We start from the raw sequence: 72,089 nt of genomic DNA on the forward strand, positions 1-72,089 counted from the left end.
TACCTAAATACTTTTAAATGAAATAAAACAGAAAAGAAAATAAACAAATAAAAAGAAAACAGAAAACAGAACAGACAAAAAAAAAGGCAAAAGGAGAAGGCCCCCCCCCCACTGCACCCCTGGCCCAACTGGGCCGAACCCCCGGCCCAGCCAACTCTCCCCCTCGCCCCCTTCCGTGTTCCCCCGACCGGGGTCGGAACAGGGGCCGTCCCCGCCGCACCCCCTCGCCGGCGACGGGGAGGATAAGGGCGCCAGCACCCCCGCTTCCTCGGGCCCCTCTCCCACTCACCCCCCGCGCTCCCTCTCGGCCTCTGCGCCTCCCCCCGTTAGATCCACCTCCCTCTCCCCTTCGATCCCCACTGCCCGAGCGTGCTCACCGCCGTTCACCGTCGTTCCCGCGGCCACCGTGCCCCGATTGCCCCGACGACGTGCCCGAACGGCTCCCCACCGTCGACTACGTCGACTACGCCATCGGGAACGAGCCGAGCGCCTCTACTCCGACCGGAACGAGCTCGTCTTCAACCTTCGGATCGCCGGCGTTCGTCGCCGATTCCGGCTACCCCGCGCCCTCCCCGAGCTCACTGCCACTCCCTACGGCTTCGCTGTGAGCTCCCGCTTCTCCTCCCCCTCTCCGTTAGCTCGCCCACGTTCCGTAGCCGCTGTTTCCATCGCCGCCCGAAGCCCACTCCGCAACGGAGCTCGTCACCGTCGTCCTCGTCGATGTCGTGCTCACCCAAGCTCGCCACCGTGCTCTAGGCCTCGCAAGGACCCCGTAGAGCCTTCCCAGTAGTCCTGCCGTGCCCTCTAGCCGCAGTTCGCGCGAGGGCCGAAGTCCGGCGTCCGCCTCGCCGCTCGCCGTCGACGTTCCCGGCCACCGCAGCCTCTGCCACCACCCCAGATCGCCTCGCCGTCGTCTTCTCGTTCGAACGAGTCCAGCCGCGCCCGATTTGAGCCACCGTAGCGCAAACCCGCACCCCTCCCGAGCCGCGCCGCCGCGTTTGGCTCGCCGGAGTCGCTCTGGCGCCGGCCGCCGACGTGGCTGGCCTGGGGCCACCCCAGTGCCACTGCCAGTGGGCCCCGTGGGCCCCGTTGACTGGGTCAACCCAGTCAACGTGCTGACTGGGCAGGCCCAGCCACTGACATGCGGGCCCCGCCGCAAAATTAAAAAAAAGGAAAAGGAAAATGTTTTATAAATAAAAATAATTAGATTAACTAATCACTCACTGACATATGGGGCCCACCCCTTTAATTAGACTGTTAGTTTAGTTTAAATTAATATTAGACTAATAGAGGCTGTCATGTGGGTCCCACTGGACCCACCTGTCTGGTTTGACTGGTCAGCCGACCTGTTGACCTGCTGACGTCAGCATTGCCTCATGCTGACGTCATAATTCATTTTTGCTTAATATAAAGAATTCCAGAAATTCAAATAAACTTTGAAAATTCATATCTTTTAAACCGTAACTCGGATGAAAATGTTTTCTATATGAAAGTTGCTCAGAACGACGAGACGAATCCAAATACGCAGTCCGTTCTTCCACCACACCTCCCTAACCTATCGAACTAGCAACTTTCCCCCTCTGGTCCGTCTGTCCGAAAACGCGAAACATCGGGAATACCTCCCGGATGTTCCCCCCCTTCACCGGTACCACCTACTGTCGCGTTAGGACAAACCTAGCACCGCTCATTGTCATGTCACGCATCGTCATGCTTATGTCTGCATTGTATTTACTGTTTCTTCCCCATCTTCTCTCCGGTAGACTACGAGACCGACACTGCTGCTGCCCAGTTCGACTACGAAGTCGACGACCCCTCCTACTTGCCAGAGCAACCAGGCAAGCCCCCCCCCTTGATCACCAGATATCGCCTATACTTCTCTATACTGCTTGCATTAGAGTAGTGTAGCATGTTACTGCTTTCCGATATCCTATTCGGATGCATAGCCTATCCTTGCTACTATTGTTGTTACCTTTACCTGCAATCCTACATGCTTAGTCTAGGATGCTAGATTTCCATCAGTGGCCCTACATTCTTGTCCGTCTGCTGTGCTATACTATCGGGTCGTGATCACCTGGGCGGTGATCACGGGTATATACTTATATACTATATACATGACACATGTGATGATTTAAGTCGGGTCGGCTCGTAGGAGTACCCGCGAGTGGATCTTTGTGGCGGAGCGACAGGGCAGGTTGAGACCGCCTAGGAGAGAGGTGGGCCTGGCCCTGGTCGGCGTTCGCGGTTACTTAACACGCTTAACGAGATCTTGGTATTTGATCTGAGTCTGGCCATTTGGTCTATACGCACTAACCATCTACGTGGGAGTAGTTATGGGTATCCCGACGTCCTGGTATCAGCCGAAGCTCTTTTGACGTCAGCAACTGAGTGGCGCGCGCCGCATTGGACCGTAAGCTCGCGCTTGTATTAAGGGGGCTAGGTCTGCTTCCGGCCGCGTACGCAACATGCAGGTGTGCATAGGGCGATGGGCCCAGACCCCTGCGCGCATAGGTTTAGACCGGCGTGCTGACCTCTCTGTTGAGCCTAGGTGGGGCTGCGACGTGTTGATCTTACGAGGCCGGGCATGACCCAGAAAAGTGTGTCCGGCCAAATGGGATCGAGCGTGTTGGGTTATGTGGTGCACCCCTGCAGGGAAGTTTATCTATTCGAATAGCCGTGTCCCTCGGTAAAAGGACGACCCGGAGTTGTACCTTGAGCTTATGACAACTAGAACTGGATACTGAATAAAATACACCCTTCCAAGTGCCAGATACAACCCGGTGATCGCTCTCTAACAGGGCGACGAGGAGGGGATCGCCGGGTAGGATTATGCTATGCGATGCTACTTGGAGGACTTCAATCTACTCTCTTCTACATGCTGCAAGATGGAGATGTCCAGAAGCGTAGTCTTCGACAGGACTAGCTATCCCCCTCTTATTCTGGCACTCTGCAGTTCAGTCCACTGATATGCCCCTTTACACATATACCCATGCATATGTAGTATAGCTCCTTGCTCGCGAGTACTTTGGATGAGTACTCACGGTTGCTTCTCTCCCTCTTTTCCCCCTTTTCTTGTCTATCTGGTTGTCACAACCAGATGCTGGAGTCCAGGAGCCAGACGCCACCGTCGACGACGACACCTACGACACTGGAGGTGCCTACTACTACGTGCAGGCCGCTGACGACGACCAGGAGTAGTTAGGAGGTCCCAGGCAGGAGGCCTTGCCTTTTCGATCGTTGCTACTTTTGTGCTAGCCTTCTTAAGGCAAACTTGTTTAACTTATGTCTGTACTCAGATATTGTTGCTTCCGCTGACTCGTCTATGATCGAGCACTTGTATTCGAGCCCTCGAGGCCCCTGGCTTGTATTATAATGCTTGTATGACTTATTTATGTTTTAGAGTTGTGTTGTGATATCTTCCCGTGAGTCCCTGACCTTGGTCGTACACATTTGCGTGCATGATTAGTGTACGGTCAAATCGGGGGCGTCACAAAAATCCTCAGATCACGGACCAAGTCCGCATCATTGCTACTATCATCTTTCAACTTAGTTTTCTCTAGGAACATATCAAAAAATAAAACAGGGAACAACATCGTGAGCTATTGATCTACAACATAGACAAGCAAAATACTATCAGGTACTAAGTTCATGATAATTTTAAGTTCAATTAATCATATTACTTAAGAACTCCTACTTAGATAGACGTGATCACGTGATCCAAATCAACTAAACCATAACCGATCATCACGTGAAATGGAGTAGTTTTCAATGGCTCGACCTTTCGGTCTCAGTGTTCCGAGGCCATACCTGCATATGCTAGACTTGTCAAGTTTAACCTGAGTATTCTGCGTGTGCAAAACTGGCTTGCACCCGTTGTAGATGGACGTAGAGCTTATCACACCCGATCATCACGTGGTGTCTGGGCACGACGAACTTTGGCAACGGTGCATACTTAGGGAGAACACATTGCTATCGCCTCTGATGTTGGTGCGGAGGGATACTATACTGCTGCCTACTCCACTGTCACCCGAGAGCCCTTCTACCATCAGCACCTGGTTCTGCATGCTGATGGGCTGGATCGAGCTAACCGAGCTCTTCGCCACGAGATGTACACCACCCGACAGCACCTTTACCGTGCTCTGACGCTGCTGCACCCCTTTGTCCGATCTGGACAGGTACCGCGTACTGCGACCTACCCAGCCAGGACCGTGATGCCCCACGGTGTTGGTTGGCCAGAGGTGGGAGGCTACTCTCCCGCACTTGGTCCTCTTCTGCCACCTGAGCGTCGGGCTCTACACCTGAGTATCCGCGGCCCCCAGTCTGCTGACGTGGAGGACTATCCGTTGCCTCACTACCAGCTGTCGGGCTACGATTACCTCCACAGTACCTCTTGGGACTGATGTAGGCTTGCTTGTAGTATTAGTTGCAGTCGCCACGAGCCTGTGTGCCGCCTATGATGTTTTAGTCCATGTACTGAACTCTATGTACTGAACTCTATGCATGACCCCTTTTGTAAGTTATGCCGACTACTATGTAGTAGCTATCGTGCTCCTTACGTTATGCATGTTTCATCATGAATGATTCTTGTCTTTGTAAATATTTCTCAATGCTGAACTACCCCTGTCATATATATTAGCAGGATGGTTAGACCAGGTGGTCGTGGTCGTGGTGGCGATGCCCCACCACCACCTGAGTACATGGCTGGTATGATCCAACAGTTTGAACTGAACCGCCAATTCATGGAAAATATGATGGCTCAGTTCCCTCGCCCGAATATGAACCAGCAGCTAGCCCAAGTGACTCTTCAAGATTTCATACGCCTCAACCCAACCATCTACCGCAGCTCAACTCAGCCTCTGGATGCTGATGACTGGCTCCGTGACATCACCTATGAGTTGGAGTCTGCTGATGTAGCCCCTGCCAGCTATGTCAACTTTGCTTCCTTCTTTCTGAAGGGACCCGCAGCTCAATGGTGGGACAGCCACAGGCGTACTCTGCCAGCTGGAACAATCATCACCTGGCCAGACTTCCAAGCAGCTTTCCGTGCCCGCTTCATTCCTCAGGGAGTCATGGACCGGAAGAAGCGTGAGTTCCGCAACCTCACCCAAGGCAACAAATCTGTCGAAGCTTATCAGCGGGAGTTTCTGGACTTGTCCCGCTATGCTGAAGAAGACATTGCAACTGATGCACGCAGACAGGAGAAGTTCCGTGATGGCCTTCAAGCTGACATCAAGCTCGCACTTCTAGTGCATGACTTTGCTGATTTCGCCACCTTGGTGAACAAGGCCATCAATGTCGAAACTGGTCTGCAGGAATACCAGAGCTCTCACAGGCGCAACCGTGACACGGGCTCATCTTCGGGTTCGCCCGCACAGAAGCGTAAGATATGGATCCCGAACAGCATGTACCGTCCAAATGCATCTGCCCCAAGGTAGACCTATGCTGCACCTCGTCTGCCTCCACCACCATCTAGGCAGTCAAGACTTCCAGCTCCACCATCCCAAGCTCCTGTTCCCACTCCCAATAATGGTCTGTGCTACAAGTGTGGACAACCAGGTCACCGTGCCAGGGACTGCCATCAGAATCAGAATCAACTTGCCCTTCCAGCAACGGGCCGTGGTAACAACCAGCCCCGCAGCAACAATGCTAAGCCTTATGGTCGTGCTCATGCCAACCACGTTGATCTCAACGAAGCTCAAGACCAGCCTGCTACTGTGATGGGTACACTCCTCGTAAATTCAGTACCAGCATCCGTTTTATTTGATACAGGTGCATCGCATTCATTCATGTCAGAAGATTTTGCATACAAGCACGACGTTAAATGTGAGGAGATGAACACCTCTGTATTGGTCAAAACCCCCGTGGGACAGTGTCAAACCTCCTTGGTTGGCATCGATGTCCCCGTGGAAATCGAAGGGCTGGAATTCTATGCCTCTCCCATTATCCTGAAGTCGTCTAACATCGACCTCATTTTGGGTATGGATTGGTTGAAAGCGCATACTGCTTCTATAGTCTGCGCCACTAAGACCGTCCATCTGTTACACCCTTCAGATGAAATAGTTGCTTACCAAGCTAATCTGGTGCAAAATGCCGAGGCAAGGCTCTATGCATTGAATGCATTGAACGCTGCACCACTCGAGGGCATTGAAAACATTCCCGTCGTGCGTGAATTCCTCGACGTCTTCCCTGAAGAACTTCCGGGGATTCCCCCTGCTAGAGCTGTCGAATTCATCATCGACTTGAAACCAGGCACCACTCCTATAGCCAAGCGACCCTACAAAATGCTGCCGCATGAACTCCTTGAGCTTAAGGAGGAAATCGACAAGTCTCTTCGCAAAGGATTCATTCGCCCAAGTTGCTCTCCTTGGGGAGCACCTTCTCTCTTTGTCAAGAAGAAGGATGGGACAAACCGGTTAGTTCAAGACTACCGACCTATAAACCAAGCTACCATTCAGAATAAATACCCTCTTCCTCGGATCAACGATCTGTATGATCAACTGGCGGGTTCGTCAGTGTTCTCTAAGCTCGACTTGAGGTTGGGCTACCACCAGATCCGTGTTCGCGAAGAGGATATCCCAAAGACCGCCTTCGTGACTCGCTATGGTTCATACGAGTACACCGTCATGTCTTTCGGTTTAACCAATGCTCCAGCCACCTTCTCTCGTCTGATGAACTACATATTCATGGATTACCTCGACAAGTTCGTCGTGGTTTATCTGGATGATATCCTGATATTTTCCAAGAACGAAGAAGAACATGCTGAACATCTTCGACTTGTGCTGGAAAAGCTACGAGAACATCAACTATATGCCAAGTTCTCCAAATGTGAATTCTGGCTACCAGAAGTAACCTATCTTGGGCATGTCATCTCTAAGGATGGTATTGTCGTCAACCCCGAGCGAGTTCAGGCTATTCTTGATTGGACTCCTCCCAAGAACGTTAAGCAAGTCAGAAGTTTTCTCGGTCTCGCCAGCTATTGCCGTCGATTTGTCGAGAACTTCTCCAAGATCGCCAGGCCTCTGACTAACCTGTTACATAAGGGCGTCAAGTTCCAATGGACAGACAAATGTCAGGAAAGTTTCCAGGCACTCAAAGACAAGTTGACTTCTGCCCCAGTTCTAGCTCCACCTGATACTAAGGACTTCGTCATTTACTGCGACGCTTCCCGTCAAGGATTAGGCTGTGTCCTAATGCAAGACCGCAAAGTGATTGCTTATGCCTCTCGACAATTGCGCCCTCACGAAGAGAACTACCCAGTTCACGACCTCGAACTTGCTGCTGTCATTCATGCGCTGAAGCAGTGGCGACATTACCTTCTCGGTAATCGTTGCGAGATCTTCACTGACCACCAAAGTCTGAAGTATCTGTTTACTCAACCAGATCTTAACCTCCGTCAGCAGAGATGGATGGAGCTCGTTGCAGACTTTGACTTGGGTATTTCCTATACGCCAGGCAAGGCTAATGTAATGGCTGATGCCTTGAGCCGCAAGTCTTACTGCAACCACCTCCAGGTTCATAAAGTTCAGCCCTCGCTTGTTGAAGAATTCAGGAAGCTGAACCTCCATATTGTTCCTCCGGGTGCACTCGCTCCCCCTCCTAAGGAATTTGGCAAGGTGAACCTCCACGTTGTTGCCCAGGGTTCCCTCAATACCCTAGTTGCTAAACCAGATCTCGAGGACAGCATCAAAAGGCTACAGAGGTATGACTCTGAAGCCCACAAGATTAAGCGCTACCTCGCAGAAGGAAAGCCCTCATTCTTCACCATTGCTGAAGATGGCACCCTATACTTCAAGGGCCGCCTAGTGGTGCCATGTGCAGAGAAAAACCTGGATATGACACAGGAAGTTATGAAAGAAGCTCATGATACGCCTCTATGTATCCATCCTGGTAGTACAAAGATGTACCAAGATATCCGTCAGAGATTCTGGTGGACTAATATGAAGCAAGACATTGCTCGTTATGTTGCTGAGTGTGACGTTTGCCGTCGTATCAAAGCAGAACATCAAAGGCCTGCTGGAACTCTGCAACCTATCTCTATTCCTGAATGGAAATGGGACCATGTTGAGATGGACTTCGTCACTGGATTTCCCAAATCACAGAAAGGTAATGATGCTATTCTTGTCGTCATTGACCGGCTTTCCAAAGTTGCACATTTCCTGGCGGTCAAAGAAACGATCACTGCTAGCCAGTTGGCAACGCTCTATATGTCCAGGATTGTTTCACTCCACGGTATTCCATTGGTTATCAGTTCAGACCGTGGTAGCTTATTCACTTCAAGATTCTGGGCAAGTTTCCAAGAAGCAATGGGAACTCATCTGTCATTCAGTACTGCGTTTCATCCTCAATCGCAAGGACAAGTTGAACGCGTCAATCAAGTTCTCGAAGACATGCTTCGAGCTTGCGTTATTTCCTTCGGCAAGAAATGGGAGGAATCTCTCCCGTATGCTGAGTTCTCTTATGATAATAGCTATCAAGCTAGTCTGAAGATGGCCCCCTTCGAAGTGTTATATGGACGAAAGTGCCGAACCCCTCTGAACTGGTCAGAAACTGGGGAACGTCCACTCTTCGGTCCGGATATTATCCAAGATGCCGAAGAACAAGTCCGCATTATTCGCGAGAATCTCAAGACTGCTCAGTCACGTCAGAAGAGTCAGTATGACCGTCATCATAAAGACATGGTCTATCAACCTGGCGAAAAGGCTTATCTTCGAGTCACACCTATGAAGGGTGCTCACCGCTTCGGGATCAAGGGCAAACTAGCTCCTCGCTATATTGGCCCATTCACTATTCTCGAAAGGCGTGGAAAAGTGGCATACCAACTGGAGCTACCGCCGAACCTTTCTCAGGTTCACGATGTGTTCCATGTGTCACAGCTCCGCCGTTGCTTCAAGGATCCAATCCGAGCTGGGGATCATGAAGTGCTCGAATTGCAGCAAGACCTCTCCTATAAGGAGCATCCGGTCCGCATTCTCGACCAAGCTGAACGCCGCACACGTCAGAAGGCGATCAAGTTTCTCAAAGTCCAGTGGTCGCACCATTCTGAAGATGAGGCCACTTGGGAACGAGAGGATCGTCTGCGCGAAGAATACCCCGCACTGTTTCCTTCTACCTCCTAAATCTCGGGACGAGATTTCTTGTAGTGAGGAGATTTGTAACACCCCGAGAATCATGCTACAGTAACTCCCTGTGGTTAAGCTAATCATGTTGCTAAACAGGGCTTGATCACATCTGAATCACATTCCTTTTCAAACTCCTAGTTCAAACTTCAATTAAATTTAAAAATGGAAAATAAAAGTTTTCAAAAATTTAAACAAAAATGTTCGGTGGGTGCCAAATAATACACTGGGTATTATGGTGGAGAAAACACATTTTAAAAAAAATACCTAAATACTTTTAAATGAAATAAAACAGAAAAGAAAATAAACAAATAAAAAGAAAACAGAACAGACAAAAAAATAGGCAAAAGGAGAAGCCCCCCCCCCCACTGCACCCCTGGCCCAACTGGGCCGAACCCCGGCCCAGCCCACTCTCCCCCTCGCCCCCTTCCCTGTTCCCCCGACCGGGGTCGGAACAGGGGCCGTCCCCGCCGCACCCCCTCGCCGGCGACGGGGAGGATAAGGGCGCCAGCACCCCCGCCTCCTCGGGCCCCTCTCCCACTCACCCCCCGCGCTCCCTCTCGGCCTCTGCGCCTCCCCCCGTCAGATCCACCTCCCTCTCCCCTTCGATCCCCACTGCCCGAGCGTGCTCGCCGCCGTTCACCGTCGTTCCCGCGGCCACCGTGCCCCGATTGCCCCGACGACGTGCCCGAACGGCTCCCCGCCGTCGACTACGTCGACTACGCCATCAGGAACGAGCCGAGCGCCTCTACTCCGACCGGAACGAGCTCGTCTTCAACCTTCGGATCGCCGGCGTTCGTCGCCGATTCCGGCTACCCCGCGCCCTCCCCGAGCTCACTGCCACTCCCTACGGCTCCGCTGTGAGCTCCCGCTTCTCCTCCCCCTCTCCGTTAGCTCGCCCACGTTCCGTAGCCGCTGTTTCCATCGCCGCCCGAAGCCCACTCCGCAACGGAGCTCGTCACCGTCGTCCTCGTCGAAGTCGTGCTCACCCGAGCTCGCCACCGTGCTCTAGGCCTCGCAAGGACCCCGTAGAGCCTCCCCAGTAGTCCTGTCGTGCCCTCTAGCCGCAGTTCGCGCGAGGGTCGAAGTCCGGCGTCCGCCTCGCCGCTCGCCGTCGACGTTCCCGGCCACCGCAGCCTCTGCCACCACCCCAGATCGCCTCGCCGTCGTCTTCTCGTTCGAACGAGTCCAGCCGCGCCCGATTTGAGCCACCGTAGCGCAAACCCGCACCCCTCCCGAGCCGCGCCGCCGCGTTTGGCTCGCCGGAGTCGCTCCGGCGCCGGCCGCCGACGTGGCTGGCCTGGGGCCACCCCAGTGCCACTGCCAGTGGGCCCCGTGGGCCCCGTTGACTGGGTCAACCCAGTCAACGTGCTGACTGGGCAGGCCCAGCCACTGACATGCGGGCCCCGCCGCAAAATTTAAAAAAAGGAAAAGGAAAATGTTTTATAAATAAAAATAATTAGATTAACTAATCACTCACTGACATATGGGGCCCACCCCTTTAATTAGACTGTTAGTTTAGTTTAAATTAATATTAGACTAATAGAGGCTGACATGTGGGTCCCACTGGACCCACCTGTCTGGTTTGACTGGCCAGCCGACCTGTTGACCTGCTGACGTCAGCATTGCCTCATGCTGACGTCATAATTCATTTTTGCTTAATATAAAGAATTCCAGAAATTCAAATAAACTTTGAAAATTCATATCTTTTAAACCGTAACTCGGATGAAAATGTTTTCTATATGAAAGTTGCTCAGAACGACGAGACGAATCCAAATACGCAGTCCGTTCTTCCACCACACCTCCCTAACCTATCGAACTAGCAACTTTCCCCCTCCGGTCCGTCTGTCCGAAAACGCGAAACATCGGGAATACCTCCCGGATGTTCCCCCCCTTCACCGGTACCACCTACTGTCGCGTTAGGACAAACCTAGCACCGCTCATTGTCATGTCACGCATCGTCATGCTTATGTCTGCATTGTATTTACTGTTTCTTCCCCCTCTTCTCTCCGGTAGACTACGAGACCGACACTGCTGCTGCCCAGTTCGACTACGAAGTCGACGACCCCTCCTACTTGCCAGAGCAACCAGGCAAGCCCCCCCCCCCTTGATCACCAGATATCGCCTATACTTCTCTATACTGCTTGCATTAGAGTAGTGTAGCATGTTACTGCTTTCCGATATCCTATTCGGATGCATAGCCTATCCTTGCTACTATTGTTGTTACCTTTACCTGCAATCCTACATGCTTAGTCTAGGATGCTAGATTTCCATCAGTGGCCCTACATTCTTGTCCGTCTGCTGTGCTATACTATCGGGCCGTGATCACCTGGGCGGTGATCACGGGTATATACTTATATACTATATACATGACACATGTGATGATTTAAGTCGGGTCGGCTCGTAGGAGTACCCGCGAGTGGATCTTTGTGGCGGAGCGACAGGGCAGGTTGAGACCGCCTAGGAGAGAGGTGGGCCTGGCCCTGGTCGGCGTTCGCGGTTACTTAACACGCTTAACGAGATCTTGGTATTTGATCTGAGTCTGGCCATTTGGTCTATACGCACTAACCATCTACGTGGGAGTAGTTATGGGTATCCCGACGTCGTGGTACCAGCCGAAACTCTTTTGACGTCAGCAACTGAGTGGCGCGCGCCGCATTGGACCGTAAGCTCGCGCTTGTATTAAGGGGGCTAGGTCTGCTTCCGGCCGCGTACGCAACGTGCAGGTGTGCATAGGGCGATGGGCCCAGACCCCTGCGCGCATAGGTTTAGACCGGCGTGCTGACCTCTTTGTTGAGCCTGGGTGGGGCTGCGACGTGTTGATCTTACGAGGCCGGGCATGACCCAGAAAAGTGTGTCCGGCCAAATGGGATCGAGCGTGTTGGGTTATGTGGTGCACCCCTGCAGGGAAGTTTATCTATTCGAATAGCCGTGTCCCTCGGTAAAAGGACGACCCGGAGTTGTACCTTGAGCTTATGACAACTAGAACTGGATACTGAATAAAATACACCCTTCCAAGTGCCAGATACAACCCGGTGATCACTCTCTAACAGGGCGACGAGGAGGGGATCGCCGGGTAGGATTATGCTATGCGATGCTACTTGGAGGACTTCAATCTACTCTCTTCTACATGCTGCAAGATGGAGATGTCCAGAAGCGTAGTCTTCGACAGGACTAGCTATCCCCCTCTTATTCTGGCACTCTGCAGTTCAGTATAGCTCCTTGCTTGCGAGTACTTTGGATGAGTACTCACGGTTGCTTCTCTCCCTCTTTTCCCCCTTTTCTTGTCTATCTGGTTGTCACAACCAGATGCTGGAGTCCAGGAGCCAGACGCCACCGTCAACGACGACACCTACGACACTGGAGGTGCCTACTACTACGTGCAGGCCGCTGACGACGACCAGGAGTAGTTAGGAGGTCCCAGGCAGGAGGCCTTGCCTTTTCGATCGTTGCTACTTTTGTGCTAGCCTTCTTAAGGCAAACTTGTTTAACTTATGTCTGTACTCAGATATTGTTGCTTCCGCTGACTCGTCTATGATCGAGCACTTGTATTCGAGCCCTCGAGGCCCCTGGCTTGTATTATAATGCTTGTATGACTTATTTATGTTTTAGAGTTGTGTTGTGATATCTTCCCGTGAGTCCCTAACCTTGGTCGTACACATTTGCGTGCATGATTAGTGTACGGTCAAATCGGGGGCGTCATAAAAATCCTCAGATCACGGACCAAGTCCGCATCATTGCTACTATCATCTTTCAACTTAGTTTTCTCTAGGAACATATCAAAAAATAAAACAGGGAACAACATCGCGAGCTATTGATCTACAACATAGACAAGCAAAATACTATCAGGTACTAAGTTCATGATAATTTTAAGTTCAATTAATCATATTACTTAAGAACTCCTACTTAGATAGACATCCCTCTAATCATCTAAGTGATCACGTGTCCAAATCAACTAAACCATAACCGATCATCACGTGAAATGGAGTAGTTTTCAATGGCTCGACCTTTCGGTCTCAGTGTTCCGAGGCCATATCTGCATATGCTATACTTGTCAAGTTTAACCTGAGTATTCTGCGTGTGCAAAACTGGCTTGCACCCGTTGTAGATGGACGTAGAGCTTATCACACCTGATCATCACGTGGTGTCTGGGCACGACGAACTTTGGCAACGGTGCATACTTAGGGAGAACACTTTTATCTTGAAATTTAGTGAGAGATCATCTTATAATGCTACCATCAACCAAAGCAAAATAAGATGCATAAAAGATAAACATCACATGCAATCAATATAAGTGATATGATATGGCCATCATCATCTTGTGCTTGTGATCTCCATCTCCGAAGCATCTTGATCTCCATCGTAGCATCGTTGTCGTCTCGCCAACTATTGCTTCTACGACTATCGCTACCGCTTAGTGATAAAGTAAAACAATTACAGGGCGATTGCATTGCATACAATAAAGCGACAACCATATGGCTCCTGCCAGTTGCCGATAACCCGGTTACAAAACATGATCATCTCATACAATAAAATATAGCATCATGCCTTGACCATATCACATCACAACATGCCCTGCAAAAACAAGTTAGACGTCCTCTACTTTGTTGTTGCAAGTTTTACGTGGCTGCTACGAGCTGAGTAAGAACCGTTCTTACCTACGCATCAAAACCACAACGATAGTTTGTCAAGTTAGTGCTGTTTTAACCTTCTCAAGGACCGTGCGTAGCCACACTCGGTTCAACTAAAGTTGGAGAAACTGACACCCGCTAGTCACCTGTGTGCATAGCACGGCGGTAAAACCAGTCTCCCGTAAGCGTACGCGTAATGTCGGTCCGGGCCGCTTCATCCAACAATACCGCCGAACCAAAGTATGACATGCTGGTAAGCAGTATGACTTGTATCGCCCACAACTCACTTGTGTTCTACTCGTGCATATAACATCTACGCATAAAACCTGGCTCGGATACCACTGTTGGGGAACGTAGTAATTTCAAAAAAAATCCTACGCACACACAAGATCATGGTGATGCATAGCAACGAGAGGGGAGAGTGTTGTCCACGTACCCTTGTAGACCGAAAGCGGAAGCGTTAGCACAATGCGGTTGATGTAGTCGTACGTCTCCACGATCCGACCGATCAAGTACCGAACGCACGGCACCTCCGAGTTCAGCACACGTTCAGCCCGATGACGTCCCTCGAACTCCGATCCAGCCGAGTGTTGAGGGAGAGTTTCGTCGGCACGACGGCGTGGTGACGATGATGATGTTCTACCGACGCAGGGCTTCGCCTAAGAACCGCTATGATATTATCGAGGTGGACTATGGTGGAGGGGGGCACCGCACACGGCTAAAAGATCAATGATCAATTGTTGTCTCTATGGGGTGCCCCCTGCCCCCGTATATAAAGGAGCAAGGGGAGGAGGCGGCCGGCCAGGGAGAGGCGCGCCAAGGGGGAGTCCTACTCCCACTAGGAGTAGGACTCCTCCTATTCCTAGTAGGAGTAGGAGAGGGGGAAGGAAAGAGAGAGGAGGAGAAGGAAAGAGGGGGCCGGGCCCCTTTGCCCTAAACCAATTCGGTTTGGGCCTTGGGGGGCGCGCCCCACACTCCCCTTGCTGCCCTCTATTTCCACTAAGGCCCATGTAGGCCCATTAAGCCCCCGGGGGGGTTCCGGTAACCCCCGGTACTCCGGTAAAATCCCGATTTCACCCGGAACACTTCCGATATCCAAATATAGGCTTCCAATATATCAATCTTTATGTCTCGACCATTTCGAGACTCCTCGTCATGTCCGTGATCACATCCGGGACTCCGAACAACCTTTGGTACATCAAAACATATAAACTCATAATATAACCGTCATCGAACTTTAAGCGTGCGGACCCTACGGGTTCGAGAACAATGTAGACATGACCGAGACACGTCTCCGGTCAATAACCAATAGCGGAACCTGGATGCTCATATTGGCTCCCACATATTCTACGAAGATCTTTATCGGTCAAACCGCATAATGACATACGTTGTTCCCTTTGTCATCGGTATGTTACTTGCCCGAGATTCGATCGTCGGTATCTCAATACCTAGTTCAATCTCGTTACCGGCAAGTCTCTTTACTCGTTCCGTAATACATCATCCCGCAACTAACTCATTAGTTACAATGCTTGCAAGGCTTATAGTGATGTGCATTACTGAGTGGGCCCAGAGATACCTCTCTGACAATCGGAGTGACAAATCCTAATCTCGAAATACGCCAACCCAACAAGTACCTTCGGAGACACCTATAGAGCACCTTTATAATCACCCAGTTACGTTGTGACGTTTGGTAGCACACAAAGTGTTCCTCCGGTAAACGGGAGTTGCATAATCTCATAGTCATAGGAACATGTATAAGTCATGAAGAAAGCAATAGCAACATACTAAACGATCAAGTGCTAAGCTAACGGAATGGGTCAAGTCAATCACATCATTCTCCTAATGATGTGATCCCGTTAATCAAATGACAACTCATGTCTATGGTTAGGAAACATAACCATCTTAAATTAACGAGTTAGTCACGTAGAGGCATACTAGTGACACTCTGTTTGTCTATGTATTCACACATGTATTATGTTTCCGGTTAATACACTTTTAGCATGAATAATAAACATTTATCATGATATATGGAAATAAATAATAACTTTATTATTGCCTCTAGGGCATATTTCCTTCACAAGCAGCCCGCCGGCTCCAACCTGTCTAGCAGGCCCTTGCGCGCACCACATGCCCACGCTGTAGAATCTGTCTCTGCCATCTTCCGCACTCCCATTTTCAGAAGTAATCAATGCACTGATCCCACCACGACATTGGACAACATCAGCCTCCTGCATGCGCACATCAAACGGTGTTCAGCATCAAGCCCTCGCTGCACCTTGCGGCCAAAACTCACTGTCGTCGATATTATAGATGCCATGCCGCTTCGCCTTGGTCACCGCACGAGAAGTATTCGGACAACTACGCCCAGCCACCGAAGCCAAATACTTGTCCCTCGAGCCGATGTAGTACCCCAAAGATGATGCCCCCGTGTGGGTGACGACGCGGGAACCTCGCCATCATCCGATCCGGGAAGCCCGAATCTGGCGTTCCCTGATGCACACAGAAAACACGAATCACTCCACAACGCCTTCGCTAAGGTAAGGGCGCCCACGGTTGCTATTGTTGACGTTTCAGGCCAAGGTCGAAGAAGGTTTCACCGGCAAAATCGCGCCCATCTCTGGTTGGACCGCCAGGTCCACCTCCACCTTCATCCAGCATGCATCATGGGTGACGTCCCAGCCGCAGGGAAACCTCACAACCGGAGCTGCCATGGTGTCATCGTCTCACACAACCGCCGCCCTGCGTGGGTGAGCCGTCGATGATGGAGGAGCCCTCGCCTCTGCGCCGCCGACACTGGACGACGCTATGCCTAGACATATAATGAACAAAAGAAAAGGTGGAAAAATAGCAACTTTGATCCTCATCAAACAGTTGCAGCCATCGAAAATGATGTAAGCGCATATGGTTCAGACGTGATATCCATGCGCATTGTAAAGCAGGCCTTTCACGAGTAATGGGCTAGTTCGTTGGGCTGGGAGAAAAAGCCAAAATAACCAGAAGGCTCAGATTTTTCCGGTAGAGTAGCCGCCCTTTAGGACAGTTGGGCCAAAAAAATACAAGTTATGTAGGCCGGGGTAGGCAGCAGATCTGACAGTCAAGATTCTCTAAATAAGGAAAACGGACTGACAGAAATGCAAATCGCTTAGTTTTACTGTCCTAAATAGCCAGTCGTGGATCCATTAACCACGGGGCGAGAGAAGATGCCACCAAAATTCTACCTTGGAGACAATCTGACAATTTCACGCTTCTGTCACCAATGTCTGACCGTGATAAATATGGACACACCAGACAAAACACAAAGAGATGTCACAGTCCCACCAAGGTCGTGATTATCACCGGCATATTGCCACACACCATCTTTGTAATGTGATGTATCAATGAAGGATCGCCGCCACCCGATGGCACACTCCTCTCGATGCCTCAACCACCAAAAGTAGGGCAACGGTGAGACATGGATGCCTTCTCCACAATGCAAACCTGCCATCATCCATTGGTCCCCTTAACCAATGCGATCCAAGATGATGCCCCCAAGGGAGAAAAAGACACAATTGTAGTCATCATCCAATCCGAGATCACCAGACTTAGGGTTTCCCCTAGAGCAGCAGGCAGGTACTAGGCGAGAACGGCGTCAACGACACCTCCAACATAACGGGACCCAAACGTGTCACCATCATTGAACCGAAAAAATTCAAGAACGTCTTCGGCCGTCTATCTCACTGCAGCCGAACAATCGGTCCCACAACACGCCACACCACCGGTCATGATAATGGCGTAGGAAGGGGAAGAGTTGGGGGCGGCATCGCTTAGGGTTTAAGGAGGAATCCCCGAGTCGACCCGGGGAGGGACGACACGAGTGTGAAGTGTCTACAAACCAGTGTGTAGTACTATAGAGTTGCATTGTGCACATATCAAGAGGGCGCACATGGTATCAATGGCCCCTGGCGCCTTATTATTTTTTACGAGAACGTGTCATACATAAATCCTTAAAAATGATGAGCAAATTTTTACTCACATGAGCATTATTTTTTCTTGGAAAGGGGAACGCCATGGTACTCACATGAGTGTAGTATAATAAGAGCAAGTACAATGGCAGGCTTATAGCCCGCTTATATGGCAATTTTATCTATGTGGAGGAGAGAGACATGAAAAAATAAAGGGAGTGGACTATCATGCAAGAGCCATACTATACACGTGCTCCTAGATAGATACAACAAATGTGAAGAAAGAGATAGAGAAAAGATGAAAAAAATTTACTAATCTTATAGTCAACTTTATAGCCAACCTTGTTGTATGAGTGACTATAAGTGATGGATATACATGATATGGCAACATCTTATAGCCAACAGTTGGCTATACTAACCTTGCTCTCAGGGCATCTTCAAGGCGGACCTGCAAATCTCCCGCAACCGTCCGGACCGCGGAAGCCGTCCAATGCGGGCCTGTATCGGTCCGCGGCGCGGTCCAGACGTACTTTCTCCCGCAAAATGAAGACAAACGTGATGGAGTTTTGCGGGAGTCATGACATCTTCATGACCAACAAAAAGCCTCCATGTACCATTTGTACTCCGCATCTGCCCACGATGACTTGTATTTAGCGGAATGCATTGTGCTAATTGCAGCGGATAGCTAGCATTTTGGTGGAAGGTAGTACTAGATAGTGTATTTCATTTTGCGGAAGGTGCTAATTAATATATGTCTTATTAAGCAAATTAGCCAGTCATTTGGACCTACCGCCATGGCATGGCATACTTAGTGTCAGTTCTTCTGGGCGGCTTAAAAAAAGCTGCCTCTTCTCAGATTAAAAAATAAGCCGCTTCATAAATTTGACGAGACTTCTAAATTAGTTATCACATAACTAGTTCAGAAGCCTAATGAATGAGGGAGTGAGCTTATGAAAAAAGCTGGGAAGGAGGCGGCTTATTTTTTAAGCCCCCAAAAGAACTGGCTCTTAGATTTGGCGGAAGGTTGGCTTTCGTCATGGTGGTGTGCTTAGTAGCCTTGCTTACTGATTTTAGTAGGTTCATTTAGCCAGATGTTTTGAATATATGAGGCTACGGCTAGATAGCCACCTTTCATATCCGTGTCCGCGGACTGCTCCTCCTTGTCTATGGACGGTTGCGGGAGAAAATTTACGGGTCGCGGTTAGAGATACCTTAAAGTAGCTGATGAGTTGGTGGCATCTCGAAGCTCAAGGATGAAGGTGAGAGGAGGCGGTAATAATGGAGGTCGCAGCTCAGTCACACGCGGCTAAACCAAAAGCATGGAAAAAAAAAAGCTTTTCCTCATTAATCCGATAGACCTTTTTCGCCACGTGCACCTGCCGGCGACACACGCATACCGGCCGCCGCTACTGCACAAGTGGCCGCCTACAATACACACAAGTAGAAAGTGGCCAAAAGTTATTCACGTTTTCTTGCTACTAGCACTGCACTCTGCGCTGAAGAAAAGTTAAGAGAAAAGGCACCTGGGTCGCGTACGTCTCACCGGGCTCAACAGATCACTATGTCGAGAGCCAGCAGAGGAGCCGGCCTTCCTGCCTTGCATTGCCCGTCTGCTGGCCTTGACCTGACCTTGTTAGATTAGGGTTAATTCGTTTCTCCAGTTGGCTCTAGATTAATTAGTTGCTGGATGAATTTGGAGTAAGACGGAGGGAAGGGGTCAATGGATAGTAGTTAAAAGATTGTTCCACCGTCGCTGTTGGCGTGAACGTTTGTCCGGTGGATCCAGGAGGAGCAGTTAATTTCTCAACGTATTTTTTGAGGTCGCCACACGTACGCTGAAAGGCCTAGGCTTACCGACCAACTATTCTTATTTTTGGGTTCAATTACCCACCGACCATTCGAAAGGAAAAGATTAACGACCAAAGTACGAACGCGCGCGTATTGGCCGCACGAAACGCCGCTGCTTGCACGAATTTGGAATGCAAAATGAACAATCCGGTGAGCTAATTAATGGAGCCACTTATTAAGGACCGCACAGTACTCTACTCCACTCCACTGTTGACAGTGCCAAGTACTATACCAGTACTACTACGTGGGGCATGTGTGTGGGCAATCAAGGGTAAGCGTGTACTACTACGCAATGATGCAAGTAACTACGCATTAACTAATTAAGCTGTTGCACGTACATTTGTCTTTTCAATCATAACATCAACACTTGATACACCGTGGAAAAGGAATCGATCAGAGCCCGATGTTTAACCAGCACGGGATGAAATTATCGTCGCAATTGAGGGCCCTAATCGATTCATTAAGAAGTGATTAAATCAAGCAGCGACCGAGAGACCTCACCATCGTAATTTTGGAATCACATGTACGTACGGCAGCAGCAACCACTTTGAGACTTTGCATAATACGTGAAATTTTTGTCCTATATCCGCGCACTCTTACATCTTGTTCATACTCTATGGTTATGAGAGTGTGTGTGTGTGTACACGATGCTGTTTGATTCCTACGTTTAATATATCTGTAAGGTCAGGCCAAGTGATACAATTAAATAGGTCGCCATCTCTAGCTAGTAGTAAGGCACAATATTGTTTTTCTTTGTGTATGTTATAATTTCTCAACAATAAAATAAGTGCCATGTGAATTTGCCTTTGCCGCCAAGGCAAGGTCATGATCGTAGAAAATTCCAAAATGTTAACAATTAAATTGTACACGTTCGATGAATAGATAATCCCCATCGGTTGGCTTGGTGTGTTGAAGAATCTGGTTGACCAGTTTTGGCCTTTTGCAGGCGCTGGTCAATAATTTTTTCTACCAATGACTTGGAAGCTAGGCAATGCTTCTCATCAGTCTTTACCTTTTCTTCTTCTTCTTCTTCTTCTTCTTCTTCTTCTTCTTCTTCTTCTTCTTCTTCTTCTTCTTCTTCGAATTTTAACTTTTGTTCGCAGCACTGTTTTGCTTCTAGATATCGATGAATTACTCTTGTTTAGACTTGGGACAAAGCAATGTATACTATAAAATGAATTTTTTTGTAGGAAAGCAAATTAAAAAAATGCCAAAATTGTTGTGCTCCCTCGAAAAAAGACAAAAAAATGCGTTGCACGGTGCATTTGCGTGCGGTAGGTGACCGGGCGGCTAGCTAGTGTTGAGTATTATGATTATTAGAAAGTATAGGATAGACTAGGATTTGTCATGCCTTGTCTTGTACTCCAAGTTGGTAATTGTATTCATATATATGCCCACGAGGCTCAAACAATACACATCGATTCCACCAGTCTCTCTCTATCCCTTCTAACATGGTATTAGCCTTACCGATCCAACCCTAGCCGCCACCTGCCGCTTCCGCCCATCGTGTTGACCGGTTGCCCTAGGGAGTCTTTTTTTCCGATCCTTTGATCCGGGGTTTTCTCACTCTCGCCGGTCATTTTGATCGGCATTTACTTTTTGGTTTTCCGATCTAAGATCGGTTTGCGTCGCCCGCCGCCGCCGTCGACCCCGTGTCTCTACTCCGACACCGACACGACCGGTCGGCCACTTCTTCGACCCGGCGCCCTCGCGCGACAGGCAGCCCCTTCACGGTCGTCGACCGCGCCTCTGTACACTAGTCGCCCTGCACCGGCCGTCGCCGCCCTACTCCGACCGGGACTTGTCCATCACCACCCTGCTTCCACCGCGTCTGTACGCCCCCCTGCCGTCTGCCTTGCTGGCAACCTAGTAGGGACAACACAGTACTACAGAGTGTTCGAAAACCTACTCAACTATACTACATTCAATTATGTAATTAAAGCTAATCCACAGTACTAACCTACTCAATTCACCGATTAATAAGTGTTGCACTTGGGTTTGAACGATGCAAGGCCGCACGAAACGCTGCTGCCTGCACAAACTTGGCATGCAAAATGCACACTCCGGACAGCTAATTAAAGTACCTAGTACATTACCTGCTCAGACACCTACTGATGGAATTACTCCGTTGCCTACAGTACACATGGAAGTAGTACTACTACTAGCACTAACTACATCTGCCATGTATGTGACTAATTAAAAGTTAAGCCGTGCACGCAATCAACCAACCTTTTGCCCAAATCTCGAAATTCTCTAAAAAATAATTATTTGAGTTGTTGCATGAACATTGATGCACGATGGAACAATTGAACAAACTTATCAGAGTAGCCGGTTAACCAACTTAACAAGAAAGGAATTGATCATCGTCGTCAAGGGCCCCAACCATGCAATTATAATCAATTAACCAAGAATCAATCGGGACCTCGCTATCAAGCTTTTTGGGTCATACGCAAGCAATACCACCACCACTTATTATTACATGAAGCTTGTCCTATATGGTCTGTTGACATTTTGTTCGTACTCTACGAATACCATGTTTATTGTTTGATTCCGATGCTCAAGTATGACCACAAGTAATTAGGCCAGTCATTGTTTTCTTCACATGTTTCTCAGCAATAAAATACCAGATATTAGTTGAATTCCTTCTACCCTTGACTAGTTTTGGGTCCTGCAGTGTTGGTCAATACATTCTTTATTTTTGTAAGCTCATCTTTTGTTGCAGCAATATTTTGGACAAAACACCCGGTGGCACCTAGAGGACTCAAAATATTTACGTAACAGTATGAGTATAGTACACGGTGAAGTAAAAGCAGTATGCTTTTTTTTTCACTATGAGCATGGAGTCCATGCACTTGAACTTGAGCTGAGCTGGCCGGAAAGGGAGCGAGCGACCTTCCTGCCCAGTTCCCAACAGGACACATGCCTTCCATTAAATAAACAGTTAATTAAACAGAGCCTAACGACTCATGTGGGAGACCAACTTGGGACGACTTATTCAGAGGTTTCATTACATCTGACCTAAACTCCTTTTTTTTTTCTCTTTTGAAGCTTACATCTCACCCAAACACTTAATAGCAGTTTTGTTTTGGAAATAATTAATGAAAACTGGGAAAGAAGTTTGGTTTTTCCTAAACTTTTATTTGCTGGGTGGTTTTTCCTAAACAGCCAGAGGTATTAATTAGTGACTGAATCAAGCAGTCGCATCATGGATCACAACTTGATGCATAATCACCATGCAAGAGGAAAAATATGTAAATGACAGCAACAGAAAATAAGAAGAAAATTGGTACACTTCTTGCATTGTTTATCCACACGAGGCGGCACATGGCGGCAAAGTGCTGATGGCTTCTCTCTGTTTTTTTTCCTTGCGGGCTCTCTTTGTTTTCTTGATTAGAACTTGTCACATGCTCCCACCATTTCTAAATATAAGTCTTTTTGAGACATTTCAATACGAACTACATATGGATGCATATAGACATATTTTAAAATGTAGATTGATTCAGTTTGCTCCGTATGTAGTTCATATTCGAATCTCTAAAAAGACTTATATTTAGAAACGGAGGGAGTATAATAGCTATATAATGTCAGTACAGTAATTAACCAATAAACCAGTGTTAGGAGATGCCTTATTGTCAGCTTAATAACATAACGTGTCTTAACACTGGAGTAACACTCATAGTAGTCGTACTAATTAATGATGAGCAAAGTTTAACTCACAGGAGAGTAGTACATAATTGGCCCATGAGCTGGCGGCATCCCGAAGCTCAAAGGTGAAGGCGAGAGGCTGTAATAATGAAGCTCACAACACAGTCACACGCGACTAAACCAAAAGCGAGGGGGAAAAGTTTTTTCCTATTAATCCCAGCACAACTTTTTCGCCACGTGCACCTGCCGGCGACAGACGCATACCGGCCATCACGACACAAGTGGCGGCCTCCGGTACAGCCACACGATGCACAGCAGAGCAAGCCTTCCTGTCTTTGCATTACACACGTACGCTGAAAGGCCTAGGCTTACCGACCAACCATTCACAAAAACAAACTTACAGACCAAAACCAACGACACACACGCATATTGACCAAACGAAACCTCGCCACTTGTTATTCGCAACAACAAAAAAAAACTCAACGCTTGGGCGAACCTGTAATGCAAAATGCACAATCCGGCCAGCTAATGAATCGAGCCACTTAAGGACCGCCAGCTAATGCAAAATGCACTGTTATCTATCATACACAATAATTGTGGACGCATGACAGTGCCAAGTACTACTACGTGGGGCATGTGTGTGGGCAATTAAGGGTAAGCTTGTACTAATCCAAGTAAACATTCTTCGTAGCCGCATCACCTAACTAATTAAGTTGGTTCACATACATTCATCGTTTCAAGCACACCAACTATATGTATATATCGTACGAACATATATATTAGCTGGTTAACCAACACGAAATGAAATGATCATCGCAATCGAGGGCACTGATCGATCCAGAGAGAAATGATTAATTAAATCTAACGGCAGTCGAGAGACCTCGCCATCGTAATTTTGGAACCACATGTACGTACGGCAGCAGCAAACCACTTTGAGCTTTGAGCAGTACGTGACGTTTTTGTCCTATATATCCGCGCGCTCTCACATCTTGTTCATATACCCTTTACTCTATGGGCTATGGCTATGGGAGTGTGTGTATACACGATGCAGTTTGATTCCAACGTTTAATAGGTAAGTATAAGGTCAGGCCAAGCGATACAATTAAATAAGTCGCCATCTCTAGCTAGTTGAAGGTGTTATTTTTTTCCTCGACGATAAAATAGTTGAATTTGCCTTTACCACGACGGCAAGGTCGTGAGCGTAGAAATTCCAGGATATATTAGTATACTAGCAAAATTAATTGATGTATACGTTTGATGAATAGATAATCCCAATCGGTTGGTGTGTCGAAGAATCCCTTTGACTAGTCTTGGTCTTTCGCAGCGTTGGTCAATATTTTTGCTACCAATGGTTTGGAAGCTAGGCAAGGCTTCTCCCTGTTTATTTGCCTTTTGTTGCAGGAGTAGTTTGAGCCTAAACCTGCATCTTCTAGATGGGTTCGGTTGCCCCAGTTTGGACAATGGGACCAGGCAACGTAGACGACGAAATGATAAAAGAAGTTATCGACGGAGAATGGTATCTGGAATCAAAACATCAAAATAAGTTTGGATTGCTGCTCGGCTCCCCACCCTCTCTCCCACGCCGCTGGCCACTCCGGCCGCGGCGGCCACCCACCACCCCCAACGCCGCTTTAACTCCATCCGCCGCCCCTCCGGGTGCCCGCGGCAGGCCATGCCGTGCTGCCCCCCGCGCCTGCCCCGGCCTCGCCGGCTGCGAGCCTTCAATGGAGCTCTCCGGTTGGGGGGAGGGGGGGAGATCCTAGCCTCGCCAAGCGGTCCGTCCGAGGTGCCGGCGTCTCCCTTGGCCGTCCCCTGCGGTCCGTCCGAGGTGCCGGCGTCTCCCTTGGCCGTCCCCTGCGGTCCGTCGGGGGTGCCGGAGACCCCATCGATCCCGTCGCCGCGGATTCTCAGGACCCGCCTCGCTCCCCGCACAGATCTAGCGAGGATCTGGGTGCGGAGGCCTTTGGACAGATGGACAGCGCCGCCCGCCCCCCCTCCCTGCGAGCGACCACGCCTCAAATCCATCGTGGTATGTGACTCACCTTTGCCAAATCCGGCCACCGACGCCATTGATGAGGGTTGGTCGATCTACAAATCCCGTAAGAATAGGAAGGCCGGCCTCGATCCGGTGGCATCTGGGTCGCGCCTGCAGGGCAAACGGCCTCATCCACGCCCCGGCCACCGCTCGTCGCCGGGTAGAGATGCCTTCTTAAGCAGATTCAAAGGCCTCTGTCTTCGTTGACTCAGCACCCGCCATCGTAGAATAGACTGCAGAGATCCCCTCCGCTGCATTATCTGCAAGCTGCAAGGCCACTACGGTCGTGAGTGCCCACAAAATCCACGAAACAACGGTAGGGGCGGCAGTGCTCCTCGTCGACCAGTCCACGAGCGCCTCACCTTCCCCCCGCCCCGCGCACCAGTGGCCGGCGCTCCCGGTCGCCGGCAGCGCGCCCATGGAGCCTGCGGCCCTCATCGACCACTCTCGCCGGCCGCGTAACAGCCACAAGGTCATCGCCTCCTCCCCGGCGCTGGAGCACCAGGCGTTCCTTCTCCACCAGCACGCCGTGGTGATCACGGCGGTAGGCACTACCGCGCACGCGGCCAGCCCCCACTCCATTGGCCGCGTGCTCGAGAAGGAGTTCAAGATCCCGCCCCACCTGCTGCGCGTCACCAACCATGACCCCGAGGACTTCCTCGTCTTCCTCACCATGCCTGCCCACAAGGATCTCGTGGTGCAGCGCGGCTCACTGTCTGTGGACGGTGTGCCGTTTCTACTCGAGCCATGGCGGGAGGACGCCCACGCCGTTCGCCTCAAGTGGATGTTGCACGTGCGTGTGGTCATCGAGAAGCTGCCCATGACCCTCTGGACGCTGGAGGGGGCGGTGGAGGCCATCGGGGACAAGGTGATCGTGGATCGCCTCGACAGCCGCACGCACGAGCGCGCCGACACCAAGCTCTTCGCCTGCTGGGTCTGGTGCTGGGACACTGCCCACATCCCTACCAGGCGCACCATCTGGAAGCATGCCAGGGGGCGGGCCGTGTCGACGAGATGCTAGGCTACTCTCCCCCCCCCCCCCTCGAGCCGAGCAGTGGCGCCACCCCCCGAGCTGCTGCAGTACGATCTCCTGCTCCACCTTGATCGTGTTGAGGACTGGACACCGCTCTCGCCGCGGTCGTCCCGCTCCCCCAGAGCGGCATTCCTTCCGACGACGATGAGCCTGACGAGCGCCCGTACCCCCGTGTCGAGCCTGGCGTCTGGACGCCGCGGGTGGAGGACGGCCGGCGCGCCCCTGAGCCTGCGCTGTCCATGCGCTCGCAGTCCCGTGCGGCGACTGGGGGCTGCCGGGACATGTCTTCGGGCGGTGCCAGACGCGACCACGACGGAGATGACTCTGGATACCGGAGGCGATCATGGAAGGACACGCTCCTGGGCTTGGGGCGCGCAAGGGACCCTGCTCCAGCGGCCGCCCCGACGCCCAGGGACCGCCAGCGCAGCCGCACCCCCATCTCCCGCCACCGCCAGGGCGCGCCTCGTGGCAGGCACTTGTGCCATGACAAAGAGCTGCCACACGCCCCTGCTAGGCGCAGCGAGACGGCGCAGCCCGTCGCGCCCGCCCACCCATCCAAGACCAGGAGCAAGGAGCCAGTCGGACACAAGCCGTCCAGAGCGGGGGAGGGGGCCACAAATGGCATCTCCCTGTCCGCTCCGCCACGCAAGCTCGCCCCGCCTCCAGCACCGGCCCCTGAAGCGGACCCGGTGGCTGAATTCTTTGAAGGCGCAAAGAAGACCCTGACGCCCCCGCCCCGAACCGACGACCAAGCCTCAAAGATTGACAAGATCATTGCTGCCAAGCTCGACAGGCCGCTCACCTTCACCCAGGAAGACGACGAGGGCACTGATGAATCCTTGGGCCTGGGGCCTGCCCTCTCTCTTGCATGCCACACCCCCCAGGTGGCATGCACGCACGAGCTGCAGCTGGGCAAGGTCACCTAGAAGGTCACGGAGATGCAGCTGCTCGGTGAAGAAGAAGAACCGGAGACACAGCCCCTCTTCACCCCCCTGCCCCGCGCGGTGATTGGCAAGCTGCCAGCCCGTGACAAGACGCCAGCTAGGGCTCGAATCACCCCGAAGCCAACCAGGCAGAGCGCTAGGCAGGCCAGCAACCCCTCAACGGTGCCGGTCTCGCAGAGGGCCACTCTACGCATCGTGCACGGGCTGGGGATCCTTGGCCCAAAGGAGAAGATGACGGCTCATGCGGCCGAAGCTCTCATCCGCCGTTTCGACGAGCCGCTCTCGGACACCGACATCGCTGCCATTGCCAAACTCACCCGCCTCGACGCCCGCGCTCTCAAAGCCATTGCAGGGGTCCAAGACGGTGAGGCCCCAGGACCATCCGCTGCACCATGCCAGTAGTCTCCACTAGTGTCCCCCGTCGACGACGGCCAGCCGTGTGCCTGGTGAAGTTAACTTTAGTTAAGTTTCTGCAACCTTGTAACAGTAGCTGCAGTAGAAGGTTTAGTGTTTGCCGGCGGGGTTTTGGGCCTATTGGTGGCCGCCGGCAACCCCAGGATAGATGGATGGTGTACTCATTTTTCCCTTCAATGATCCCCAGTCGTCAATGGTTTTACTTGCACGTTACACCTATAGTTCATCTCATGAGCACCCCTTCGTCTGCCAATGGATAGCATGCCCTGCCCTATAATGAGCTGGAACGTTCGAGGCTTAAACACGCCGGCTCGACGCTCTGTAGTTTGTGAGGCTGTGAACACGCATAGGCTAGCTATTCTATGTCTCCAGGAGACAAAGATCGAGAACTGGTCGCCAATGATAGCAAAGGAAATCGGAGGGAGTAGACTAGATGATTGCGTCGTGCTACCTGCCATGGGAACACGAGGAGGAGTCGCCATTTTCTGGAACTCCGACACTGTCTTCGTTCAAACCCACGCGATAGGCCAGTTCTCCATCACGGCTAAAGTTAGTATAATCGGAGCCCAGGACTACTTCTGGCTGACAACGGTTTACGGGCCAGCATATGAGATACGCAACGATGATTTCCTTGCCGAAATCACTAGGGTGGCTCCCCATCCAGGAGAGGCCTGGCTGATCAATGGCGATTTCAACATTATATATGAGGCTAGGGACAAAAACAATAGCAACATCAATCGTAGGATCATCGGCAAGTTTAGAGCGGCCATCGATGCAGGGGGTCTACGTGAAATCAAATGCAAGAATCGCCGCTTCACTTGGAGCAACGAGCGCAGAAACCCGACCCTCGTCAGCATTGACAAGTTCTTCTGCACGATTGCATGGGAAAGCCTCTTCCCAACACACCTGCTGCACGCCGCATCCACCTCTTGCTCCGACCACTGCCCATTGCTGCTTGCTGCTGCGGCAGCCCCTCGACGACGGGCAAGGTTCAGATTCGAGTCCTTCTGGCCTCGGCACCCACACTTCCATGAAACAGTAGACAGGGCATGGAATCGACCCATGACGGAGCGTTGTGCTTTTGCTAGACTTAACACTAAGATGACTCGAGTGGCTAAGGATCTGAAGATTTGGAGCAAGTCGCTGTTCAGTGACGCGCGCCTCCAGTTGCACCTTGCTTCGGAAATCGTCCTGAGATTAGACATAGCACAGGAATCTAGGCCCCTCTCTGATGTTGAATTTCATCTGCGAAAAGCCCTTAAGCTACGAATTTTAGGCCTAGCTGCAGTAGAGAGGGCCCAAAAAAGGCAGGCGTCCCGAATAACTTGGCTCCGGGCTGGCGATGCACCGACTGCCTTCTTTCAGGCGAAGATTAGCTCCAGAGCCCACAAAAACTTCATCCATGCATTACTACAAATCCAAGGTGGTGGCCTCGACAACCCTTTCACACAAGAAGAAGTGTGGCTTGCGATCAAGTCCTCCCCGGCCGAGCGATCGCCGGGGCCGGATGGTTTCTCCGGCACCTTCTTCAGATCCTGTTGGGCGCTGATCAAAAGCGACATCATGGCGGCCTTCTCTCAATTTTACAATCTTGCTGGCAGAAACTTCGCCATGCTCAACACAGCCCTAGTAGCTCTCCTACCAAAAAAGATGGGGCGTCCACCATTAGTGATTATAGGCCTATTAGTCTGATCCACTCCATCGCCAAGCTTATTTCCAAAGTCCTGTCGATGAGGCTAGCCACGGTCATACACACCCTCGTCTCCCCAGCTCAGTCGGCTTTCCTTCGCACCAAATGCATCCACGATAGTTTCCTGTACGTCCAGAATTGCGTCAAAGCTCTCCACAGAAAAAAGACCCCTGCACTACTACTTAAGCTAGACATTGCCAAAGCTTTCGATAATGTGTCATGGGAGTATATCCTTGAGCTGATGCAAAAGTTGGGGTTTAGTGCCCGGTGGAGAGACTAGATCGCTCTACTCCTCGCCACCTCATCCTCATCCTTCCTCCTCAACGGCTCACCGGGCCGCAAGATCATCCACCGTCGAGGACTCCGGCAAGGAGACCCCCTATCGCCCTTCCTGTTCATTTGGGCGATTGACCCGCTCCATCATCTCTTAGAAGAAGCCATGCATCGACAGCTTCTTGCCCCCCTGCCCGGCAGAGAGCTCAAGCTTAGAGTCAGTTTATACGCTGACGACGCTGTCATTTTTGCAAAACCAATACAGCAGGAGATTGATGCGCTACTAGATATTCTTCGAAGTTTCGGCGAATCCATGGGCCTTCATATAAACCCCGCAAAGTCATCAGCCCTACCCATTAGATGCGACAACGTCGACCTCGAGGTCGTGTTGCAGAATTTTGGAGGTGCAATAGGCACCTTCCCAGCCACCTACCTAGGCCTCCCTATCACCACTTCTAGATTAAGGCTAGTGCACCTACAATTCATCATAGATAGGATTAAGGCAAGACTAGCGGGATGGAAAGGTAGACTGCTACCTATAGCTAGCCGGAGGATTCTTGTTAGATGTGTGCTCAGTGCCATGCCAACTTTTGCACTCACAGTTCTGCAGATCCCCAAGAAGCTACTGAAAGATATTGATAAGTGTAGGAGGAAATTCTTGTGGAAGCAGGCGGAGGAGATCACCGGAGCTAGTTGCAAGGTGAACTGGCCGACAGTGTGCACGCCGACCATGCATGGAGGCTTGGGAATCCCTGATCTAGAGCGTTTCAGTCGCGCCTTGAGACTGAGATGGCTCTGGATTGCTTGGACAGGCCCCTAGCCGCCCTTGGCGTGGCACCATGCCGCCATGCAACAGTGAAGACATGGCCCTGTTTGCGGCTGCAACAACAGTGACAATTGGCGATGGTTCGACGGCTCTGTTCTGGCACTCCCGGTGGCTTGGAGCCTGCACCCTTGCTGCGGCATACCCGGGCCTCTACAACCACTCCAAGAGGAAGAAGCGGACCGTGCGTGAGGCGATCAGGGATGATAACTGGATAAAGGACCTTAGGCACGGGGACACACTGCCTTTGTTGCCGGATTTCATTCGACTAAATCGCCAGATCACCACAGCTGCAACGGTGTTCAGTGATGGCACCCAGGATACCATCAGATGGAACCAGGATGCAAAGGGACAATACACAGCAAGATCGGCCTACGCGATGCAATTTCAGGGCAGGCTACGATCAACCATGGATGATCTAGTCTGGAAGACATGGGCACCGGGAAACATCAAATTTTTTGCCTGGCTGCTGATGATGGATCGTCTGTGGACAAACGACCGCCTCCAGCGACGGGGTTGGCCAAACAACTATTTCTGCCAACTGTGTGTTCGCAGCCTTGAGTCGGCACACCACCTCATATGGGACTGCCCCGCCGCCCTTGCCGTCTGGCGATCGGTGGGGTGCAGGGGAGGATGCTCAAACCTCCTCCCGACCGACTCATGGATGACCTCCAGTCCGATTCAGATCGTGCACAAGATGGTTCAGGCAACGCCGATGGCTTCCAGGAAAGGGGCAAAAACCATCATCCTCCTAACTTGCTGGGAAATCTGAAAAAAGCGAAATGACTGCATTTTCAAGGGCAAGCAACCAGAGCCAGGTGACATCTTCAGGGCCATCGACAACTCCGTTCAACTCTAGCGCCAGGCCGGAGCCATTGGCCTGCAGAGCCCCTTCTGGGATCCGCCGTGAGGAAAAAGTTTTGCTTTTTTTTTCACGGCCGGAAAATCCGGTCCGTTGCTGTATGATGTACACCTTTTCCTGTACTTGGTCCTAGGACCTGAACCCCCTCATGTTTTCTCCCACTGCTTCCTGCTAATGAAATGAAAAGCCAGCGATTGCTGGATCTTTCAAAAAAAATGAATTCAAATAATAAAATGTGCCAAGACTGCTGTGCTTCCAATCGCAAAAGAAAAGAAAAGTAAAGAAAATGGTTGCGGTGCGGCGAATTTGCGTGCACGAGGCTAGCTAGGCGGGCAGTACGGGGCAGGGAGTGTGACGGCGTGACCTTCCTGCCCAGTCCCCAGCAGGACAGACACCACACCAGAGCATCCATCAATTCAATCCATTAATTAATGAAGAAGTAATAAATAAACACAAGCTAACGACCAGATACGGCCGCTTCGTCCCTACATTCTCCCCTCTGATTTTTTATAAATAAAAAATTTGAGTGGCTGATTTTTTTAAAATGAAAAAAAAGCAGTACTCCCCTCCTAATCCCTTCCATAACTCTCTGCATTAGTGAGAAAACGCTTGTTAATCTCCCTCTGAAAAAAGTCTTGTTAATCTCTCTGGATCTGCATCTGACCTACACGCCGGGTGGAGTAATGGCAACTGGCAGGCACGTTTGGTGTACTTGTCCAAACGGTTTGGCACTGGAGTTATTATCGTTGGCTGCCGAATCAGGCAGCGCATCATGGGCAACTTGATCCACGATCTCCTTCCAAAAAAAAGCATACCACGGAGTAGAACGTGTACCAAAATGACAAGGGATTTTTGCTGAAGGGAGTAGTAGTAATCAATGAGCTGGCCAAGTAGTAGTAGTAATAACTACTGCCTCAGCAAAGGGGAAAAGGGTGAAAGAGGGGGCAGTAATAATGGAGGTCACAACACCACGCAGTCACAGATGACCAAATCAGAAAAAGCGCGTGCTTTTTGCCTTTGCTAAATTATAATCATAATCACGTGCCACTATTTGCCAACGATGCATGCTGTTGCTAGTACTACAGCCTAGTTCTACAGCCAGCCCACGTGGCGGCCTACAATACATACACACGCGCAAAGCAAAGCTAAGAGCAACTCTAGCAGACCCCGCATCCCACGACCCGCAAAACGCGTTTGCAGTTCGCGCAAAACCGTTTTTGCGGGCTGGCTCGGGCTGGCACAGATGCAGATCCCCAAACGGATTCGTAAAAAGGTATATTCGCGGCTGGCCTTCAGTCCGGCCGCTGCCGCCCCTTCCTCCGGCCGGCCGCGCCGGCCACGCCGGCCGCGCCCAACCCCGTCGGCCGCGCCCCGTCGTCCGCAGGCCATGCCCCGTCGGCCGTGCCCCGCCCCTGCTGGCCTCGCCCCATCCCCGCGCCGGCCGCGCCCAGCCTCACCGACCACGCCCCGTCACCTCCGTCGTCCGCGCACAGCTTGCCGTCACGCCCCGTCGCCTCCGTCGTTCGCGCCTTACTCTATTGCCAGCCGAGTCGTGCCCCTTTGCCTGCCGCGTCGAGAGGATTCCGGCGACCATGCTGAGGTCATGGGAGGCCACGACGATGTCGAGCTCGTCCAATTCGAACCGGTGGCGATCGATTGCGGCGTCTAGCGGCCTTTTCCGATGTGCGGTGATGAATTCCGGCGAGTTTAGGGCGGATTCCGGCAAACTCCGCGGCGGCGTGTTTGCTCCGACGAGATTTGACCGGCATACGGGGCCCCCTATATTCGGCCTTCCAACCTCCAAAGATAAGGGTTTCGGGTGTGCATTTGCGGTGGCCTTTAAAAATTTTACGGGTTGGACTACTTTTACGGATTCTGTTCTGGCAACTTTTTTTGCCCAAAACTGTAAAACGCAAAATTTTTGCGGGTTTGACCACTTATGCGGGGTCTGCTAGAGATGCTCTAAAAGGTTGACAGCGAACAAAGTTATTATTCCGGCGTACTCCCTTCGTTTTTATTTACTCTGCATATTAGATTTGACTAAAGTCCAACTTTATGAAGTTTGACCAAGCTTATAAAAAACAATATAAACACTTACCATAACAAATGTATATGATGTGAAAGTACATTCAACAATGAATCTAATTGTATTGATTTGTTATTGTATATATTAATATATTTTTCATAAACTTTATCAAAGTTTGCAAAGCTTGACTTTGACCAAAACTAATACGCGGACTAAATAAAAACGGAGGGAGTACGTATGCTATAGACACCGGCAGGCAGCATCCTTTTTTTAACGTACCTGTCTGACAATGTAAATAGGAAGCGGTTGGCCAGAAGGAGGGTAGTATCCGCATATTTATCTTGTTTATAATTCATTTTACATCGAACGAAAAGTAGTACCATGACTCATTTTTAATAAAAATGGGGCGGGAGGAAACCCTTTTTCATAATAAAAAGGTGGTACTACCTATGTGACTAAATACAAGACGTTTGTGCTTGCAGTTCAATTGATCCTATTAAACTGCAAAAATGTCTTATATTTAGTTACGGAGGTAATATCTTTTTTCTAAAAAAGAATCAGTTAGTAAAAAGAGTAGTGTCCACTAAAAAGAAAATAGATATTCTCTTTTTATTTGCCTCCAAAGAAATGCAGTAATAGTACCAGGAAAGGAAATAGATGTATTCGGCAAGAAAAGGAAAGGAAATAGATGTATGCAGTAATAGTAACAGTTGCCAGTCGCCTGCTAAACAAATGGTGGGGTGGGACTGTGGGAGAGAGAAACCCCAACCCAACCCACACGGCCACACCACAAGACGAGAGAGAGAGAGAGAGAGAGAGAGAGAGAGAGAACTTTGCCCGCGAGCAACGACACAAAGGGGGACGGGAAGTGAGGCGAGGCGAGGCGAGGGAGGAGACGGATGCCGAGAATGAGAGCCAACAACATGCACACACCCTCCCGGCGACCAAGGTAGGGAGGCGGCGATGCCACGGCTCGGGCACCCAGCTGGCGCTCTCCTCAGGCTCCTGAGTAGAGGCGTGGTAGTGGGCTGGGCCAGAGATGAAGGTGTCCACCAAGGAGCAGCAACAACACAGGGCGCTGGAGGAGGAGAAGGGGAAAGGCCATGGACGCCGGCGGTGGGCTTGGGGAGGAGGAGGCGGCGGTGAGCCCCTCAGGGGAGGAGGGCACGGTAGTGGTGCATCCAACCATAAGTTGGTTCATACAAAATTTTGTTTCATTTTCTTTTCCTCGGTTATAATCATGCGGTAAGATTTAGTACACTCAAATCTTTTGTACAATTTTCAATTGTCATCAATTTTTATTGTTTTCGAATCTCGTAGTCAACGGAAACGTCTTTTCTCAACGATTACGTGTCACCAGGAAATCCTAAAGTCTAGTGGGCTGGGATACCACTGTTCACCTAACCATCCAACCACGGGTTAGTTCGCAGTCAAGTGGTCACATAATAATATCGTAAATATTGGCATTAAATGGAATATAATCCAGAAATATTATATAATAATGAATAATTCGCCAAAGTAAGGTACGTTCATCAGCCAAGGGGGCAACCTAGTAGGGACAACAGTAGTACCAGAGCGTCCGAAAACCTACTCAACTGTACTGCATTCAAGTATGTAATTAAAGCTGATCCACAGTACTAATCTACTCAATTCACCGATTAAGTGTTGCACTTGGGTTTGAACAATGCAAGGCCGCACGAAACCCTGTTGCCTGCACAAACTTGGCATGCAAAATGCACACTCCGGACAGCGAATTACATGGCTCCATTACCTACTCAGATGATGGAATTTTATCTATTTTGGGCCTAGCCCAACAGCAGTTTTAGAAATTCCTAATAAATCCTAGAGGCCCACGCAGCCCATTCGTGACCATTCGTGCAAGGAAAGAGGTGGAACAAAAGTTTAGTCCCACATTGCTAGTTTAGAGGGAGTTGGACCTCTTTATAAGGGAGGTTCTTTTCCACATGTATCAGGATGAGAACAACAGGGACATCCACGCGCGCTCCTCCTCCGCCGCCCGCCTCGCCACGACGCGGGTTGCGGGAACGAGCCGATGTCTAAGTCGCGGGAGTTGAAACGTTTTCTGTAGTGGACACTGAATTCGAACGGTGCGCCTCTTCGGCCGCTGCCTATAAAAGGGAGGTCGCTCCTCCTAGAGAGACACACCAGAACAACGCAACCCTCTCGCCTCCAAGTTCCTGACCACTGAGCTGCTACGATCTTCCTCATCCCGGCTTGCGGCGTGCACCGCAGGTCGGGACAGTAGGCCTCCGGAACCGCACCTTTTGAGTCATGTACGGGAGAAGGGTGATAAGGTTTTTGGGGAGCGCTTCAGGCGACTACTGGCTTCTTCATCACGGACTCCGACGACTACTTCCCCGACGACGACTTCCTCAGCAACGACATGGCTGGAGAGGATGTCGACCCCAAGTCCAGTGCTTCTGCTGCTGCTGTCCCGTACTTGTTCTTGGTCTTTCTGTTAGATGTCATGACACAGTTCTTTGCTCTAGTTTCTGCCCTACATATGTTAGGTTCTACTTCATATATGCAACTTCATCTAGTGTCTGTTTTAGATGTGTTTAGTTCAAGTTCATATATGCAGATGCTTTTTACCTTCTCTCTGTCAGAACTCATGACTTGTTTTATCTCTACTATACTAGTCATGCTTTATCTAGTATTTCTGTTAATAAAATCATTTGGTAAATTGCTCATATTTCCAACAATCCAAAAACCTTATTATAGGCAATTTACACCAAGTGGTTTTGCTGCTTCCATTAGACCTCCTATGTTTGAGGGTATCCACTATAAGAGGTGGCGCGTGAGAGCAGTCTTATGGTTTCAAACCATGAGTTGCTATGACGCCACTCTTGGCAAACCTAAAGGGGAGCTTGATGCTCAACAGGCACAAGCCTTTCAGAAAATGGATACTCTGTTTAAGGCTGCTCTCTTGGGTGTTCTTAGTGAGAACATAGTTGATGCTTATGCGTCAATTGATAATGGAAAAGATATGTGGGATGCACTCGAGGCCAAGTTTGGGGTCTCGGATGCTGGCACTGAGCTGTACATCATGGAGCAATTCCATGATTACAGGATGACTGAAGAGCGCTCCGTGGTTGAGCAAGCTCATGAGATACAGTCATTTGCTAGAGAACTTGAGCACTTCAGTTGTATGCTACCTGACAAGTTTGTTGCCGGAGGTATCATCACTAAGCTTCCTCCTTCGTGAAGGAACTTTGCCACCTTACTGAAACATAAGAGACAGGAGTTTTCCGTCCCGGATCTCATTGGCACTCTTGATGTGAAAGAAAAGGCGAGAGCAAAGGACACACGTGCTCGAGGTATTGAGGGAGGATCTAGTGCCAATCTGGTACAGAAGAAGAACTTGCAGCCCCACAAGTTCAAGAACAAGGGCAAGTTTGATGGTAAAGCAAAGTTTGATGGAAAGAACAAGGTTGTGCAACACACGAACTTCAAGAAGAAGAATGACAAGAAGAAAGGCGCTTGTCATGTGTGTGGGGATCCTGATTCATTGGGCTCCTAGTTGCCCTAATCGCTATGACAAGCGTCATCCTGGGAAAGGCGGCAAGACCGCTAATGTTGTCATTGAAGACACTGACATGAAGGATGTTGGGTATGGTATATTTCCCACTATTCTTTCAGTATGTCATTCTCCTGATTGGTTGATTGACACGGGTGCTAATGTGCATGTATGCGGTGATATTTCCATGTTTTCGTCTTATCAGACCGCGGGGACTTCAACCGTGCTGATGGGCAACGGTTCAAGTGCTTCTGTTTGTGGTGTTGGCACGGTCGATCTGAAGTTTACTTCGGGGAAGATCGTGCGGCTGAAGAACGTGCATTATGTCCCCTCCGTCAATAAAAATCTTGTTAGCGGATCTCTTCTGTGTAGAGATTGCTACAAGCTTGTCTTTGAGTCGAATAAATTTGTAATATCCAAGTATGGAACCTTTGTTGGTAAAGGTTATGATTCAGGAGGCTTGTTTCGTTTATCCTTATCAGACGTTTGCAATAAAGTTGTTAATCATATTTGCAACAATAGTGAATCAAATGTGTGGCATTCATGTCTTTGTCATGTTAACTTTGGTTGCATGTCGCGACTAGCGAAGTTGAACTTAATCCCTAGTTTCACCACTGTCAAGGGATCTAAGTGTCAAGTTTGTGTGCAAGCTAAGCAACCTCATAAGTCTCACACGACTGCGGAAACGAGAAATCTTGCACCACTAGAGCTCATACATGCAGATCTATGTGAAATGAATAGTATTTTGACAAAAGGTGGAAAGAAATATTTCATGACGTTAATTGATGACTCCACTAGATACTGCCGTGTGTATCTTCTGAAATCTAAGGATGAGGCTTTGAACTTTTTCAAGATCTATAAAGCTGAAGTGGAAAACCAACTTGATCGAAAAATCAAGAGGCTTAGGTCCGACCATGGTGGAGAGTATTTTTCCAATGAATTTGATGCTTTTTGTGCGGAACATGGTATAATCCATGAGAGGACGCCTCCCTATTCACCTCAGTCAAATGGGGTGGCCGAAAGAAAGAACCGTACTTAACTGATTTGGTTAACGCCATGTTAGACACATCGGGTCTCTCCAAGGCATGGTGGGGGGAGGCGATATTGATGGCATGTCATGTCCTAAACCGAGTTCCCACAAAGAACAAAGAGATAACTCCATTCGAGGAATGAGAGAAGAAAAGGTTAAAACTCTCTTATCTACGAACATGGGGTTGTTTGGCGAAAGTCAATGTTCCAATTCCAAAGAGCGGAAGCTTGGACCAAAGATGTGGATTGTGTTTTCCTGGGATATGCTTTTCATAGCATTGGCTATAGATTCTTGGTTGTGAAATCTGAGGTACCTGACATGCATGTCGGTACGATCATGGAGTCAAATGATGCGACTTTCTTTGAAGATATCTTTCCCATGAAGGATATGGCTACCTCATCTAATCAGGAGATGCCTAGTTCATCGAATCGGGAACCAGTTACAATTACCGAACCTGCCATTTCGATGGAACACTTTGAAAGTCCTGTGGAGGAGAACAATGAAGTTCCTACTATGAGCAAGAGACAGAGGACTGCAAAGTCCTTTGGTGATGATTTTCTTGTGTATCTCATAGATGACACTCCCAGTTCTATTTCAGAGGCCTATGCATTTGAAGATGCTGACTACTGGAAGGAAGCGGTTCGTAGCGAGATGGATTCCATCTTGGCGAATGAAACTTGGGAGATAACTGATCGTCCTTATGGGTGCAAACCTATAGGATGTAAATGGGTATTCAAGAAGAAGCTTAGGCCTGATGGTACTATTGAAAAGTACAAGGCTCGGCTCGTGACTAAGGGTTATACCCAAAAGGAAGGTGAAGACTTCTTTGATACTTACTCACCTGTGGCTCGACTGACCACTATTCGAGTTCTACTTTCACTATCTGCTTCACATGGTCTTCTCGTTCATCAAATGGATGTTAAGACTGCTTTCTTAAATGGAGAGTTGGACGAGGAAATTTATAAGGAACAACCAGATGGGTTTGTACTAGATGGTCAGGAAGGAAAAGTGTGCAAGTTGCTGAAGTCTTTGTATGGACTCAAGCAAGCACCCAAACAGTGGCATGAGAAGTTTGAAAGAACTTTAACAGTTGCAGGCTTTGTTGTAAACGAAGCTGACAGATGTGTGTACTATCGCCATGGTGGGGGCGAGGGAGTTATCCTTTGCTTGTATGTTGATGACATACTAATTTTCGGAACAAATCTAAATGTTATTAAGGAGGTCAAGGATTTCCTATCTCGCTGTTTTGAGATGAAGGATTTAGGAGTGGCTGATGTCATTCTGAACATCAAGTTGTTGAGAGACAATGATGGTGGGACTACATTGCTTCAATCTCACTATGTGAAAAAGATCTTGAGTCGCTTTGGCTATAGTGACTGCAAGCCCTCTCCAACACCATATGATACGAGTGTGTTACTTCGAAAGAATCGAAGAATTGCTAGAGACCAATTGAAGTATTCTCAGATTATTGGCTCGCTTATGTACTTAGCCAGTGCTACAAGACCTGACATCTCTTTTGCTGTTAGCAAACTGAGTCGGTTTGTTTCAGAACCAGGAGATTGCATTGGAAAGCTCTAGAGAGAGTTTTGCGTTATTTGAAAGGCACTGCGAATTATGGAATTCACTAGACTAGGCACCCAAAGGTGCTTGAAGGGTATAGTGACTCAAACTGGATCTCAGATGCTGATGAGATAAAGGCCACGAGCGGTTATGTATTCACTCATGGAGGTGGCGCAGTTTTTTGGAAGTCTTGCAAGCAGACCATCTTAACGAGGTCAACAATGGAAGCAGAACTCACATCACTAGATACAGCTACGGTCGAAGCAGATTGGCTTCGTCGGCTCTTGAATGACTTGCCGGTTGTTGAGAAACCTGTACCGGGTATTCTTATGAACTGCAATAATCAAACTATGATCACGAAAGTGAGCAGCTCAAAGGATAACATGAAGTCATCAAGACACGTTCAGAGAAGGTTAAAGTCTGTCAGGAAAATGAGAAACTCCGGAGTTATTGCTTTGGATTATATCCAAACGTCTAAAAATCTGGCAGATCCTTTTACTAAGGGTCTATCACGTAATGTGATAGATAATGCATCGAGGGAGATGGGTATGAGACCCACAATATGAGTTGTTCACAGTGGTAACCTATTCTTTGTGATCGGAGATCCCATGAATTAGATGTGGAAGACAAGTTGTTGATCAACTGAGAGGAGAGTATCCTTACTATTAACAATACCACTCCATGAAGATGCAATACTCTCCTAATCTGCATGGCAGGTTGATGTATATCTTAATGTGTTCTAAGTGGCTCATTGAACCAGAGATGTTGTCCTGCAGAACATCTTTTGAAGAACGCACCTGTATGAGTCTGATTGTTAAACGTCGCAATCTATGAGAGTAGGGTTCTCTCTAGTAAACTCATGAAAGGTCTCGGAGTATGACGCATAAGCTCCACCCGCGGGGAAGACCCACAGTAGCCACGTATCGGTCAAGGCTTTATGTGAAGCTAGATTTGCAGAAAACTTGCAGTTCAAGGCCCAGTCCATTGTTCAAGTTGCTTACTAGTGTAGCATAGAGTTCTAGGTGGAAGTTCAACTTAACAGTCTCCACTGCAGTACCGGTATATAAAACAGTGTTTTGGAACCAAAGGCAAATTTTGTGTGCCTCTGGGATCTGGTGGGGGATTGCTGGAATTTTGTCTATTTTGGGCCTAGCCAATAACAGTTTCAGAAATTCCTAATAAATCCTAGAGGCCCACGTAGCCCATTCGTGCAAGGCAAGAGGTGGAACAAAAGTTTAGTCCCACATTGCTAGTTTAGAGGGAGTTGGACCTCTTTATAAGGGAGGCTCTTTCTCCATATGTATGAGGATGAGAACAAGAGGGACATCCACACGCGCTCCTGCTCCGCCGCCCGCCTCGCCACGCCACGCCACGCCTCGTCACGACGCGCCGCGGGTTGCGGGAATGAGCCGAGCCGATGTCTAAGTTTTTGCCACGCACGACGGGTATACGTAAGGTCACGCGGGAGCTGAAACATTTTCTGTAGTGGACACTGAATTCGAACGGCGCGCCTCTTCGGCCGCTACCTGTTCGCTTCGTCTCCCTCCGTTGCTTCACCTCCCGTCGCAGTCTGTTCGCGTCCCTCTCCTGTGCCTATAAAAGGGAGGTCGCTCCTCCCAGAGAGACACACCAGACAACGCAACCCTCTCGCCTCCAAGTTCCTGACCACTGAGCTGCTATGATCTTCCTCATCCCGGCTTACGGCGTGCACCGCGGGTCGGGACAGTAGGCCTCCGGAACCGCACCTTTTGAGTCCTGTACGGAGAGAAGGGTGATAAGGTTTTTGGGGAACGCTCCGCGCAACTACTGGCTTCTTCATCACGGACTTCGACGACTACTCTCCGACGTCGACTACCTCAGCAACGACATGGCTGGAGAGGATGTCGACCCTCAAATTTAAAATTTGAAATACTTTAATTAATTTTTAGTCCTTTTAATTGACATAGATACAAATACTCTACTAGGATGATGCACAAGAAAAGGTCGCTATATCTATCAAAGAGTATACAATAATTATGGATTTGGTAAATCAAATCCATGGTTTAATAACGAACCGTGTTAACTTACCATAACAACAACTCAATTCCTATCGAATTCCTATAGTGGAATTCCTATAGGATAGAACATACACAGGGTGTACGCATTATATATGAATGAAACATATTCATCCGAAAATCTTAGTTTATCAGAAGCTTGGTCTAAAATTCCCGAAAAATTAGCCTTTTATGATTATATTGGCAATAGTCCGGCAAAAAGGGGATTATTCAGAGCAGGCTCAATGGACAATGGGGATGGAATAGCTGTTGGATGGTTAGGACATCCCGTCTTTAGAGATAAAGAAGGACGTGAGCTTTTTGTACGCCGTATGCCTACTTTTTTTGGAACATTTCCGGTTGTTTTGGTAGATGAGGTTAAAAAAAATGAAAGGGTAATAAGAAAATTTCAAAAAAGGAGAACTAATTAAAAAGATTTTATTTTGATTTTCCCATCCTCATGGCCTTTCTATCTTTCTAATCTAATTTGAAATTGGATTCAAAAGAAAGCGGTTAGAATTTACTTCCTGCATACATACTTCTCTAGAAGCGCATACAATAATGCGTGGTAAAGCCAGTGCTTCTGCTGCTGCTGTCCCGTACGTGTTCTTGGTCTTTCTGTTAGATGTCATGACACAGTTCTTTGCTCTAGTTTCTGCCCTACATATGTTAGGTTCTACTTCATATATGCAACTTCATCTAGTGTCTGTTCTAGATGTGTTTAGTTCAAATTCATATATGCAGATGCTTTTTACCTTCTCTCTGTCAGAACACATGACTTGTTTTATCTCTACTATACTAGTCATGCTTTATCTAGTATTTCTGTTAATAAAATCATTTGGTAAATTGCTCATATTTCCAACATCAGACACCTAATGATGGAATTGCTCTGTTGCCTACAGTACAGATATTATGCTCAGTAAAATAAGGCACCAATTGTGGAGTACTAGTAGGATCAAGTACATCTGCCATGTGTGTGGGTAATTAAAAGTTAAAGCCCTGCGCACAATAATTAAATAACCAACCTTCTGCCCAAATCTGTAACATTAATTAGTTGAGATGTTGCATGAACACTGATAAACTGATCATAGTAGCTTGTTAACCAACATACTGTAACAAGAAATGAAATGATCATCGTATCAAGGGGCCCAACCATGAAACTATAATCAGTTAACCAACAATCAATCGGGACCTTGCTTTTTGGGCATACGCAAGCAACTACCACCACTTATTAGTACATGAAGCTTGTCCTATATGGTCATTGTTTTCTTCAGATGCTTCTCAGCAATAAAATACCAGATATTAGTTGAATTTCCTCTACCTTTGATTAGTTTTGGGTCTTGCAGTGTTGGTCAATAAATTTGCTAGCTATGACTTGGAAGCTAGGCAAGGCTAGCTTCCCATCCATTCTTCATTTTTGCAAGCACATGCTTTGTTGCAACAGTGGCACCTAGAGGTCTCAGAATTTTTCCGAAATACGAGTTTAATACATGGTAAACTAAAAGCAGTATGCTTCTTTTTCCACTATGAGCACACAGTGCATGTACTTGAACTTGATCTAAGCTGGCCCGAAAGGAGCGAGAGACCTTCCTGCCCAGTTCCCAACAGGACAGATACCTTCCAATAAATAAACAGTTAATTAAACAGAGCCTAACAACTCATGTGGGGAGACCAACTTGGGACTTATTCAGAGGTTTCACTAGATCTGACCTCAACCCCTTTTTTTTCCTTTGAAGCTGCATCCCACCCATACACTTAATAACAATTTTGTTTTGGAAATTATTAATGAAAATTGGATTGGTTCTTCCTAAACAACCAGAGGTATTAATTGGTGACTGAATCAAGCAGTGCACATCATGGATCACAACTTGATGCATAATGGTCTTGCAAGAAGAACTTTTTTTGTAAATGACAGCAACAGAGAATAAGAATAAAATTAGTAATATGCTCCTACTGCTTGCATTGTTTATCCACACGAGGCGGCACATGACGCCAAAGTGCCGATGGCTTCTCTCTGTTTTTATTCTTGCTGGGGTTCTCTCTGTTTTCTTAATTAGCACGTGTCATATATTATAGCAATATAATGTCAGTATACTAATTAACCAATAAATCGAGTTTATTTACTAGTACTAGGAGATGCTCTATTGTCTTCTATACTAACATAGTAACGTATCTTAACCCTAATATTCATAGTAGTACTTTCTCCGTTCAAAATAAGTGTCTCAATTCTAGTATAACTTTGTATTATAATACAAAATGACACACTTACTTTAAGACAGAAGGAGTACCAATTAATGATGAGCAAAGTTTAACTCGTACGTGAGTAGTACATAATTAGCCCATGAGCTGCTGGTATCCCGAAGCTAAAAGGTGAAGGCGAGAGGCTGTAATAATGAAGCTCACAACACACTCACACACGAATAAACCTTTTTCGCCACGTGCACCTGCCGGCGACTCACGCATACTGGCCATCGCTATAGAAATGGCGGCCTACAATACACACTATATATTTTTTCAAAAATACAATACACACTATTAGAAGCCAGCGAAAAGCAATTTGCGCATTTTTACCACTCCAGCTTTAAAGTAAAAATAAAATGATGGTAAATTTTAAAATGATATGCCGGCTCAGTCTCTCAAAGGTGCTCATAAGGATAGATAAGTATATACGCGTATGTATGAGCAATCTGTACTGGGTTAAAAAAAACTCTAAAGTAAAAAAGATTGATCCGCGCTCTAGTACGTCTCGCCTGGCACAACACAGCACCAGGTCGAGCGACCAGAAGAGGGGTACAGCCACACGATGCACAACAAAGCCAGCCTTCCTGTCTTTGCATTGCATTGCCCGTCTGCTGGCCTGGCCTTACGCTGTTGGATTAAAAAGAAGATTGATTAGTTTTTTTTTGCGGGGAAAGAAGATTGATTAGTTTTTTTTTTGCGAGAAAACTTTGAATCTATTCATCTTCTATCATAGCAGTACAACGAACACTAGAAATAATAAAAAATACATTCAGATCCGTAGACCACCTAGCGACGACTACAATCACTGAAGCGAGCCGAAGGCGCGCCGCCGTCATCACCCCTCCTTCGCCGGAGTCGGGCACAACTTGTTGTATTAGACAGTCGGGAAGTCGTCGTGCTAAGGCCCCGTAGGACCAGCGCACCAGAACAGCAACCGCCGCTGATGAAGAATAACATAGATCGAAAGGATCCAACCTGAAGACACACGAACATAGACAAACCACAACCAGATCCGAGCAAATCCACCGAGGATAGATCCGCCGGAGACACACCTCCACACGCCCACCAACAATGCTAGACGCACCACCGGAACGGGGACTAGGCGGGGAGACCTTTATTCCATCTTCAGGGAGCCGCCGCCGTCTTGTCTTCCTGAGTAGGACACAAACCCTAGCAAATCTCGAAGGAACGACTAACAACGGAGCCCTCCCGCCGGTCTTTGCCAGGATCCACCTCGCTCCCATGACCCTAGGGCCATCGGAGACGAGGCGGACCTGCGGCGGAGCCGGCGAGAGGCACGAACCCTAGCTTTTCTTGGAGGAGGAGGCGGCGGCTGGAAAGAGGGGCCGTGTGCTCTATTGGCTGAGTTTTAATAACACAGAGTAAGCCGAGTAGAAGATTGATTAGTTGATGGACGAAGAGATAAGCAATGTAGTAAGACGAAGGGAAAGGGTCAATGGATATGGATAGTAAAAAAAGATGGTTCCTCCATCGCTGTTGGCGTGGACGTTTGTCCGGTGGATCAATGGAGCAGTTAATTTCTTATATAGACGTAGTGTACATTTTTTTGTGGTCGCCACACGTACGCTGAAAGGCCTAGGCGTACCGATCAACCATTTGCAAAAACAAACTTACCAACCAAAACCAATGAACACACGGATATTGGCCACACGAAATCTTGCCACTTGTTATTCACAAAAAAGAAAAACCCAACGCTTGCATGAACATTTTTTTGCGTGTGAAATTTTTCGATCTATTCACTTCTAATCATGACAGTATAATAAACACCAGAAATAATAGAAATTACTTGATGAACCTGTAATGCAAAATGCACAATCCGTCCAGCTAATTAATCGAGCCACTTAAGGACCGCACGTTGCTCTACTCCACTGCTAAATTTGCACTGTTATCTATCATACACATGCTCTGTTCAGTGAGCACAATAATTGTGGACGCATGACAGTGGCAAGTACTACTAGTACGTGGGGCATGTGTGTGGGCAATTAAGGGTAGGCTTGTACGCAATAATACAAGTAAATATTCTTTGTGGTTGCGATTAAAGTGCCTGCATCACCCAATTAAGTTGTTGCACGTACATTCATCGTTTCAAGCATACTACCAACTATCCTACGTACGTACGTATATATTACTAGCTGGTTAACCAACACGAAATGAAATGATCATCACAATTGAGGGCCCTTGATCAATTCAGTGAGAAAAATGATTAATTAAATGGAGCGGCAGCCGAGAGACCTCGCCATCGGAAATTTGGAGCCACATGCATGTACGGCAGCAGCAACCACTTTGACACTTTGAGTAGTACGTGACGTTTTTGTCATATATATCGGCTCTCTGACATCTTGTTCATACGATATACTCTAATAATGGCTATGGGAGTGTGTCTATACACGATGCTGTTTGATTCCAACGTTTCACAATAGGTAAAAGGTGGAGGCCAAGTGATACAACTATTAAATAGGTCACCATCTGTAGATACAACTAGTATAGAAATAATTGTTTGTTTTTCGTCGGACGTTAATCTATCAACGATAAAATACTACTAGTAGGTGTACTAGTATTTGCCTTTGCCGAGAAGGCAAGGTTGTAGAAACTTCCAGAATGTATTACTACTAGTAGCACTTATATTGTACGACGTATACGCTTGAAGAATGCACATATAATTTTTATTGGTCAGTGTATTGAAGAATCATTTTGACTAGTTGTGGTCTTCTGAAGGCGTTGGTCAATAATTTTTGCTGCCAATAACTTGGAAGCCAGGCAAGGCTTCTCCCTCATTATTTGCCTTTTGTCACAGGACTATTTTGAAACTAAACTTGCATCTTCTAGATGGGTTCAGTTGCCCGAGTTTGGACAATGGGACCAGGCAACGTAGACGACGAAATGATAAAAAACAGTTATGAATTCAAATACTCCAAGAAGGCGGTGTTTCCAATCGTAAAAGTAAAGAAAATGGTTGCGGTGCGGTGCATTTGCGCGCAGGAGGCTAGCTAGGCGGGGAGTAGGGGGCAGGGAGCAGGACAGACACCACATGACACCACAACATCTCATCCCAATAATTAATGAAGTAGGAGTAGTAGTGTAATAAACACAAGCTAACGACCCAGCGAAGACGGGATACGACCGCTTCTTCCCTCTGATATTTTTTTTTCTGTTTTGAGGGAATTCTCCTTCCGTAACTCTGGGCATCATTCATTCAGAGAGCCTCTCCGGATCTGGCCTGCTGAAAACTCTTTTTAATCTTTCTGAATCTGCATCTGACCTAAACGCCGGTCAGAGTAAAGGCAACTGGCAGGTAAGTTTGGTGGTGTACTTGCCCTCCTAACAATCTGGCAGCAGAGTTATTATTGTTGGCTGCCAAATCAGGCAGTGTGCATCTCATGGGCAACTTGATCCACGATCTCCTTCATTGAGAAAAGAAATGAAGTCTCAACACGGAGTAAGAAAAACGACAAGGAAATCCTCGCATTGTTTTATCCACGCATGCGTGGCGTCAATGTGCCGATGGCTTCACTGATTTTTCCACAGCATTGTAATCAATGAGCTGGCCAAGTCTACGGAACAATAACATCAAAGGGGAAAAGTAAAGGGTGAAAGCGAGAGGGGGCAGTAATAATGGAGGTCACAACACAACACAGGGTAGGAGTACTACTAGTATACTCCGCAGTCGGTCACAGATGATGATGACCAAATCAAAAGCGCGGGCTTTTCGATCGCCTTTGCTAAATGATAATCCTAATCACGTGCCACTATTTGCCAGCGACGCATGCTATTGCTAGTACAGCCTTGTTCTACAGCACAAGTGGAGGCCTATAAATACACACGCGCAAAGCAAAGCAAAAAAAGCTGACAGCAAACAAAGTTATTCCGGCGTACGTACGTATGCTGTACACGCCGGCAGGCAGCATCTTTTTTACCTGTGCGATGTGAATAAAAAGCGGTTGGCCAAAAGGAGTATCCGCGTATTTATCTTATCTAGTAGCCATTTTACATCTGAAGAAAAGTAGTGTGAATAAAAATCAGTCGGCAAAAAGAGTACTATCCACTATTGGAGCAACTCTAGCAGACCCCGCAAAACGCCGGCCCGCAAAACGCGTTTGCAGTTCGCGCAAAACCGCTTTTGCGGGCCGGCGAGGGCTAGCACAGATGCATACCCCCAAAACGGACCCGTAAAAAAGTATATTCGCGGAATATGTTTTTTTACGGGTCGGCTATGCGGGTACTGCTCGGCCAACAGCGCAACGACCCGCAAACAGAAAAACTGAAAATCTGAAATTTGTTATAGGGTTTCAAAAACAAGTTTAAATTCAAATGACATAAACAGTTTGCGCGTAAATAAAAGCGAAGTTCATTACGCAAAAGAGGGCATGCAAAGGTATGCGCCCATGTTCGGCATCATCTTTGGGGTCGATCTTCACTCCGCGCCATGGAGTCATCTTGAAGTTCATCGGCGCCACCGTAGCCACCTCCGTCGCTTGTTCCAACTCCCGCACCGAAATCATCCACATTGCCACCATATGGAGCAGAGAAAACATCACCAGAACTGGCCGACGGACCGGCCGAGGCGACCATTATCCTCTTCAAGATCTCTCTCCTTGCCATATCATGCCATGTTTTGGTGACGTCGTCCATGTCATTGCGATTCATTGACATGATCTTGTTCTCTTCGGCGACCAACAATGACATCGATTTGTTTTCAGAGGCGCGTGCTTTTCTCTCCTCAATGGCAGTTTTGCGCAGCCCCTCTTCCTTGAGCATTTGCCATTTTTCTTGCTTCTGTTTTGCCTTCTTCTCGACCAACTCTTTCTTGATCTCCAACGACTTCAACAACATCAACTCGTTTGATTGCACCATGGCATCAATCTTCTCCATCAAGCACGATGCTTCTTGCTCTCTCTTCATCTTCTTTTTAGTCTTCTTGTCGCCATCGGGCTTGTGCAAATTTCTTGGGCCATCATCATCCTCATCTTCATCCATGTTTGTAAGTGAGCCTCTCTTTGGTGGGGATTCTTTGTCGATCAACTTCCACTTCTCGCACTTTTGGAGCAACTCCCAACAATGCTCTAATTTGAAGAATCTGTCACGAGCTATCGAGAACAATGGCGGAAAATGAAAGAGAATCGCCGAAGACCGAAGAGATACCTTCCGGCCATTTCGTCGAACACCTCGCTCGCGGGGGGAGCGACACCGTTGAACGGCATCGCCGGAGCACCTCCTTGCGGGGGGATGGAGTGAGAGGTTGAAGAAGATGGCTTCCTTGAAGCCGGAACCTTCCTCCGCTTTGCGCCCGCGGCCTTGCCGGCCTTCTCCGCCGCCGGCCGGGATCGCACTGCGGCATTGGCGCCCGGAGCGCGGGCCATCGCGGCGGGGGCAGCCGGATTCCCGCCCTGCACAACCACGTTGCCCTGCAGCTTGCGGGCAGGCACGGCGTGTGCTTGGGCGACGCCGGCGGGGCCAACATGGCTGGCGACGAGATCCGCCCGAGGGGAAGGGGCGTGCGCGACCTCGACGGTGACGGGGGACAGCATGGGGTCGTCCATGGCGACGAGGGACGGCCGGGGAAGAGCATCCGGAGCTTGCGGAGGGGGGGGGGCAATGGTGGCGGATGGTGCGGGGAGCGGGAAAGGACGCGTGGAAATGTCCCTCCCGCCAAATCTCGCGCCGGATAGGGGTTGAGCTCGGGTCGGCCTCCCAGCCCGTGAAGATAGAGCTTGGGGGAGAAGATTTGCCGCGCCCCGCAAAAATTTTTGCGGGCCGGTGCGGGATGCGGGGTCTGATCGTACAGATTTTCTGACCCCGACCCGCAATTTGACGGTTATTTTGCGGGCCGGGGCGTTTTGCGGGGTCTGCTAGAGTTGCTCTTAGGACCATGGGGGCGCGGTAGATCCCAACCCTTGCCAGCGGGAGGGCTCCGTTTTTAGACGTTTTTTAGTTTTGTTTGGGATTTATGTTTTGCTCAGGAAGACGAGACAACGGCGGCCTCTGAAGATGGAATAAGGTTCTCCCGCCTAGCCCCCATTTTTGATAGTGCGTCTAGCATCGTCGATGGGTGTGTGGATGTATGTCTCTGATGAATTGGCCTTTGGTGGATCTTCTCAAATCTGGTTGTCGATTGTCTGTGTTTGTGTGTGTTTTTCAGGATGGATTCTTTCGATCTATGCTACTATTCTTCGGTGGCGATTGTTGTTCTGCTGCGTTATTCCTATGAAGCCTTAGCACAACGACTTTTCAACTGTCTACTACAACAAGTTTCGCCCGACTCCGGCAAGGAAAGGACGACACCGACGGCGTGCTTCAGTGCTTTTAGTCGTCGCTAGGTGGTCTACGAATTTGGATGTAATTTTATTATTTCTAATGTTCGTTCTACTGTAATGATTGAAGAGTAATAAATCAGAAATTTTCACATAAAAAATATTTATCCTAAAATGTAAAAGAAAAAATATTCTCTTTTTATGTGCCTCCAAAGAAAAGCAGTACTTGTTCCAAAAAGAAAAGAAACGCAGTAAAGGAAAATAGGCATATTCGGTAAGAAAAGGAAAAAACAAAAGAGCGGCATATTCGGTAAGAAAAAGGAAAAACAAAACACGATACAAACACGGTCGCTCATACAAACACATATATACTCAACCCTATAAGCACCTCCGACAGACTGAGGCGGCACATCGTCTTTAGATTGACGAAGTCGCCACGAACGTCTTCGTAGTCGACGGGAACATCTCCTTCCACTAAAGGCACATCGCCGAATGGCCCGGGATAAATATAGGTTGGTTCCTATAAAATTTCCATCTTTTGTAAAGTTTCCGGTTGTTATCAATTTTTATTGTTTTCAAACCTCGTAGTCAATGAGAACGTCTCCTCCTACTGAAAATGCATCGCCGAAAATCTTAAAATAAATCCAGGATAATGCGAGCACCAAGACTTGAACCCTGGTGGGCCGAGGATGCCATTGTCCACCTAACCATCTAATCACAGGTTGGTCTACAGTCAAATAGTCACGTTATAATATGGTAAATATTGGCATTAAATGGAATATAATGCAGAAAATTATATAATGATGAATAATTCGCCAAAGTATGGTACGTTCATCAGCAAAGGGGTAACCTAGTAGTACCGGTGTCCGAAATCCTACTCAACTATACTACATTCAAGCATGTAATTAAAGCTGATCCACAGTAGTACTAATCTACTCAATTCACTGATTAAGTTTTGCACTTGGGTTTCAACGTTGCAAGGCCGCACGAAACCCTGCTGCCTGCACAAACTTTGGCATGCAAAATGCACACTCTGGACAGCGAATTAAAGCACCTGGTACATTACATGGCTCCATCACCTACTCAGACACCTAATGATTTAATTGCTCTGTTACCTACAGTACAGATATTATGCCCAGTAAAATAAGGCACCAATTGTGGAGTAGTAGCATGAAGTACATCTGCCATGTGTGTGGGTAATTAAAAGTTAAAGCCTTGCGCACAATAATTAAATAACCAACCTTTTGCCCAAATCTCTAACGTTAATTAGTTGAGACGTTGCATGAACACTGATGCACGATGGAACAATTGAACAAACTGATCAGAGTAGCTTGTTAACCAACATACTGTAACAAGAAATGAAATGATCATCGTAATCAAGCGGCCCAACCATGAAACTATAATCAGTTAATCAACAATCAATCGCGACCTCGCTTTTTGGGTCATACGCAAGCAACTGCTACCACTTAGTTTAGTACATGAAGCTTGTCCTATATGGGCAATGTTTTCTTCAGATGCTTCTCAGCAATAAAATACCAGATAGTATTAGTTGAGTTCCCTCTACCTTTGATTAGCTTTGGGTCTTGCAGTGTTGGTCAATAAATTTGCTAGCTATGACTTGGAAGCTAGGCAAGGCTAGCTTCCCATCCATTCTTCATCTTCGCAAGCACATCCTAGAGGTCTTAGAATTTTTCGGAAATACAAGTTTAATACACGGTAAACTAAAAGTAGTATGCTTCCTTTTCCACTATGAGCACACAGTCCATGCACTTGAACTTGATCTGAGCTGGCCGGAAAGGAGCGATCGACTTTCCTGCCAATAGGACAGATACCTTCCATTAAATAAACAGTTAATTAAACAGAGCCTAACGACTCATGTGGGGAGACCAACTTGGGACTTATTAAGAGGTTTCGTTAGATCTGACCTGAACTCTCTCTCTTTTTTTTTTCCTTTGAAGCTGCATCTCACCCAAACACTTAGGCTGGTCATAGTGGGGAGTAACTTATACTAATGTCATGCATGACACTGGTCTACTTCCTCCGTCCATGAATAAGTGTACATCTACTTTTTGTCCTAAGTCAAAGTTTTCAAATTTTGATTAACTTTATAGAAAAGAGTAGTGACATATGACAACAAATTGGTATATTATGAAAGTACATTTCAAAACGGATCTAGTAATACTAATTAGAGCCATAAATACTGCTACTTTTCCTTATAAAGTTGGTCGAAATTTTAAAACTTTGACTTAGGACAAAAGCTAAAAGTACACTTATTCGCGGACGGATGGAGTACCTTCATCATAGTGCAAAGTAACATAATAGTAGTGTCATAGATGCCTTCATTTATTAGCTTGTAAACTCATTTTTTATTGGGAAGCGCTATGTTACTCTAAGCACCTCTTTCTTCATTAACTACATGCCACATAAGCAAAAATTTCTTGGAGTGCGCTATGTTACTATCTAAGTTGGACTAGTAAAATGCACATGTTACTAGTCTATGTTACTACCTCTATAGTGAGGAGTAACATATGTGTGGTAATATGCAACGCTTCATTTATTAGGCTATAGACTCATTTTGCCTTGATATGTGTGATATTACTCATACTACTAGTAACTAGCTATGTTACCGCTTTCCTCCAATTCTTCATTTATTGCTTGCCACATCATCTATTTTATCTAGATATGTGTGATGTTACTATCTATGTTACTCCCACTGTGGGTAGTCTTACTCCCACTATGACTAGCCTTAATAGCAATTTCGCCTTGGAAATTATTAGTAATGAAAACTGGATTGGTTCTTCCTAAACAGCCAGAGGTATTAATTGGTGACCGAATCAAGCAGTGCACATCATGGATCACAACTTTGATGCATAATGGTCTTGCAAGAAGAAGAAGAAATGTAAATGACAGCAAGAGAGAATAAGAAGAAAATTAGTACTGTACTACTACTACTACTTGCATTGTTTATCCACACGAGGCGGCACATGGTGGCGAAGTGCTGATGGCTTCTCTCTGCTTTTATTCTTGCGGGGGTTCTCTCTTCATTTTTAAGTAGAACGTGTCTTATATACTAATGCAATATAATGTTAGTATTACTAATTAACAAATAAACTGAGTTTATTTAGTAGAACGTGTCATAATGGAGTAGGAGAAGCTCTATTGTCTTTATACTAAAATAACGTGCCTTAACACTAATACTCATAGTAGTCAAACTACAATTAATGACGAGCAAAGTTTAACTCGCACGAGAGTACTAGTACATAATTAGCCCATGAGCTGCCGGCATCCCCAAGCTCAAAGGTGAAGGCGAGAGGCTGTAATAATGAAGCTCACAACATAGTCACACACAACTAAACCAAAAGCACAAGCAAAAGTTTTTTTCCTAATTAATCCTAGCACACCTTTTTCGCCACGTGCACCTGCCGGCAACAGACGCATACTGGCCCATCGCTACACAAGTGGCGGCCTACAATACACACTATTTTCTTTTGCAAAAATACAATACACACTATAATAAGCTAGCGAAAAGCAATTTGCGTATTTTTTTACCACTGCAGCTCTAAAGTAAAAAATATATCTTTTGATCCGCGCTCTAGTACGCCTCGCCTGGCACAACACAGCGCCAGGTCGAGCGGCCAGAAGAGGGTACAGCCACACGATGTACAATAGAGCCGGCCTTCCTGTCTTTGCATTGCATTGCCCGTCTGCTGGCCTGGCCTTTACGCTGCTGGATTAAAAAGAAGATTGATTAGTTGATAAGCAATGTGGTAAGACGAAGGGAAAGGGTCAATGGATATTGGTTAGTAGTTAAAAAAATGGTTCCTCCATCGCTGTTGGCGTGGACGTTTGTCTGTCTGGTGGATCAATGGAGCAGTTAATTTCTTAGACGTGTCGTGTTTTTTTTTTTGCGGTCGCTTACGCAAGCTGAAAGGCCTAGATTTACCTACCAACCATTCGCAAAAACAAACTTACCGACCAAAAACAACGAACACGTGCATATTGGCCACACCAACCTCACCACTTGTTATTCGCAAAAAAAAAAAACTCAACGCTTACACGAACCTGTAGTGCAAAATGCACAATCAGGCCAGCTAATTAATCGAGCCACTTAAGGACCGCACATTACTCTGCTCCACTGATGAATTTGCACTGTTATCTATCATACACATGCAGGGTCTGTTCAGTGAGCACAATAATTGTGGACGCATGACAGTGCCAAGTACTATTACGTGGGGGCATGTGTGTGGGCAATTAAGGTTAAGCTTGTACGCAATAATACGAGTAAATATTCTTTGTGGATGCAATTAAAGTAAGTTGTTGCCCATACATTTATGGTTTCAACATACGTACTCTGGTTTACCAACACGAAATGAAATGGTCATCGCAATCGGAGGGCCCCTGATCAATTCAGTGAGAAAAATGATTTAATTAAATGAAGCGGCAGCCGAGAGACCTCGCCACCGGAATTTTGGAGCCACATGCACGTACGGCAGCAGCAACCACTTTGACACTTTGAGTAGTAGGCGACGTTTTTGTCATATATATCGGCTCTCTGACATCTTGTTCATACGCTATACTCTAATAATGGTTATGGGAGTGTGTGTATATACGATGCTGTTTGATTCCCACGTTTCACAATACGTAGGTTAGGCGAGGCCAAGTGATACGAGAAATGCTACAACTAGGCGCAGATTTTGGTGGTGTACTTGCCCTCCTAACAATCTGGCAGCAGAGTTATTATTGTTGGCTGCCAAATCAGGCAGTGTGCATCTCATGGGCAACTTGATCCACGATCTCCTTCATTGAGAAAAGAAAAATTGAATATGCATAAACCGCAACATAGGGCAGTAAGAAAAACGAGAGGGAAGGAAATCCCTCGCATTGTTTATCCATACACGCATGCAGTCGCAGTAATTACCACGGCTAGGAGGTTGGCCTCATCCAAGGGGAAAAGCAAAGGGTGAAAGCGAGAGGGGGCAGTAATAATGGAGGTGACAACAGCACACAGCGTACACAGATGACCAAATGGAAAGCGCGGGTTTTTTCTCCTTTGCCAAATGATAATCCTAATCACGTGCCACTATTTGCCAGCGACGCATACTATTGCTAGTACAGCCTTGTTCTACAGCCCAAGTGGCACGCTAGAAATACACACGCGCAAAGCAGATCAAAAAGTTGACAGCAAACAAAGTTATTCCGGCGTACGTATGCTGTAGACACCGGCAGGCAGCATCTTTTTTACGTACCTGTGCGATGGGTGCGAGTAAAAAGCGGTTGGCCAAAAGGAGAGAGTACCCGCACATTTACCGTATCTAGTCATTTTACATCTATCTGGAGAAAAGTAGTGTGAATAAAAATCAGTCGGCAGAAAGGGCAGCATCCAGTACCATTAGCAGTCCAAGAAAATCGACTTTTCAGCTCAAAAAAAAGAGGAGGAAGAAGAAGATAATAGACATTCTCTTTTTATTTCGCTCCAAGCAAAAGCGGTACGTACTAATTCGTCTGTCTAAAAAAGAAAAGAAAAGCAGTAAAGGAAAAGGCCCAAAGGAAAAATGGGTATATTCGGTAAGAAACGGGAAAAATAAAAAGAGCGGCAGTTGCCAGACGCCTACTAAACAAATGGTGGGGTGGGGTGGGAGAGAGAAGCCCGAACCCAAGTACCCACCCCAGCCCTCACGGCCACGGCCACGCCCACGCCCACGCCACGAGACGAGAGCTTGCACGAACCAACACGACCCATCCCCGCCCGGAGGAGAGAGAGAAAGGCCGCGGTGGCCAGCGAGCAACGGAACAAAGGGGCACGGGAAGCGAGGAGCGAGGGAGGAGACGGTTGCCGACAAGGAGAGGGAGGGAGGAACCCGCCAACGGCACGCTGCACAGAGCCTCCCCGGCGACCCAGGCAGGCAGGCAGGCGGCGAGAGGACGAGGCGACGGCTCGGGCGTCCATGGTGGCGTGCGCCTGAGCAGCAGATAGGCTCGGCCACGCTACGCTGGAGATGAAGGTGTCCACCAAGGAGCAGCAGCGGCGGCGGCGGGCGGAGGAGGAAGAGGGGAAGGAGGAGGCCATGGACGCCAGCGCCGGCGGACCGGGGGAGGAGGAGGAGGAGGCGGTGCGCGCCTTCGGCGCCGGCGAGGGGGGCACGGTGGTGGTGGGCGTGCGGGCGGACGCCGAGAGCCGGGCGCTGCTCACGTGGGCCTTCGTCAATGCCGTCGCCGCCGGGGACCGGGTCGTCGCCGTCCACGTCGTGCTCGCCTCCGCGGCCGAGGCCGCCGCCGCGGTGGACTTCGACGGCATGCTCGCCGTCTACGAGGGGTTCTGCAATCTCAAGCAGGTCGGTCAGCCTCGCCGCCCCCCTTTTCAACTGCTGCTTGCTGCGTGCGCTGTAAAAGAAGTTGGATGGATGGGAGTTGGTCGCCATTGGCCGGCAACCAAGCATGTGAACCCCCTTCCGGCCTTCCCCCTTTATTCTTCGCCCTCCATTAATTGCTCTATCTCGAGCAGTACCAGGAGTTAATTTCGAGCCTAATTTCGTGTGGGCGCGGCTCGGAGGTTTGGATTTTAACAACTTTCTCTTCTTCTGCGATTCTTCCGGGTGCTGTGCCACCCAAAATGCTATCTTCTCGGCTGTTTCTTGGCTTCAACAATAGATTCTCCATGCCAAGTTGGATTTCTGGGGCTGTTCGTCCTCCACCATTTTTGGATCTATTATCAAGCAGTATCCAGCACGCATAATTGCACTCTATTCTAATCACATCGTTTTGACCCATGCTGCAAAGATTTTTTTTTTCTTTTTTAGTTTTGCTCTTCATTTTGGTGGATTTTCTTCTGTAATCCTGCCGATTTGTTCCCCCATAGCAAACCGCACCAGAACCAGAATTTCGCCCCCCGTTCTGATGCGGTTACCACAGAGATGATGAATTTGCCATCTAGTACTTACTAACTGCCATGTGATGAACAGATCAATCTCAAGGTGAAGATTTGCAAGGGCTCCTCGGTCCGCAAGGCGCTGGTTCGCGAGGCCACCCTGTTCGGGGCCTCCAAGCTTGTCCTGGGCATCACCAAGAGGAAGCGCACCATTGGGTAAGCCTCCCCCACCATCACGGAAGCATTGGATCCTCGGTGCTTGCCACAATCAAGTTCCTCAACTTTTTCCACCCAATCATTACCACCCACTCTTGTTGGTCTAACTTTTGCTTCCGATCTGCCAGGTCCTCCCTGTCAGTTGCCAAGTACTGCGCGAAGAAGCTGCCGGCAAAGTGCGCGGTGCTCGCCGTCAATGGCGGCAAGATCGTCTACCGGAGAGAATCGAATGCTCACTCCGGCAAGGTGTCGGCCGAGGTTCCTGCCTGTGGTGATGATGAGATGTACTGTGTGCTGCCGTTCGGAGCCCGTCAGAAGGGTGAAGAAGAGAGCGAGTTGCCTTGTGATGAACCGAGCAAAGATGGCAGCCCCGATGACGAAGAACAGCATGATGTTGGTGCAAAGGGCAGTCAGCCAGAGGACGTCGTCGCTGAAGAACAGCAACCATCGAGTGTGGAACCTGCTGAGTTGTCGACGGTTCAGGTTCAGACTGAAGCAGCAGATCCCGCTGACAGGGACAAAGAGCCAACAATGAGCCAGAAAGATGTGGTCGCCGATCTGCCAGGTGAGGGTGCCAGTGTGCTGTACTGCGTGCTGCCGGAGAGGAATGACCATTCAGTTGCAAGTACTTCGAGTCGGCACGAAAGTGACTCGACTGAGCCGCCAGCCGAAGGGGATGGAGATCTGTACTGTTTATTGCCCCCAAGAAATGGAAATTCAGGCAGGAGCAGCAGTGATTCTAAGCGTTCAACTTCGAGTCACAAAGATGATGGGGATCTGTTCTGCCGGCTGTCAAAGAATGGTGGACATTCAGGTGGGAGTTCTGGGGGATCCAAGCGTTCCGTTGGTGTAAGAAGTGTGTTTAGGGCCATCAGGCGGAGCAGTAGTTTCTCCAGTGATATTCCATTGAGCTTTGAAACATCTGCTGATAAGAGAGATGGCTCGGTTTCCATGGGTGCCACCGAACGTTCTTCTTCCGCAGTATCTACGGAACCTGAGGATTTGCAAAAGGAAACACCTACTAGTTCTCCAATGTCTCTGAGAAGGCTGATCGAAGGAAGGTCTGACCGCTGCCGCCTGCGAAGGAGAATCTTCCACCATGAAAGAACCTCATCTTTTGAGTGGGCCAAAGTGTCCATGGTTCAATGGGCGATGAGGCTCCCAAGCCGTTACAGTTCTGTGCACCCAGACAACAAATCCTTGAAATCTGATACTAGTCCAAGGTTGCACGGTGATTCAGAATGTGATTCCACTTCCACTGTTGGACCAGAATCTATATTTTCTTTCTCTTTGTATGATGTGGCATGGCCTCCCAGTGAACTGGGGTCGCTTCAAGAAGAGTATTCTTCAGTATGTAGGCTATTTAGTTATGAGGAGCTGAAACTGGCTACATCAAACTTCTCACCAGGTAATTCTATTTGGCATCTACATTGCTTTGTTATGTACGTTTGTTTTAGCAACTGGAAGCCAATTTTCTTTCGCTAATACAGATATGTTTTCTGCGAAACTGAAAGCTAATCTTCTTTTGCAGATATGTTGATTGGGAAGGGAGGAACTAGCCACGTTTACAAGGCACAGTTAAATGATGGCACCTTGTATGCTGCAAAGATTCTGAAACCTTCAGTTGATGCACTTCAGGAGTTTATTACGGAGATTGAGACTGTAACCAGCTTGCAAAATGATAATATTGTCTCACTAAGGGGATTCAGCTTTGACAACTACTTCCTTGTGTTGGTGTACGATTACATGCACCAGGGAAGCTTAGACAAAGCGCTTCATGGTAAGCATCATGATGAAATACGCGACCTATTCCATCCCCAACCCTCTTGGCAATTAGACTAATATTCTGTAACTGTTCTTCAGGCAAGTGTGAGTATAGCCTTAGCTGGGAAAAGAGATATAAGATAGCAATTCACATTGCAAAGGCGCTTGAATTTCTGCATCATGGTGGTGTCACCGAGTCTGTGATTCACGGAGATGTTAAATCTGCAAACATCCTCCTCTCAGAGGATTTTGAGGCCCAGGTATAAATATTCAGTGATCTGTTTGCAAGTACCAAGAGAAAATACTCTGCTTTTCTCTTTTCTGCAGTAACTACTTTTAAAACTTTTTAAAAAATATTATATATGCAAGTGCCTTAATGCGTAAGCAGTGATGGATGAATTGTGGTTAGCATGTAACTTGTCAAATTCTGCTCTGGTTGTGACATCGTCTCTGTTTTTAAAATTTCAGCTGTGTGATTTTGGGTTGGCAAAGAAAGTTTCAGCTTCAACCCCTCACCTAACATGCACTGACATCACAGGAACTTTTGGGTTAGTATCATCTCTGAGCTATGGTTGTTGCCACTTTTATGTTTTATGAAATGTGAAGCGTCTAAGCAAATCACTGCTGCGACAGGTACATGGCACCTGAATATTTTTCGCACGGGAAGGTGAACAAGAAAATCGATGTGTACGCATTTGGGGTTGTGCTGCTGGAGATAATTTCAGGGAGAAAACCCATTATAACAGGATGTGCGAAGGGCCAGGAAAGCCTGGTTGGATGGGTGAGTAGAGTACTCCCTCACTCGATTTATACGCCTAGCTGGTTCATCGGAACAGTAACATGCTCTGGTAACAAGATAGTAGTTGCACATTTATATATTAAAATGGCACTAGGCCGTTGCTGCACTTGCTCTGTTTCTCTTTGTTGACTTCATACTCACTCTTGCGGTGCACAAGTAAGATCTGCTTTCCCTTTTCCTAATTTTTCGCACTTGCTTTCATTTCAGGCAAGGCCACTACTTTCAAGTGGGGAGATCAAGCAGCTGGTGGATTCGGCTCTGGGGAACGACTACGACTGTGATGAGATGGAGAGGATGACACTCGCTGCCTCGCTGTGCACGAGGACATCTTCTGATTCCAGACCCGAAACGCCGCTAGTAAGAACGCATATAAAACACTACCAATATCTCATGAAAATCATCGCTGCCCTAGATATCTGACTTGGCTAAACTTTCTCCACGCGAACCCAGGTCCTGAAACTGCTTGAGGGGGATGACGAGACGGTCCAGTGGGCGAGGTCGCAGATGTGCGCAGGCTCGGACGTGTCGGACGAGGAGGCGATGACCCCGCGCTCAAACATGCAGTCTCACCTGAACCTGGCGCTGCTGGGCGTGGATGAGGAGGAGGACACGCTGTCGCGGTGCAGCACGGAGCGGACCGCCGACACCTCGGCGGACGGCGGGTACTGGAGCCGGTCCTCGAGCTTCGACTAGGCGATCCAGACAGCCGTCTGTGGTCTCTGTACAGTTCCTGACGATTGGTTGTGGCATCTGGACTGCGGGGGATTCTTTGGTGGGTGCTTGGCTTGGCTTGCTCATGTAGGAAGGATTCTTGAGTGGGTGCTTGGCTTGGGTTGCTCTGCTCATGTGTGTGTGTGTGTGCAGGGAGAGAGAGATGCCTGATGCTGTTGTTGATGCTAATTGAATTGAATTAGGAGTTGCTTTTGTAGTTTTGTAGTAGCAGTTGTAGAACCTTTGCTGGCCTTGGGTGGCACAACATTCTACGATTATGAGGAATGAATGTATGGTTTCGTGGTGCATCAAGATTGGAATGAAATCGATTGCTCTCAACCTTTTGCTTTTGTGTTACTTGCTGTCTTCTCCTTGGATGCCATCTTGAACAATCATTCAGATTCAGGCACTGTTTACCTGCCCTCTCTCTCTCTGACACTCAAGTCTGAAGATACTACCAAATCTGAGTTAATCTTTTCAGACGGCAGAGAAGAACAGTTCATTATAGTGCAAACTGCAAAGTTTTTCGCGTAATAATATCCGAAGGTGGACAGAAGTAGATCGAGCTGTATGTATGTATGTGGCCTTGGTACTGTGCAGCGACAAGAGAAACTGTGGCTGCTTGAGTAGTTGCAGGTGTGAGATGTTTGCTAGTATGTGGAGCATGCATTTGGGGGGGCATGGGGATGGATTGGAACGGGGACACCAGAGCAGATCTGGTCTGGTTTGTTTAACTGGTGGCAGCGACGCCGCTACAGTCACCGGATCGATCCCACGAGGTGTCCTGCCCAGCCATGGACACTGACGGCATTGCCGGAGCAGCCGCTGGCCCATGGTCGCCCGGGGTTGATGACCACGCTGTTTTCTGCTCCCGTCCGTCCAGAAGTCTGATGCTGCCTGTTGCTCCTTCCTATGTGACAAATTTTCGTGTTTTGACCCTTTTAGCAAAGATTTTTGAGATCTGACCCTAGTTCCATTTTTTTTAAAAACCTGACCCTCTTTATTACCGCCATGGGTCCTGGCGGTACGGCTAAACAACCTACCGCCAGACGCCCTGGCGGTAAGGTACTAATCCACGTCAGCAATCCTAGATGGCCGCGCAGAAATGAATCCACTGTAAAAGCGTGGTAATCACCAAGGTTCAATCGAACAATACAAGAACACGTAAAATGTGTAATATCTCTGTTATCAAAGGGGGTATTTATGTAGCTGTCGTTCGTAGCAGCCATTCATGATTTTTTTGGCAATAAAGCATTGAATCAATTTGGAAATCAAACGATTAATGCCTAGACGGTTAATTGCATATGCAATTAATTACGTCCACTTAAATAAGATTTTTTGCACCGAATCAATTTGGAAACTGAATCATTAATGTACTTAATTTATTAGATAGACAATTAATTATGCCTATAGATAATTAGAAGCAGAGAATTTTTTCAATAAAGCAGAATATTAATTGATTTGGTTGGCAGTTCATTAAGCATTCATAGAATTAGGTAGGTCATTAAATATTTGTGTAATTAATTAATAAAGCAAGCAGTTAATCTCACCGAATCATTTTGAAAGAGCTCGTGGGAGAAGGACGATCAACAGTCTCTTAGTGACATGCCGACCACTGTTTGCCAACATGGACTACAGTCGCCGCGACATGGATGACCAAGCGTTCTCCAAGATCGCTCCGTCATGAGCTCCATCTATCGGACGAATTCCACGTCTATCAGAGCCGCCTCCGCGAGGAGGCGCGGTTGCCGCTGCGGCTGGTGTTCCTACGGCGGCACCTGATCCTCCTCGTCGCCCGAGGAGATGACGATCTCCTCCTTGTGGAGGAGTCGTCCTCGTGGATGCCGAGCGGCTCGACTGGTGAGGGCGGCGGCCCCATGATCCGCCTGATGAAGAATTTCCGCCGCCTTTGCTTGGCGGCGCAGAGAACCAAAACTCCGGCATTGCCGGAGATGAAGAAGCAGGAGGAGGGGCTAGGAGACGATGCAGTGTGGATGTGTGCATCGCACGCACACGGCTTAAATAACCGCGACCAGGCCCTGCGAAGGGCCGGTCAGCCCGCTTCTATGCGGCGGAACGGTCGGAGTTGGTTTCTCGTGACGCGGCGTCCGCATTGTAGCGGCGACGCCCGGGAGGTTGCGTTTGTTAGCGCCGCCCTCCCGTCAATGCAGGCAGCTGCATGCTCTGGGCCGGCATGAATGCTGCCCGGCAAGCGGTGTAGGTACTGAATTGAAAGCATGGGAGAGGTGGGGAAGGTTTTTGGGCGGGCCAAAGCGAAAAGAAACGGACGTGACAGCGGTTTGAACGCCCGCAAAGCCCTCAATGTTTGTTTTCGGTTTGCGGAAAAAAATAACGTCTGAGTCGATCAGCGGATCATACAGACCCACGTTGGATAGAAAAAAACATCCGGACCGTAGAATCCTAACGGTTGCGAGCGGTTTGAGGTCGGGCGTCGTAGATCCTAGGCCTTTTTCAACTACCTACGGCAACGGGCAACTACCTAACGCGTCGTGGTCGTGCCCGGCGAGAAGCGGCACAGCTCTCGAGTCTCGACCACGAGGCAAAGGCACTCTCGATCCACCACGAGGCAAAAGGCACACCTCCTTCCTGCGGACAGTACTAGACAAGCCATTTGCCCAGGAATAAATGCATGTGGCCATCAAACCAGAGTGTTTGCAAGTAGCAACGCCTTCACACTCTGCTCCCTCCCTCCCGTGTGAAACCAGGAGATGCATGCTATGAATGTGCCCGTCTCAAACTGCTTGTTCATACCGGACATAGTGCCTGCAACACGTACACACGCACCTGTCTATCCCTATCTCTCCATCCTACTTGGACCAAAGATGGATGCACTTGGGATATGCTTTACGATGCCGTATTACCCCGGCTCTCAATGTTTTTCAGGTTTCAAACAGTTTCATCCTGTAGTGTTTTCTTTCAAAAATTAAATTAAATCTATATCTATACCTACTATTAAAAGGAATATGTAGTCTTGGTTTGGTTCGGTCATTTTCGTTTGGTTTGAGTGCACGCTAAAATTTCGCACTGTTGGCTTGTACTAATTGAGTCATAATAAATTAACATTGTGGGAATTGTACACAAGACCTCCTGTCTAGCTGCGGGAAAAATAATTGGGTCAAAATAAATCAACATAAAATCATGATACTGGACGAGCCGTGCGCCATGGCTCTCGCGACCCTGCGCCCCCGGCCGGCGGCTCCACACTGATCTACTCCCTCCGGCAGCCATTTCTTCTGCAAAGACCAGATCCGGGGTGCTCTCCGCGTCCTCCCTCGGCTGCACTTCTTCTCCCTTCGGAGCTCTCGTTGTGCTGCCCATGGCGCTCGCGTCCGCGTCGTCAACTCCGGATTCGTCGGCCGCCTCGGCTGCCGCCGCCGCGCTCGCCGCGGCTGCTCTTGCCTCCCGCAAGGCAGCCCCAGTCGCTGGTGGCCGTTTGGCCCGCGCTGGATGCCCCCCGAGGCCCGTTGGGGCTGCATCGAGCTCCCGGCCTACCCCGGCCGGCGTCGCCGCGATGTCCAGCCTTCATGCTGTGTGCGCTGCTCCAACCCCGCGTGACCCTGGCCAGATGGATGGTGGGCTTGGGGGCCAGCCGCCGCCATTGCTTGGGCATCCCTCGTCCACGACTCCTATTGGCGCCGCGCCGTCCACGACTCCTGTTGGCGCCGCGCTGTTGCCCTCGACTGCTGCTGCCGACACGCAGCCCCCGTCTCCTGCCGGTGCCGCTTCGTCGTCCTCCACTCCTGCTGAAGCCGCATCATCTCCAACTCCTACCGGCACTGCAAAGGGTTTGGACACGGAGCCACCTATTTTGTGGAGCTCCCTTGCCGACAATGAAGAAGATGAGGATGACGATGAGCTGGCCCCGCGGACGCCATGGTCGGCTACCAAATCCTCCTTTCCGGTTGCTCAGTTGGGCCTGACGTCTGAGGTGGATATGTGCGGAGGTTGGCAGAAGGTGCTGCCGAGGGGCAGCATGCAACGCCCGACGCCACCGGCCCCTGCATGGGCTCCCCATCCGGTCCCGGCTTGGCTTCACGGTAGATGTTGCAGATGCCTCTATCCTGAACACCGTGCGGCGGATTGCAGAGATCCGTTTAGGTGTTCTCGGTGCCTGCAGAATGGTCATCGAGCGCGTCGCTGTTGCAACGCCTGGCGTCCCCTCAGCTTATTGGGAAGCGCTACTGTGTCGATGTTGCCCCGCCTCCTCGCCGGGCACCATCAAGCTCCAGCTCCTCGCAAGATCCAGATAGAAGCCTCGCTCCCCTCGAAGACGTCTTGTCATGATTCTTGGGCATCGATCGTTTCTGCTCCTGCTGGCTCTATGGCGTCCACAGGTACGCTGGTGCGGTCTGCCTTGGAGGGGCAGGTCGAGCTGCTGCGCTCTGAGCTCCTTGGCATGGCTTCCTCCCGGCTTGAGAAGACGATTCAGCCTCTGCGCGATGTTGTTGACTCCATGCAGGGTTGGATGCTACGGATGGGGAGCTTCTTGGAGCGAGCTGAGGCTGCATTGGACGGTCTCTCCCTGGCGCCACCTGTGTTGCAGACTGCTCATGTGTCGTGCCCTTTGGTTGTGCCTGATGTCAGCTTTGAGCTCGAGAGGGGAGCCGGGCTTCATGGCTGTTTCTCCCCTCGTGCAAGCACCAGCTCGCCGTTGCCAGCCTTTGAGGGACCGGACACTGATGTGGCTGTTGTTGGGAATCGTAGCATAATTTAAAATTTTCCTATGCTCACCAAGATGCATCTATGGAGTCTACTAGCAACGAGGGGAAAGGAGTGCATCTACATACCCTTGTAGATCGCGAGCGGAAGCGTTCCAATGAACGTGGATGACGGAGTCGTACTCGCCGTGATCCAAATCACCGATGACCGAGTGCCGAACGGACGGCACCTCCGCGTTCAACACACGTACGATGCAGCGACGTCTCCTCCTTCTTGATCCAGCAAGGGGGAAGGAGAGGTTGATGGAGATCCAGCAGCACGACGGCGTGGTGGTGGATGTAGCGGGTCTCCGGCAGGGCTACGCCGAGCTTCTGCGAGACGGAGAGGTGTAACAGGGGAGGAGGGAGGCGCCCAAGGCTGTTGTGTGCTGCCCTCCCTCCCCCCCTTTATATAGGCCCCTGGGGGGTGCGCCAGCCCTGGGAGATGGGATCTCCAAGGGGGGGGGGGCAAGGGGGGAAGGGGTTGCCTTGCCCCCCAAGGCAAGGGGGAAGCTCCCCCCCAGGGTTCCCAACCCTAGGCGCATGGGGGGAGGCCCAAGGGGGGGCGCCCAGCCCACTAGGGGCTGGTTCCCTTCCACTTTCAGCCCACGGGGCCCTCCGGGATAGGTGGCCCCACCCGGTGGACCCCCGGGACCCTTCCGGTGGTCCCGGTACAATACCGGTAACCCCCAAAACTTTCCCGGTGGCCGAAACTGGACTTCCTATATATAATTCTTCACCTCCGGACCATTCCGGAACCTCTCGTGACGTCCGGGATCTCATCCGGGACTCCGAACAACTTTCGGGTTTCCGCATACATATATCTCTACAACCCTAGCGTCACCGAACTTAAGTGTGTAGACCCTACGGGTTCGGGAGACATGCAGACATGACCGAGACGCCTCTCCGGTCAATAACCAACAGCGGGATCTGGATACCCATGTTGGCTCCCACATGTTCCACGATGATCTCATCGGATGAACCACGGTGTCGAGGATTCAATCAATCCATATGCAATTCCCTTTGTCAATCGGTATGTTACTTGCCCGAGATTCGATCGTCGGTATCCCAATACCTTGTTCAATCTCGTTACCGGCAAGTCTCTTTACTCGTACCGCAATGCATGATCCCGTGACTAACGCCTTAGTCACATTGAGCTCATTATGATGATGCATTACCGAGTGGGCCCAGAGATACCTCTCCGTCACACGGAGTGACAAATCCCAGTCTCGATCCGTGCCAACCCAACAGACACTTTCGGAGATACCCGTAATGCACCTTTATAGTCACCCAGTTACGTTGTGACGTTTGGCACACCCAAAGCACTCCTACGGTATCCGGGAGTTGCACGATCTCATGGTCTAAGGAAAAGATACTTGACATTGGAAAAGCTCTAGCAAACGAAACTACACGATCTTTTATGCTATGCTTAGGATTGGGTCTTGTCCATCACATCATTCTCCTAATGATGTGATCCCGTTATCAATGACATCCAATGTCCATAGTCAGGAAACCATGACTATCTGTTGATCAACGAGCTAGTCAACTAGAGGCTTACTAGGGACACTTTGTGGTCTATGTATTCACACATGTATTATGATTTCCGGACAATACAATTATAGCATGAATAATAGACAATTACCATGAACAACGAAATATAATAATAACCATTTATTATTGCCTCTAGGGCATATTTCCAACAGTCTCCCACTTGCACTAGAGTCAATAATCTAGTTACATTGTGATGAATCGAACACCCATTGCGTCCTGGTGTTGATCATGTTTTGCCCTAGGGAGAGGTTTAGTCAACGGATCTGCTACATTCAGGTCCGTGTGTACTTTACAAATATCTATGTCTCCATTTTGAACACTTTCACGAATGGAGTTGAAGCGACGCTTGATATGCCTGGTCTTCCTGTGAAACCTGGGCTCCTTCGCAAGGGCAATAGCTCCAGTGTTGTCACAGAATAGAGTCATTGGTCCCGACGCATTGGGAATCACCCCTAGGTCGGTAATGAACTCCTTCATCCAGACTGCTTCCTGTGCTGCCTCCGAGGCTGCCATGTACTCCGCTTCACATGTAGATCCCGCCACGACGCTTTGCTTGCAACTGCACCAGCTTACTGCTCCTCCATTCAAAATATACACGTATCCGGTCTGTGACTTCGAGTCATCCAGATCTGTGTCGAAGCTAGCGTCGACGTAACCCTTTACGACGAGCTCTTCGTCACCTCCATAAACGAGAAACATATCCTTAGTCCTCTTCAGGTACTTTAGGATATTCTTGACCGCTGTCCAGTGTTCCTTGCCGGGATTACTTTGGTACCTTCCTACCAAACTTATGGCAAGGTTTACATCAGGTCTGGTACACAGCATGGCATACATAATAGACCCTATGGCCGAGGCATAGGGGATGACACTCATCTCTTCTATATCTTCTGCCGTGGTCGGGCATTGAGCCGTGCTCAATTGCACACCTTGCAATACAGGCAAGAACCCCTTCTTGGACTGATCCATACTGAACTTCTTCAATATCTTGTCAAGGTATGTACTCTGTGAAAGACCAATGAGGCGTCTCGATCTATCTCTATAGATCTTGATGCCTAATATATAAGCAGCTTCTCGAAGGTCCTTCATTGAAAAACACTTATTCAAATAGGCCTTTATACTTTCCAAGAATTCTATATCATCATCCACATATAATATGAGAAATGCTACAGAGCTCCCACTCACTTTCTTGTAAACACAGGCTTCTCCATAAGTCTGTGTAAACCCAAACGCTTTGATCATCTCATCAAAGCGAATGTTCCAACTCCGAGATGCTTGCACCAGCCCATAGATTGAGCGCTGGAGCTTGCACACTTTGTTAGCATTCTTAGGATCGACAAAACCTTCCGGCTGCATCATATACAACTCTTCCTTAAGGAAGCCGTTAAGGAATGCCGTTTTGACGTCCATCTGCCATATCTCATAATCATAGTATGCGGCAATTGCTAACATGATTCGGACGGACTTCAGCTTCGCTACGGGTGAGAAAGTCTCATCGTAGTCAACACCTTGAACTTGTCGATAACCCTTAGCGACAAGTCGAGCTTTGTAGATGGTCACATTACCATCCGCGTCCGTCTTCTTCTTAAAGATCCATTTATTTTCTATGGCTCGCCGATCATCAGGCAAGTCAGTCAAAGTCCATACTTTGTTTTCATACATGGATTCTATCTCGGATTTCATGGCTTCTAGCCATTTGTCGGAATCCGGGCCCGCCATCGCTTCTTCATAGTTCGAAGGTTCACCGTTGTCTAACAACATGATTTCCAGGACAGGGTTGCCGTACCACTCTGGTGCGGAACGTGTCCTTGTGGACCTACGAAGTTCAGTAACTTGATCCGAAGCTTCATGATCACCATCATTAACTTCCTCCCCAGTCGGTGTAGGCACCACAGGAACACTTTCCCGCGCTGCGCTACTTTCCGGTTCGGAAGGGGTGACTATCACCTCATCAAGTTCCACTTTCCTCCCACTCAATTCTTTCGAGAGAAACTCCTTCTCTAGAAAGGACCCGTTCTTGGCAACGAAGATCTTGCCTTCGGATCTGAGGTAGAAGGTGTACCCAATAGTTTCCTTAGGGTATCCTATGAAGACGCATTTTTCCGATTTGGGTTCGAGCTTTTCAGGTTGAAGTTTCTTGACATAAGCATCGCATCCCCAAACTTTTAGAAACGACAGCTTAGGTTTCTTCCCAAACCATAATTCATACGGTGTCGTCTCAACGGATTTCGACGGAGCCCTATTTAAAGTGAATGCGGCAGTCTCTAAAGCATAGCCCCAAAATGAGAGCGGTAAATCGGTAAGAGACATCATAGATCGCACCATATCCAATAGAGTGCGATTACGACGTTCGGACACACCATTTCTCTGAGGTGTTCCAGGCGGCGTGAGTTGTGAAACTATTCCACATTTCCTTAAGTGTGCACCAAACTCGTGACTTAAATATTCTCCACCACGATCTGATCGTAGGAATTTTATTCTCCTGTCACGTTGATTCTCAACCTCACTCTGAAATTCTTTGAACTTTTCAAAGGTTTCAGACTTGTGTTTCATCAGGTAGACATATCCATATCTACTTAAATCATCAGTGAGAGTGAGAACATAACGATATCCTCCGCGAGCCTCAACACTCATTGGGCCACACACATCGGTATGTATGATTTCCAATAAGTTGGTTGCTCGCTCCATTGTTCCGGAGAACGGAGTCTTGGTCATCTTACCCATGAGGCATGGTTCGCACGTGTCAAATGATTCATAATCAAGAGACTCCAAAAGTCCATCTGCATGGAGCTTCTTCATGCGCTTGACACCAATGTGACCAAGGCGGCAGTGCCACAAGTATGTGGGACTATCGTTATCAACTTTACATCTTTTGGTATTCACACTATGAACATGTGTAACATCACGTTCGAGATTCATCAAAAATAAACCATTGACCAGCGGGGCATGACCATAAAACATTTCTCTCAAATAAATAGAACAACCATTATTCTCGGATTTAAATGAGTAGCCATCTCGAATTAAATGAGATCCAGATACAATGTTCATGCTCAAAGCTGGCACTAAATAACAATTATTGAGGTTTAAAACTAATCCCATGGGTAGATGCAGAGGTAGCGTGCCGACGGCGATCACATCGACCTTGGAACCATTCCCGACGCGCATCGTCACCTCGTCCTTTGCCAGTCTCCGTTTATTCCGTAGTTCCTGTTTTGAGTTACAAATATGAGCAACCGCACCGGTATCAAATACCCAGGAGCTACTACGAGTACTGGTAAGGTACACATCAATTACATGTATATCACATATACCTTTGGTGCTGCCGGCCTTCTTGTCCGCTAAGTATTTGGGGCAGTTCCGCTTCCAGTGACCACTTCCCTTGCAATAAAAGCACTCAGTTTCAGGCTTGGGTCCATTCTTCGACTTCTTCCCGGCAACTGGCTTACCGGGCGCGGCAACTCCCTTGCCGTCCTTCTTGAAGTTCTTCTTACCCTTGCCCTTCTTGAACTTAGTGGTTTTATTCACCATCAACACTTGATGTTCTTTTCTGATTTCTACCTCCGCTGATTTCAGCATCGAATATACCTCAGGAATGGTCTTTTCCATCCCCTGCATATTAAAGTTCATCACAAAGCTCTTGTAGCTTAGTGGAAGCGACTGGAGGATTCTGCCAATGACCGCGTCATCCGGGAGATTGACTCCCAGCTGAGACAAGCGGTTATGCAACCCAGACATTCTGAGTATGTGCTCACTAACAGAACTGTTCTCCTCCATTTTACAGCTGAAGAACTTGTCGGAGACATCATATCTCTCGACCCGGGCATGAGCTTGGAAAACCATTTTCAGCTCCTCGAACATCTCATATGCTCCATGTTTCTCAAAACGCTTTTGAAGACCCGGTTCTAAGCTGTAAAGCATGCCGCACTGAACGAGGGAGTAATCATCAGCACGTGTTTGCCAAGCGTTCATAACGTCTTGGTTCTCTGGGATTGGCGCTTCACCTAGCGGTGCTTCTAAGACATAATCTTTCTTGGCTACTATGAGGATGAGCCTCAGGTTCCGGACCCAGTCCGTATAGTTGCTGCCATCATCTTTCAGCTTGGTTTTCTCTAGGAACGCGTTGAAATTGAGGACAACGTTGGCCATTTGATCTACAAGACATATTGTAAAGATTTTAGACTAAGTTCATGATAATTAAGTTCATATAATCAAATTATTCAATGAACTCCCACTCAGATAGACATCCCTCTAGTCATCTAAGTGAAACATGATCCGAGTTAACTAGGCCGTGTCCGATCATCACGTGAGACGGACTAGTCAAAATCGGTGAACATCTCCATATTGATCGTATCTTCTATACGACTCATGCTCGACCTTTCGGTCCTCCGTGTTCCGAGGCCATGTCTGTACATGCTAGGCTCGTCAAGTCAACCTAAGTGTATTGCGTGTGTTCCGAGGCCATGTCTGTACATGCTAGGCTCGTCAACACCCGTTGTATGCGAACGTTAGAATCTATCACACCCGATCATCACGTGGTGCTTCGAAACAACGAACCTTCGCAACGGTGCACAGTTAGGGTGAACACTTTCTTGAAATTATTATAAGGGATCATCCTACTTGCTACCGTCGCTCTAAGCAAATAAGATGCAAAAACATGATAAACATCACATGCAATCAAATAGTGACATGATATGGCCAATATCATTATGCTCCCTTGATCTCCATCTTTGGGGCACCATGATCATCTTCGTCACCGGCATGACACCATGATCTCCATCATCATGATCTCCATCATTGTGTCTTCATGAAGTCGTCACGCCAACGATTACTTCTACTTCTATGGCTAACGCGTTTAGCAACAAAGTAAAGTAATTTACATGGCGTTATTCAATGACACGCAGGTCATGCAAAATAATAAAGACAACTCCTATGGCTCCTGCCGGTTGTCATACTCATCGACATGCAAGTCGTGATTCCTATTACAAGAATATGATCAATCTCATACATCACATATATCATTCATCACATCTTCTGGCCATATCACATCACATAGCACTTGCTGCAAAAACAAGTTAGACGTCCTCTAATTGTTGTTGCAAGTTTTTTACGTGGTTTGTAGGTTTCTAGCAAGAACGTTTCTTACCTACGTATGACCACAACATGATTTGCCAATTTATATTTACCCTTCATAAGGACCCTTTTCATCGAATCCGTTCCGACTAAACTAGGAGAGACAGACACCCGCTAGCCACCTTATGCATCTAGTGCATGTCAGTCGGTGGAACCTGTCTCACGTAAGTGTACGTGTAAGGTCGGTCCGGGCCGCTTCATCCTACAATGCCGCCGAAACAAGAAAAGACTAGTAGCGGCAAGAAGAATTGGCAAACTCAACGCCCACAACTACTTTGTGTTCTACTCGTGCATAGTAACTACGCATAGACCTGGCTCATGATGCCACTGTTGGGAATCGTAGCATAATTTAAAATTTTCCTACGCTCACCAAGATGCATCTATGGAGT

General features: G+C 48.5%; 2 protein-coding genes across 2 annotated transcripts; both read left to right on the forward strand.

Annotated features, from left to right (window-relative positions):
- Positions 1 to 28,060: 28,060 nt before the first annotated feature.
- On the forward strand, positions 28,061 to 29,296 carry LOC141023164 (uncharacterized). The gene has a single exon (XM_073499498.1). It carries the CDS (start codon positions 28,061 to 28,063, stop codon positions 29,294 to 29,296), a length of 1,236 nt encoding a protein of 411 aa, XP_073355599.1.
- Positions 29,297 to 55,568: 26,272 nt separating this feature from the next.
- On the forward strand, positions 55,569 to 60,643 carry LOC109780435 (uncharacterized). The gene is made up of 9 exons (XM_020339021.4): positions 55,569 to 56,281; positions 56,909 to 57,030; positions 57,159 to 58,438; positions 58,562 to 58,810; positions 58,894 to 59,054; positions 59,263 to 59,342; positions 59,428 to 59,575; positions 59,801 to 59,950; positions 60,044 to 60,643. The coding sequence occupies exons 1-9, from the start codon at positions 55,946 to 55,948 to the stop codon at positions 60,284 to 60,286; spliced, it is 2,769 nt and encodes a 922-aa protein (XP_020194610.1). The 5' UTR covers positions 55,569 to 55,945; the 3' UTR covers positions 60,287 to 60,643.
- The last annotated feature ends 11,446 nt before the right edge of the window (positions 60,644 to 72,089 follow it).

The sequence above is a fragment of the Aegilops tauschii genome, chromosome 5 (assembly GCF_002575655.3).
Source record: "Aegilops tauschii subsp. strangulata cultivar AL8/78 chromosome 5, Aet v6.0, whole genome shotgun sequence".
In the NCBI taxonomy this organism is placed as follows: domain Eukaryota; kingdom Viridiplantae; phylum Streptophyta; class Magnoliopsida; order Poales; family Poaceae; genus Aegilops; species Aegilops tauschii.

Coding starts and splice junctions, on each gene's coding strand:
- LOC141023164 (XM_073499498.1), top strand. CDS start 28,061: ATGGGAACACGAGGAGGAGTCGCCATTTTCTGGAACTCCGACACTGTC.
- LOC109780435 (XM_020339021.4), top strand. CDS start 55,946: ATGAAGGTGTCCACCAAGGAGCAGCAGCGGCGGCGGCGGGCGGAGGAG. Junction 58,439..58,561: donor TACATCAAACTTCTCACCAG/GTAATTCTATTT, acceptor CTTCTTTTGCAG/ATATGTTGATTGGGAAGGGA. Junction 59,055..59,262: donor CAGAGGATTTTGAGGCCCAG/GTATAAATATTC, acceptor TTAAAATTTCAG/CTGTGTGATTTTGGGTTGGC.